Here is a 72,089-nt window from a genome sequence, read left to right on the forward strand (position 1 = left end):
GTAACCACGTGTACTTGTGTTTGTATTTGTATATTCCACCCATGTTGTGCCTTTTGTAGCTGCTTGTTTTCAAAGGCAACATGTTTAAAATTTCATAATATGGACCCAAGTTGAAATCATGCAGATGATTTATTTCTTATTCATGACGGGCATCAAAACTTGGTGATCATAGCACATTATCTGTATTTGTTATCTAAATTATTAAGAGGCACTTCACATTTTCGACTTTCTACCTCTCTTCCATAAGTCCATTTGCGTAGCTATGCAACCTGCCTGGAAGGGTTTCCATAAAGCCCACCTGTTAACGTGAAGGGTTAGCTCATCTCGTCAAAACACTTGATGTGGATTTGGTTCAAACTACAAATAACTTTTTCACATTTGAACAGAATATTCCACACCCTTGAATTACACAAACAGCACGGTGCATTTTTATATGCATTATACGGGCGTGCCCGTGCACGTGTACACATTACATGGGCGCCACGGTGGCCCAGTGGTTAGCGCTGTCGCATCACAGCAAGAAGGTCCTGGGTTCGAACCTCAGGATTGTCCAACCTTGAGAGTCATCCCAGGTCCTTTCTGTGTGGAGTTTGCATGTTCTCCGCCTGTCTGTGGTGGGTTTTCTCTGGATGCTGCAGTTTCCCCCACCATCAAAAAGACATGCATGTTAGGGTTAATACTCCTGTCTGTGCCCCTGACCAAGGCAATGGAAAGAAGAACTGGAGTTGGTCCCCGGATGCTGCACGGCAGCTACCCACTATCCTAGCTACACAGCTAGGATGTGTTAAATGCAGAGAAAGAATTGCCCCACGAGGATTAATAAAGTACAAACCCCAATTCCAATGAAGTTGGGACGTTGTGTAAAATGTAAATAAAAACAGAATACAATGATTTGCAAATCCTTTTCGACCTATATGCAATTGAATACACTACAAATACAAGATATTTAATGTTCAAACTGATAAACTTTATTTTTTTGCAAATATTCACTCATTTTGAATTTGATGCCTGCAACACGTTCCAAAAAAGCTGGGACAGGGACATGTTCACCACTGTGTTACATCACCTTTCCTTTTAACAACACTCAATAAGCGTTTGGAACTGAGGACACTAATTGTTGAAGCTTTGTAGGTGGGATTCTTTCCCATTCTTGCTTGATGTACGACTTCAATTGCTCAACGGTCCGGGGTCTCTGTTGTCGTATTTTGCGCTTCATAATGCGCCACACATTTTCAATGGGAGACAGGTCTGGACTGCAGGCAGGCCAGTCTAGTACCCGCACTCTTTTACTGCGAAGCCACGCTGTTGTAACACATACAGAATTTGGCTTGGCATTGTCTTGCTGAAATAAGCAGGGACGTCCCTGAAAAAGACGTCGCTTGGATGGCAGCATATGTTGCTCCAAAACCTGTATGTACCTTTCAGCATTAATGGTGCCTTCACAGATGTGCAAGCTACCCATGATGCCATGGGCACTAACACACCCCCATACCATCACATGCTGGCTTTGAACAATCTGGATGGTCCTTTTCCTCTTTAGCCCGGAGGACACCACGTCCATGATTTCCAAAATCAATTTGAAATGTGGACTCGTCAGACCAAAGTACACTTTTCCACTTTGCGTCAGTCCATCTCAGATGAGCTCGGGGCCCAGAGAAGCCGGCGGCGTTTCTGGGTGTTGATATATGGCTTTCGCTTTGCATGGTAGAGCTTAAACTTGCACTTGTAGATGTAGCGACGAACTGTGTTAACTGGTGATGGTTTTCCTAAGTGTCCCTGAGCCCACGTGGTAATATCCTTTACAGAATGATGTCAGTTTTTAATGCAGTGCCGCCTGAGGGGTCGAAGGTCACGGGCATTCAATGTTGGTTTTTGGCCTGTCGGACTATTTGCTCACGCAGTTGTTCACAAAGTGGTGAACCTCGCCCCATCCTTGCTTGTGAACGACTGAGCCTTTCGGGGATGCTCCTTTTATACCCAATCATGAAACTCACCTGTTTCCAATTCACCTGTTCACCTGTGGAATGTTCCAAACAGGTGTTTTTTGAGCATTCCTCAACTTTCCCAGTCTTTTGTTGCCCCTGTCCCAGCTTTTTTGGAATGTGTTGCAGGCATCAAATTCAAAATGAGTGAATATTTGCAAAAAAACAAAGTTTATCAGTTTGAACATTAAATATCTTGTCTTTGTAGTGTATTCAATTGAATATAGGTCGAAAAGGATTTGCAAATCATTGTTTTCTGTTTTTATTCACGTTTTACACAACATCCCAACTTCATTGGAATTGGGGTTTGTAGTAAAATAAATAGATAAAATAAATAAACAGATGTTTTTTGTGGGTTTTGTTTTAGGTTTTTTTTTGGGGGGGGGGTTACCTGTCATTAATTATTCAAACAAATAATTTCTGAAATTTTCAAGGTGATGCACTTGCTTTACTGGTTTAATTTGGCATTCACAATGTGAAGTCATCTCATGTCATGTCATCGTTCTGTGTTGCAGGAGGGGGATAAAAGGCAGCTAAGGGAAACATCAGTGCATCATCCAAGCTCAGAGCGATACGTCCACACCTTTCGAGATCTCACTAATTTCTCTGGAACCATCAATGTCACATATCGGTATCTCGCCGGAACGCCCCTGAACCGCAAAAGTACGTTTAGCATGAATTTGAAGAATAATTTTCATCCATTTTTTTTGGTGAACAAGGCAAAGCTATGTCCAAATTGTTGCCTTGTGCTACTATCTTCCAATTTTAGAAACCCGGGAATGACAATTATGCTCATTTAGTACAAGCCAGCCACATGATGGAACTTTTCTGTTGACCTTTAATGGAAATTAACCTTGAAGTCATAGTGTCCTTCTTCGAGCTTTAATACTATTGAGTTTGAATTTGGGTGGAAAGTTCTATTTTTAGTCATGCTCAGAGGATTCAGGCAGAAAATTTAGTCATATTTGCATAAAGTGATTCTTGGGAACAGTCGCACACATTCTGTAATAAACTGAGTCATCCAAAGGTAATGATAAAATATATTTGAAAACATCAATTGATGCTCCATTAGTGTTAGAAACTCAAATATACAGATGCAATGTTGTAACTAAATTGTTTTAGCAAAGAGTCTCCAGTATGAAATTAAAAATCAACTGAAATCTGTCATTTGCCTATTCCACATTTAAATCAAGTGAAAACATTTTTCTAGGCAATATAGTAATGTAATGTACATATGTTCAATTTGCAGAGTATCTCACCATTGGCTTGTCATCAGTCAAGAGAAAAAGAGGCAATTACCTCCTGGAGACCATCAAATCCATCTTTGATCAGTCCAGTTATGAGGAACTTAAAGAGATTGTGGTTGTGGTCCATCTGGCCGACTTTGACCTGGTCTGGTGTGAGAACCTGGTGCAGGAGATCACCAGGAAATTTGCCCACCACATTATAGCCGGACGCCTCCTGGTGATCCATGCTCCAGAAGAGTACTACCCATCTCTGGATGGGCTGAAAAGAAACTACAATGACCCGGAGGACAGAGTCCGTTTCCGTTCGAAGCAGAACGTGGACTATGCCTTCCTCCTCAACTTCTGTACAAACCTCTCTCACTTCTACATGATGTTAGAGGACGACGTGCACTGCTCCAGGAACTTCCTGACAGCCTTGAAGAAGGTGATCACCTCTAGAGAAGGTTCCTACTGGGTGATGCTGGAGTTCTCCAAGCTGGGTTATATTGGGAAGCTCTACCACTCCAGAGACCTGCCTCGACTGGCTCATTTCCTTCTGATGTTTTACCAGGAGATGCCCTGTGACTGGCTCCTCATTCACTTCAGAGGCCTTCTGGCCCAGAAGGATGTGATCCGCTTCAAGCCCTCGCTGTTCCAACATATGGGTTATTACTCCTCTTACAGAGGAGCAGAGAATAAATTAAAGGATGACGACTTTGAGGAAGACTCCATAGACATACCTGACAACCCTCCTGCCAGCCTTTACACAAACATCAATGTGTTTGAAAACTATGATGCCACTAAGGCTTACAGCAGTGGTGACGAGTACTTCTGGGGGAAGCCTCCCTCCACTGGGGACTTCTTTGTCATTGTCTTCAACAAATCAACTAAAATTAGCAAAATCAAGATTGCTACTGGTTCTGATGACCGTCAGAATGACATTCTTCACCACGGGGCCCTGGAAGTAGGAGAGAAATTAGTTGGAACTAAGAAAGGGAAACAATGTTCCTCTTACATCACATTAGGGGAATTTAAAAATGGCAATATTGAGGTTCAAGATGTAGACCACAAAATTGCATTTGACATTGAGTGTGTGCGCATTGTGGTGACAGCCAGTCAGAAAGAATGGCTCATTATTAGAGGAATAAGTTTATGGACTATACAGCCCCCTAGCCAATGAGGACTATTACAAAAAGACTCTGTGTGTCATGGAAGCAAGTGTTTCTATTGTTGTTGTTTTTTTTTTAAATTATTTATTACCTTATGTATTCCTCTTTGTTTGTTTGTTTATTTATTTATTTTGTATGTATTTATTGATGCTCATTTTGATTGCCAAATCAATCTATAGTTTTTTTTATACCTGCAATCATACCATCACAGAAATCATTCCAGTTAATCAGACAAACTGATTAACTGACCTACAAGTGTTGCTGAACATACATTTTCTCAAATGTTTAATAGGCCTCCATTTTTCCCAACTTTCAATAGCCATCCCATTAAATCTTTTTGGAAATCATCAGTGGATCATCCATTCACCCAGTCATTTAAGGAAGAACAAACGGTCACTTTCAACTGTGCTGTTAAATATGAGTCAAATCACATTGATGGAAAAGCTTACTTCCATTTACGACCTAGTAAACCAGTGATGCATCAATAAAGGTTAATTGCCAGCAGTAAACCAGTGACTGTTTATAGATACCTGGATTGATCATTGATATAAGGGGTAGTGGAACATTTTTCTTGGAAGTTGGTTGTCCCTTAAAATGTCCTACATTTTGGTCTTGCATATTCTTGAATGATTGAGAAGTGTTTTTCAGGGATTAATGAAAGAGAATGTCCCATATTGACCCTTAATTATTTCTGACCTTGAAAAGCTACCGGTTAAAATTTAAAGGCAATTGTTGCCTTAAATATTCAGTATAGTGAACGTAGCGCTACTTTGATATTCTTGGGTCTTAGTGAAGGCTGGTGTGTGAGTGGGCTGAACCCTTTCACCAGCACTGTATGTTCTGTCAGGGCCACTGACAGGAGAACAATGTTTGTTTTCACCCATCTTCTCCAAGAGCTGAGATTAGATTGCACAGTGAAGAATGGGCCGGCATGATCTTAGCTCTTCCCCCCACCCCCAGCACAATTTTCCTCAAGTAAATTGGTCTGTGTTTGGCTCACTCACTACACCAGCAAAACAACATCCCTCCACCCCCTGGAGCTATAGGATCTCTGTAAACTGTTTCCCCCAAATGTTGCTCTGTCACGACTTCAATGGTTCTGCTCCAACATGGTTGTTTCTCTGTGATCTTCACTCTCAGTTCACATGGTATGGCTGCTGCATTTGGGAAGCTTTCCTGGCTTTTCTTTTTCTTCTCCTTTTTTTTCTTTTTTTTTTGGGGGGGCGGGGGGTGGTGTAATAAAGAGTTGACAATTGTGACTGCTACTACTACGCTGTACGGGTGAACTCAGTTTTGCGTTGCTGCTCAAAACAATTAGTGAGCGCTGCCCAAAGAATACCTTCATCATTTCAACTTTCATGTGGTTATTATCTGTCAACGGTTGATGTTCTATGACAGATCGGTTTCTTTAAATGACATGGCGTCAGCAAATCATTCAAGTTCAACAATACAATAAAGAGAAAAATGTTTACATAAAACAAATTCTTTGGGAACTTAATGTGGAGAAACAGAGGCAGAGGTTAAGAATGCACCAACAGTTTTGTAATACTTTTGTGTCGTTGGGATAGCCACCTGTCTCACATGTTTTCCCACAAGGTCTTGTATAGTGTCACAGAACGAGACCTTTTGCAGCTTGGCTTCCAATACAGACATGAAATCCCTCCTCTGACTAAACTCCCATGTGCCATCTGAAATCAAATTAGAATGCTGGCAACTTCACAAACATGGCTCATTTTTTTTTTCCTAGCCATTTTCCTCCCCTAAAATTCCCCTATTTATTGTTGTGAAGGATTTTGTGACCTGTATGGACCTTCTCTTTGAGAGGTTTGGGATTTCAACGGATATTGTTAACAAATCCACATTGTCGAGGGTGTGAGATATTCTTCATGTTGCTACTTCAGCCTAATATTACCCGTTATGAGCTACCATGATGGACAATGCATGGCATTACATAGGGAAGTTTGTCATCTTGTAATGGATGGCTTTATTGTGCCCCAAGTTAACTGATGGATGATTCACGACAAAGTGTGCGTGGAGGATTTTAACGCACCACGCGGAGGCAAAGAACCCCCCCGGATGCGAAGCAAAGGTGGTTCATGTTGAGGGTGATGTGCTAAAATGCTTTTAAAATGCACACCTTGGAGTGGATTATCCCACTTATACCGTGGTCACTCACCAAAGAATCAAAATAAAAGCATTCACTTATTTTTTTATTGAATGTTTTGGATTTGAAATTAAAAGGTTGTGAAGCAAATGTTAGCCGCTAAGCTAAAGCTTTGAATGTTTACTGGGTTTGCTACTGATTCAGTGCGTTGCTATGATTACAAAGCAAATTTGTGGCCAGCGTACAAATTCATCTTGACCCGAACTATGAGTACATAATGCAGTTTTAGCATACACCCTCCAGCCAATCAAAAACGAGTATTCACTGTGGCCATTGTATAAAGTCAAGTAACCCATTCATTTGGCAATTTCCAGATGAAAATCCCCTTTATTTGTAATAAGAAAGCTGGAAAAGCTAGGTTCACGCTGAAGATTTATGGGCAGATTTACATTTTGGGGACAACACCAAAAGCTGCATGAATCCCTCAACTGGTTGTCAGCAAATTGCTCAGCACAGCATTCTTTGATATTGGCAGCCTGTTTTGAAATCACAATCCATATCAGCGCCCCCAGTGAGCTATACTCACACAATCAGCTTGCCATTGCAGTTCATATGTTAGGGGTTTTCTCTCGACCAATAAATGCCATCCTCGCTGTCCATTTGTGAAATATTATCACCAACTGCATTGACAGACCTCTTTAGAAGTTTGGCAGAAGTTTGTGAATCCTTTGCAGTCCTGACAGTCCAAGTTTGTGTTAAAACCTAGCACATTAGAATATGATTAAAATATGATTGATGGCTGTAGGGTTATTTGAAATGTGCACCCTCCTCCAACAGAATATGTACAAAATGCATGAACAAAGCATTCTCAGTGGATAAAATTCTTTTTGTACGCCAAGATCCACCACTTATTGTTGAGTATCTGCATATGAAATTGTGCTGGGTTTGTAAGTAGAAGCCTAATAATACTACCTTAAAGAAAGGTGAATTTGAAACTTGCTGTGTATTTTGAAAGGGAGAATGTGTCAAGACGTTTAGGTGTTGAGTCTTTCTCTCATTTGTTCTTTAAACTGTACTGTATTGTCAGATGACATATATTTTTTTACATGTTTCATTTCAAATGTTGTACGTTCTGTATTCAAAATGAAATTAGATTAAACAAATGAATGCCAACTTTGGGTGAATTGCAGTGAAAGACTGATCAATTTAGAAGACAGTTTGAACAAAACTAAAAGAGTGAATTTGGCTACCGTATCACGTCTTGCATATTAGTTTTCAATGTCTCAAGGTAAATGCACTCTGTTCAGACCCTGAATCAAATATGTTGTCTTTGTTGTTGTTGGTTTTGTGTTTGTTTGTTTTTTCCCCTGAAGTCGTTTTTCTTGATATCTAAGATATTTCTTTATCAACATGTGTATCAGACCATTTGGCTTCATCCATCACAGCACACATATTAATTAAAAAAAGAAAAAGAAAGAGGTAACTGACATTGGTGGTTCCTTGAAACTTGCAACAGGAGCGAGCGTGTTCAACTCAGATCTTGTTGTAGCCCAAAGCAAAGCCATACATTATTCATTTCAATATTCATATGCTTTCTGCCTTTCTTTTTTTTTAACTGCATACATAATGGGTTTGTAGAGATGGTGCTTTGGGGGAGATGTACTGTTGAAAGATTGTTTTGTGCCCTCTGTATTTTTCACAGGAGAGGTCATGCATTATCTCATATATCTATCTATAAAGGGCACCGCTAGCCAACTTGGAATGTGGGTGAAGACAACTACAGAGAATAATGGAATGTGTGAGAAGAAGATGTGTGGTTAATGAAGTAATTTATTCATTTACTGATGTAATGCACTTTCACAGCCTGTGCACCAAGCCGTGTGTCACTTACTGTGATCATACCAGGACAAACCAAGCCACTCTGACTAACATAGAGGCAGATGATGACCAACATACCGTTGTATTGTATCACGGCCAGTCCGTCTTGCGTGACTTACCATAACAAAGACCATTTTCAGAATATTCTACTTCTTCTTCTTTCGGCTGTTCCTCTTAGGGGTCGCCACAACGGTTCATCTATTTCCATCTCTTCCTGTCCTCTGTATTGTCCTCTGTCACGACAACCGGAAAGCATCCGGTGTAAAAACCTTTGCCAAATCAAATGTGCGGATCGTAAATTAGATTTTCAGAATATTGCAATTTACAAAAGCTATGATTTTTCTGAGGTTAAAATGGTACCAGGTAACTTTTAGCTTTTGTAAACGTATTTCACGTCACTGTCGTAAAGACAGCTAGGCGTTTCTTATTTGTTTGTTTTTCCATACTGTAGCAGCAAGATATGCATTTATTTACAAGTCGTAGCTTGACAGACTGTCGCAGAAGAAGACGAACTATGTTCACAGATGAGGTAAGATAGAATTGTTATATTTTAATCTTGTAGCAAATTAGGGGGCAGCCCGGGAACCGCCACAGTCGGGGCGCGAACCCGTGTCTCTTGCTCCGCGAGCGACAACGTTAACCAGTCGACTAAAGGCTTTGACCCGTTAATCAAGGACCAACATGTCTACTTATCCATGCACGATACAATATTTATCATTTATTGAGTTTGGAAACAGGAAATAACAGCATAAAACAATCCCTATATTTCCTGGTAAGTTTCATGCCCAGTGGAAAACAAAATGCATATCAGAAACAAGGCTTCCAGAGAGCTAATCTGAACGGCAGTTGTCTCATTCTCCCATTGCCATCACACTTTGCTACTAAATTAATTTAATGATAATATGTTACGGCAAAAATTTACCTGGTTCTGTTTTAATGAATACAACAAGTATTATTCCTCTCGATACATGCAAGGAAATAAAATATCTTGGACATGTTGATCTGATGATCTGACGGAGGACAGTGATATATACCGACAATGCTGTAAAATCTATGCCCAGGCTAATATGCTGCTTTGGAAGTTCTCTATGTGCTCTGTTGATGTCAAGTGTTCATTGTTTAGAGCTTATGTAACACTTCTGTATAGAGCTCATCTCTGGTCTTCTTACAGGAAGACAAGTATGCAGAGGCTCAGAGTAGCTTACAATGATGCTACAAGGTTGTTGCTTCATGTCCCCAGATGGCATAGTGCCAGTCAGTTGTTTGTGTCCTCAGGTGTGCGTACATGTGATGTACTTTTAAGACAGCTAATGTTTATATATATATATATATATATATATATATATATATATATTACATTTATTTCTAGTTTTTCCTCTTATCCCACCCGATTAACCCAATGGCATACGGCGGGAACTCTTGTCGAATAACTCCCCTGGCTCGCGTTTCCACAGGAAGGAGATACTCGTAACACCAGTTTTCTTCAAACTCGTGTCGGCTGCTCTCGCTATTTTACACGCTGAAGCCTCGCATGGATTGTATTACCTTCAGGCCGCGAAGGAGACGTAGGGAGAATGCTTTCTATCGCTTGGCTGCAGGCGCCCGGGTGGGCCAGAGGGGTCGCTGGAGAACGACGAGTCCCCCAACACTACACCGATCTACACCCACTATCCCTCGTGTAAAGGTGGCCAAACGAATGCCTTGCCCCGTGGACGCTCTGGCCATGACCGGTTAGGGCGAGTCTGGGATACGAACCTCCCAGCCACATGACGAGCGGGTTGCAAGAACGGCGGTTTATTCCGCTCGGCCACCAGAGCGGCTAGACAGTTAATGTATAATTTTATTTGTCGCCTGGATGTGTTCGAGAACAGCATCATAGGGGCTCTGACCAGCCCTACGAAAAGCTGCTATCGGTTCACACCCAGACTTCAAAAGCACTGGCGGGACAACTCACTGCTGACTGTGTTGTACGGTGCGTGTGTAGACGCCTCACATGTTGTGTGTGTGTGTGTGTGTGTGTGTGTGTGTGTGTGTGTGTGTGTGTGTGTGTGTGTGTGTGTGTGTGTGCTCGTGGAGTGTAGGGGTGTCATGTAGGCCTAAATGTTTTTGTTAGTTTTTTAAATTGTATTGTTTTATTTTATTGTATTGTTGCTTGTATGCTATGGACCGGCTGTGTGTCCGAAATAAAGATTATTATTATTATTATTAACCGTAATATGTGGAACCAATATTGAAAAGACTTAAGATTTAAATGTTGACTGTACAAACACAGTATTAACAAACCTCAAGGAGAGTCCAGCATGAAAACCGCAGTAGGTCCCAATGTACAGTTATTACTAATTGCCTAACTGATCTCACAAAGGCTATTTTTGACATCTCATTATGCTTTGAGCTCTCCAGTCAGGCTTCATACCCAGTTTAACACTGCAGATTTCATACCTATCAAGACCATTTGAAAGTCCTTTAACATTTGGTCACAGTCGTCCCTCCTTGCATCCAACCTTCCATCTCCTGTCCTTCAAAGTGATCTGTAACCAAACGCAAGGTGAATGTACACACCACTCCGGCTGTGTGAGAAACCATACCTAATGCACTCTGTGAAGGAGCCAGAGATGGCTTGTGGAAAAACAGATACCTCATATATCAAGACTTTCACCCAGCACAGAGGGAGACATCCCTCTAATAGACTGTTGCCATGGTGCCACCATTCGGTAAACGGACTGATATGGACTGGGACAGTTTCTTCATTTGCCATTTAATTTGCCCGGCATAGATTCATTTCCAGCTTCTGGGAATAAATCTGTACTCAGTCAGGTCAGGCCAACTTCATTTTATGTATGTTGTTTAAGAAAAAAATACAGTTTATGCCATATTGGTTGAAGGGTGAGAGCCCATGTGGTCTTTTCCACAAGAGATTTTATTTTCACGCTTCAAGGCTAAACAAAAATAGGATAGAAATTTATAAAATAAATCTGAAAACCTTTTCAAGGTGCGAGGACAATATCTTTTTTAATTGTGAGTGCAGTTTGGTGAACACATGCTTCACAGGGTAAAAGGTGAGGAAAAATTTGCTATTTTGCAGCAAAGGAGCAACAGATGACATCAAGAAAAAGCTGAAAAGAATCGCAGTGAACAGATGAATACATGGGGATGTAAAAAATGGGTTTAAAGGAGAGGCAAAGCCAACGGAGGGAAAACAAACCAGATGCAGATGATGAATGGCTGGTAATAAGCCAGTGTTTGTGTGTCCCACCAGTGGCGATGGGTCCCACGGTATTCAGGTGCTCTCAGGGTTTATAAGACGCTGGTTAAAAGCCTGAGCTGCTTGGTACTGAATCAGCCTCACAGCATGGAAAGATACAGGGATGCATTATCGCAGAGGGAGGGTCGGGGCCATGACTAACTTTCAATCATCCGTCTCTAGATGGTTGCAATTCAAAACCAAGAGGAGTGGAATCCGCTGAGCTGATGCATGGAGGGGGTTGGAGCGAGCATCATTGGAAGAAATGAGAGACAAGTTGATATAGCCGTTCAGGATGCGAGTTTAATCACATGGATTTAAGCCATGCTCTTGTTTCAAAGATGAGCATCGGCAGTGGCTGCCGCTTGAGAAATTCTCCTCATTTACTCCCACAGCTCGAACCTTAGCGATGAAACTCTGCAGCAGAACTCGGTGTGCTTCGCTTTAACTACTCCCATGGCATTTACAGGTTCTTCATGAGGAGTGGAGATGAAAGGAGCTGTGCTGCAGGCGCTGCTGGAGCTGGCTACTGCCTGGGAGTGAATTGCCCCTACAGCAAATGAGAGTTTAATCGCTCCCAATTGCTTTGCCTCACAAAGGTGTCACATCTCCTATCTCACTCTCTCTCACACACACACACACACACACACACACACACACACACACACACACACACATCACCCAACCCCCATAACACCACCTCCATCTGCTGTCATGGTTGCCAGTGAGCTGATTTTACCACAGGGAGACTGATGTGGTACTTTGCTACTTTCCTATGGACTTTCCCACAGTCCCTGTTTCCCCAAACCCCTCGTTTGAGTTTTGCGATCCATAAGTCCAACTGAGAATGGGAGTGGGGTAACGAAAACAATTATCCCAAGTCCCATATGTTCCATAGGAGACTGTCATTTCCATGTGAGTCTTCAGCCAGAATGAAATAAGTTGGCGTCATGAGGCCTTTTTGTAGAACATCATGCAAGCCAGCATCTGTCACACGCAGGAAGTTTCTGTCGTGTGCTAGTTGCAGCAGTGGGTTGATCACATGGCTCTTCCAACATGAATAAGATAATTAATTATCACCAAAAAAAATTTAGTGCGACGCAGTGGAAGTCACCTTGATGTGTTTACAAGAAAACCACATTCAGAAAACAGCCTTTCATGGTGCAAAATATACAATAGCCTTGACTTGACTGTAGAAAAAAGAACAAATACACATTTCAACAGAGCCAACTTCCCAGTGCCCTCCAGAAGAAAAGAAAAAAAGCTGCTGTCTTCTACGTGTCTGTTGATAAGACCCCCTCACAGAGGGAGGCTAGATCAGTGTCTCCTGATCAGCTAAAGCTTGATTTTTGCTTAAGGCTACACTATGCATTCTTTATTTTAAATCAATTTTCTTCAGCTTATAGTGAACACATTGCACCCACTGGCGGTTCAAACCCCATGCAGTCTCAGTCCTATATAGAGCCTCAAGTGGTCTGATCAGCCTTCTCGCATGTCATATATATAGATGGGCTGTCAATATTGACGCGTTAACGCGGATTAATCCATCATCATGATTAATCTGATTAAAAATTATAACGTAATTAACCCATCTGCGCCGCAGAATGACTCAAAATCCCTGAAACCTCCCTGGCAACGCATTTCGGGCAGTTTGTCCAAGTAGATACCGTCACACATGCCGCCGCGCATGCGCAAATGGGCAGTTGATCCGGTAGTGACAGAACCAACCAACTCGATAAGGAAGTATGGAAGACGCTGAAGAGCACGTTTGCCCTCTCGGTGGGAAACTTGAATACAAAAAACCCAAGACGGAACAGTCGACCAACATAAAGTATTGTGCACACTCTGCAGGAAGGAGTTTTCTTTTCATCGAAGCACTTCCAGCTTAAAATACCACATTAATGCGAAGCATCCGTTAGTCGGGGATTCTGCTAGCACTTCGGCTGACGCGTCGCCCAGTTTGCGACAAACCAGCCTCACGTTGGAACATCTCTCACACTCTTCCGTGTGAGAGGCTGTTCTCAGTTGCCGGCAACATTGTAACTAAGAAGCGGTCAGCTCTCCTCTCGGACAATGGCAACAAGTTAGTTTGTATTAGCAGCTGGCTGAAAAAGGTGTAACAGGGCCACATTCTTCTTCTCCTTTCGGTTTATTCCCTGTTTCCCAGGGGTCGCCACAGCGGAATCGACAGTTTCCATCGGTACCCTGTGAGGGCAAAACACCGATGGCTACTTGTCAATACGTATAATGATCTGGCAAAATTTTACCACATTAATGTGGATAAATGTTTGTTTTGAAAAAGAGAGTCAATAAAGTTTTTTGTTAACACGAACAGTTAAAGGTGTTTAATAAACATGTTAAGTGCATATATATTCCCTTCTTTCTTGAGTCTATTTGCTCATGCAAAATGAAACGCGATTAATATAGATTAAAAATGAATGATATTTAATCGCGAGTAATCGAAATTAATCCACAGCAACCCTGTGATTAATCTGATTAAAATTTTAATCGTTTGACAGCACTAATATATATATATATATATATATATATATATATATATATATATATATATATATACAGTGCATCCGGAAAGTATTCACACCCCTTCACTTTCCCCACATTTTGTTATGTTACAGCCTTATTCCAAAATGGATTAAATTCCTTTTTTTTCATCAATCTGTACACAATACCCCATAATGACAAAGTGAAAAAGGTTTTGTAGAAAGTTTTGCAAATTTATTAAAACTAAAAAACTGAAATATTGCATGTACATAAGTATTCACACCCCTTGCTATGACACTCAAAATTGAGCTCAGGTTCATCCTGTTTCCACTGATCATCCTTGAGATGTTTCTACATCTTGATTGGAGTCCACCTGTAGTAAATTCAATTGATTGGACATGATTTGGAAAGGCACACACCTGTCTATATAAGGTCCCACTGTTGACAGTGTATGTCAGAGCAGAAACCAAGCCATGAAGTCAAAGGAATTGTCTGTGGACCTCCGAGACAGGATTGTATCGAGGCACAGATCTGGGGAAGGGTACAAAAAAATGTCTACAGCTTTGAAGGTCCCAAACAGCACAGTGGTCTCCATCATTCGTAAATGGAAGAAGTTTGGATCCATCAGGACTCTTCCTAGAGCTGGCCGCCCAGCCAAACTGAGCAATCAGGGGAGAAGGGCCTTGGTCAAGGAGGTGACCAAGAACCTGATGGTCACTCTGACAGAGCTCCAGCGTTTCTCTGTGGAGATAGGAGAACCTTCCAGAAGGACAACCATCTCTGCAGCACTCCACCAATCAGGCCTTTAAGGTATAGTGGCCAGATGGAAGCCTCTGCTCAGTAAAAGGCACATGACAGCCCACTTGCAGCTTGCCAGAAAGCACCTAAAGGACTCTCAGACCATGAGAAACAAGATTTTCTGGTCTGATGAAACCAAGATTGAACTCTTTGGCCTGAATGCCAAGCATCACGTCTGGAGGAAACCAGGCATCTCTCATCACCTTGCTAATACCATCCCTACAGTGAAGCATGGTGGTGGCAGCATCATGCTGTGGGGATGTTTTTCAGCGGCAGGAACTTGGAGACTAGTCAGGATCGAGGGAAAGATGAATGGAGCAAAGTACAGAGAGATCCTTGATGTAAACCTGCTCCAGAGTGCTCAGGACCTCAGACTGGGGCGAAGGTTTACCTTTCAACACAACAACGACCCTAAGCACACAGCCAAGACAACGAAGGAGTGGCTTCGGGACAAGTCTGTGAATGTCCTTGAGTGGCCCAGCCAGAGCCCAGACTTGAACCCCATTGAACATCTCTGGAAAGACCTGAAACTAGCTGTGCAGCGATGCTCCCCATCTAACCTTACAGAGCTTGAGAGGATCTGCAAAGAAGAATGGGAGAAATACCCCAAATATAGCTGTGCCAAGCTTGTAGCTTCATACCCAAGAAGACTTGAGGCTGTAATCGCTGCCAAGGGTGCCTCAACCAAATACTGAGTAAAGGGTGTGAATACTTATGTACATGCAATATTTTAGTTCTTTATTTTTAATAAATTTGCAAAAATTTCTTTTGCCTTTTCCCTTTGTCATTATGGGGTATTGTGTGTAGATTGATGAGAAAAAAATTAATTTAATCCATTTTGGAATAAGGCTGTAACATAACAAAATGTGGGGAAAGTGAAGGGGTGTGAATACTTTTCGGATACACTGTATGTATATATATATAATCCAGTGAGTCAAGTCAATACTTTATGAGACAGTACAAGCCTGTTTCATGCCATATGCTCAGGTTTCCTCCCACAGTCCAAATACAAGTAGGTCAAGTGAATCAGCCATACTAAATTGTCCCTGAGTGTGAATTGTGTCGGCTCTGTGATGGACTGGCAGCCTGTCCAGGGAGTCTCCCCACTTGCTGCCCAGTGACTGACGGGATAGGCTTCAGCATCCCGCGACCCAAATTCAGATAAGCGGATTGAATAATGTATGCGTGTGTGTGTGTGTGTGTGTGTGTGTGTGTGTATATATATATATATATATATATATACATATGTGTATGTGTGTGTGGGTATGTATGTATGTACAGTGGTGTGAAAAAGTGTTTGCCCCCTTCCTGATTTCTTATTTTTTTGCATGTTTGTCACACTTAAATGTTTCAGATCATCAAACTAATTTAAATATTACACAAAGATAACACAAGTAAACACAAAATGCAGTTTTTTAATGAAGGATTTTATTATTAAGGGAAAAGAAAAATCCAAACCTACATGGCCCTGTGTGAAAAAGTGATTGCCCCCCCCCTGTTAAAACATAAATTAAGTGTGGTTTATCACATCTTTGGAAAGCTGAGTTCAATTTCTCTAGCCATACCCAGGCCTGATTACTGCCACACCTCTTCTCAATCAAGAAATCACTTAAATAGGACCTGCCTGACAAAGTGAAGTAGACCAAAAGATCCTCAAAAGCTAGATATCATGCTGCGATCCAAAGAAATTCAGGAACAAATGAGAAACAAAGTAATTGAAATCTATCAGTCTGGAAAAGGTTATAAAGCCATTTCTAAAGCTTTGGGACTCCAGCGAACCACAGTGAGAGCCATTATCCGCAAATGGCGAAAACATGGAACAGTGGTGAACCTTCCCAGGAGTGGCCGGCTGACCAATTTACCCCAAGAGCGCAGCGACGACTCATCCAAGAGGTCACAAAAGACCCCACAACAACATCTAAAGAACTGCAGGCCTCACTTGCCTTAGTTAAGGTCAGTGTTCATGACTCCACCATAAGAAAGAAACTGGGCAAAAATGGCCTGCATGGCAGAGTTCCAAGACGAAAACCACTGCTGAGCAAAAAGAACATAAAGGCGCGTCCCAGTTTTGCCAGAAAACATCTTGATGATCCCCAAGACTTTTGGGAAAATACTCTGTGGACTGACGAGACAAAAGTTGAACTTTTGGAAGCTGTGTGTCCCATTACATATGGCATAAAAATAACACAGCATTTCAGAAAAGGAACATCATACCAACAGTAAAATTTGGTGGTGGTGGTGTGATGGTCTGGGGCTGTTTTGCTGCTTCAGGACCTGGAAGACTTGCTGTGGTAAATGGAACCATGAATTCTGCTGTCTACCAAAAAATCGTGAAGGAGAATGTCCAGCCATCTGTTCGTGACCTCAAGCTGAAGCACACTTGGGTTCTGCAGCAGGACAATGATCCAAAACACAGCAGAAAGTCCACCTCTGAATGGCTTAAGAAAAACAAAATAAAGACTTTGGAGTGGCCCAGTCAAAGTCCTGACCTGAATCCGATTGAGATGCTGTAGCATGACCTTAAAAAGGCGGTTCATGCTCGAAAAGCCTCCAATTTGGCTGAATTACAACAATTCTGCAAAGATGAGTGGGCCAACATTCCTCCACAGCGCTGTAAAAGACTCATTGCCAGTTATCGCAAACGCTTGATTGCAGTTGTTGCTGAGAAGGGTGGCCCAACCAGTTATTAGGTTTAGGGGGCAATCACTTTTTCACACAGGACCATGTAGCTTTGGATGTTTTTTCCCCCTTAATAATAAAAACCTTCATTTAAAAACTGCATTTTGTGTTTACTTGTGTTATCTTTGTCTAATATTTAAATTTGTTTGATGATCTGAAACATTTAAGTGTGACAAACATGCAAAAAAATAAGAAATCAGGAAGGGGGCAAACACTTTTTCACACCACTGTATGTATGTATCAGCGCTGGCAGCCTGTCAAGGGTGTCTCCCTGCCTGCCGCCCAGTGACTGCTGGGATAGGCTCCAGCATTCCCGTGAACGTGACAGCAGAATAAGTGGTTTGGATTTGGATAATGGATGGATGGATATTTTTATCTATTTTTTCCGGAAACCATCAATGGTTTTGATAAAAGTGCTCAACAAATGAGGAGCGGAATATTAAGATAGATGTAGGGAAAAAAAAACTTTAATACAAAGCAGTACAAGCCTATTTCTTGCGTCATGCACTCATCAGCTGCCAATGCGGCTAAAAGAAGAAAAAAAATACACAGTGAATAAATGCCATGTTGCCTTGCACCACGCCCGTAGTTATGGTGCACAGCAACCAATGGGAGGATAGAAAACATTTGAAAAGTAACATCAGAAACATAACCCATGAGGGAGTGACTGGGGCTCGTTTTGAAAAAAGTAAGGGTTTAAAGGGGCAGGGCACTGTTGACATAGCACACTTATAAATATAAGAAAGTAAAATACCATCCAGTGGGGTAATTTACATACATCATCTAGTGGAGTGGGTCCAGAGCACAGCCGAAATAACAGACAGGCAAAACATAATAATGGTCATCACATCTATATCACCAAATGGAGGGGGGGGTGGAATAATAAACACAATGGCTTATTTGCAATTGCAAAGCAGATATTTTTGTCTGTGTCTACAGCTGATGGCCAATTCCTTCCTTCCTTACTGTTAAAGGTAGACATATCAGGTTTGCAAACAATAACATATTTCTCTGCTAAACATATGTTACATTTTTTGCTGTTAATTGAATATGCATTGTGCTTAGTATGGATTTTCCATGAGATAGAGTAACTAATATTCTTGTCCACCAATGACTAAATGTGGCGGCATAATCTTCCGTACAGCGACACCATAGCCTCTAATGTTGGAAAACTATTTTTCAAACTTTTGGATGAATACTTTACCGTAGACCACCAACTAAGAAAAATATTCAGCAGGAACACAGTCAAAATTACCTACAGGTGCATGCCAAATGTTCACCAAGTTATATCATCCCAAAATACATGCATCATGACCAAGGCACCCCCTCCCCCAATGCAGCCAAACACCACCAACTGCAACTGCCATGTTAAGGTATCGTGCTCTCTTGAAGAAAAATACCAGACAGAGGGAATGATTTATCAGGCACCAGTTACAAGAGAAGACAACTGCAAGGGGACACTTACATTGGACTAACAGAGGGCCCTTTTAAAATTTGGTTTAATGCCTATATGAGTAGCTTCAGGAATAAGCATTCAAGAAATGCAACAGCCTTAAGCCACCACCTTTCGTCATTGGTGGACAATAATATAAGTTACTCTATCTCATGGAAAATCAGTATTTGCGTTCATAAAAGAAATCAACTGAGAAGAGATTACTCTCTCCAGAACCTTAGATAAAGAAGACAGTTTGGAGATTGGCCTGTAGTTACTTAGGGACAGAGGGTCTAAATTAGGTTTCTTCAGCAATGGGCGAATTATGGCATGCTTAAAACTGTCTGGAAAAGAACTGGAGGCCAGAGAATTATTAAGAATTTGAAGAATAATGGGGCTGATATTGGAAAATACCTCCTTGAGTGGCTTAATGGGAATGATGTCTAGGATGCAGGAGGAGGAGCTCATATTGGAGACTAGTCTCCAACACTGAAATTGTGATTGGTTGAAATTGGGTGAAAGAGGCAGAATTAACATGGGGAATGGAACAAAAAGAGCCTGGCTGGATTTGCGACCTAATATTCTCCACCGTGTTTACAAAATGAAAGACATTTTTTGGACAACTCAACATCAGGTTCAAAAAGAGAAGTGGAGGGACCATTAATGACGGAATCAATTATCCCGAAGAGAACTTTAGGATTGTGGTTATATCTCGATATTAGTTCAGAGAAGTATGCTGATCTCGCATCCTTAACTGCCTTCTGGTATATTAACATTTGGTTTTTAAGGGTTTTATGTGTTAATTCGGACTTGTTGGCCTTCCATTGTAGTTCTTTTTTTCTACAAAGTCTTCTAAGGGCACAGGTGTGATCATTTAGTCAGGGGAGGTTATTTAATTTTTGTTTCCCAGTTTTAAATGGTACAATCTGGTCAAGGATGGATTGGCACTTATCATTGAATGACGTTAATAGTGCATCTGGATTTAGCAGTGATAAAGAGGGATTAAAGGATGATGAATTAAAAGCATCACAAAATTTAACTGCAGAGCCAGCGTTGAGAATGCGAGATCGTGTTTTAGGATAATGACTATGAGTAGCGAGCTGTAGTGGGACTTTGAAAATTATAGTTTTATTGTCAGATACAGGCATATCCACCAAATTGAGATGTAACCCACTCAAAAATAACCTACAAGCAGGGTTAGGTTATTTACAGTCTAATTTCCCATTTCTAGGTATATTTTAATTATATGTTTTACCTGCATATTATTTTAGTCCAGTAGAGGGCAGTAGTGGTGCTGCAGACAGTGAAACCTACTGCAACGTTTCTCAGGGAGAAGAAGAGCGAAGTCGAAAACAGCAGGGAGTAGTAAAATGAAGTTGAAACCTTTAGCTCAAAGAAAAAACGGAATTAAAGAGATAGTTAGAGTGTTTTGTCCGCAGAGCGAAGTCGAAAACAACAGGGAATAGTAAAATGAAGTTGAAACCTTTAGCTCAAAGAAAAAACGGAATTAAAGAGATAGTGTGGTGGACACGTATTGGGGACAGAATTCAACCCAGGAACTAAGGGTTAAGTCATGGTTGCCCTGGCAGGTTAACGCAGGGTTAAGTTATGGTTGTCCAGCCAGTTTTCTGATTATTCTTGCCACCTCCGCTCAGTCGAGCTGTGGTTTGGTTGCTCTCTGATTTACCGTGGATTAAAGAAAGTTGCCTACACGGCTAAAGTGTGAACCTACGGTCTTCTCCGTTCCTTCGGCTCTACACTGGTGACCCCGACGTCGGTTTTCGGATAAGTTTTCTGAAACCACACACATTATGGCTACGAACGCCGTTGCAATTAAACTGCCGGAGTTTTGGGAGTCTTCCGCGGCTACATGGTTCGCGCAGGCTGAGGCACAGTTCGCGCTCAGAGACATAACAGCAGACGAGACCAGGTACTACTACGTATTGGCAGCGCTGGGGTGCGCTACGGCTTCCAGGATAAGCGGTTTCATAACCAACCCACCGGCCGATGGTAAATACGCCGCACTTAAACATCTCCTCCTTGAAACTTTTGAACTGTCAACAACGGAGAGAGCACGTCGCCTCTTCGCAATTCAGGGCTTGGGAGATGGCAAACCATCGGAGCTAATGAGCAGGATGTTAAACCTACTGGGTCAAGAAAAGCCATGTTTCCTGTTTATGGAGCTGTTTCTGCGCAACATGCCGCCCCACGTCCAGACTGCGCTCGCTAACTCCACCATCACTGATCCCCGTGAGCTGGCAAAGGAGGCTGACCGATTCTTCGTCGCTACACAACGTTCCTCCCATGCCGGGGTGCTGGCTCCTACCTTCACTGGCCCCCCGCCGACATCGCGGGCGTGGCCCGACGGTGGCGCCACAGCATCAGACCGCTACAAGCCCTCTGGACTCTGTATGTACCACGCTCGATTTGGTGCGAAAGCTAAACGGTGCCGTTCCCCCTGCAACTACAGGCCGACGGGAAACGAGAGGGCCAACACTCAGTAGTGGCCATGAGTGTTGGCGATACGAGCAGGCTACTCTTCATCCTCGACACCATCTCCGGTCGGCGATTTCTTTGTGACACGGGCGCACAGAGAAGCGTGCTCCCTGCTACTGACGTCGACATCATGGGCGGGGAGCGGGGCCCCCAGTTGGCGACGGCTGACGGCAGCCCTATCCACACCTACGGCGTGCGGTCTGTAGAACTGTGTTTTGGTGGACAACGTTTCACGTGGGAGTTCGTCATGGCCAATGTAACGCTTCCCCTCCTCGGAGCTGATTTTTTGTGCGCTTACGGTTTGCTAGTGGACATTCAGAACAGCCGTCTGGTCGATGCCTTAACCTTCTCCTCCTTCGCATGTACGCGGAGGGAAGCGGCCTATGCAGGTCTAGCCAACTCTCTCTCAGAGGCAGACAAGTTCACCCGCCTCCTCGCTGAGTTCCCTGACCTCACCCAGCCTACCTTCTCTGCACCCACCGCTAAGCATGGGGTGGAGCATCACATTGCTACGAAGGGGCCCCCGGTCTACGCCAGAGCCAGGCGTCTCGACCCCGCCAAACTCGCCATTGCCAAGTCTGAGTTCGAGCACCTGGAACGCATGGGGATCATCCGCCGCTCTGACAGCCCGTGGGCGTCCCCACTCCACATCGTCGCTAAGCCTGATGGAGGTTGGCGCCCATGCGGGGACTACCGCCGACTAAATGACGCCACCACGCCCGACCGCTATCCTGTCCCGCATATCCAGGACTTTTCTGCAAACCTGTCTGGCAAATGCGTCTTCTCAAAAGTCGACCTGGTCCGTGGTTATCATCAAGTTCCCGTGCACCCCTCAGACATCCCCAAGACAGCGGTGACTACCCCATTCGGCCTATTTGAATTCCTACGAATGCCATTTGGACTCAAAAACGCGGCCCAGTCCTTTCAGCGGCTGATGGATTCAGTGCTCCGTGGCCTTCCTTTCCTCTTCGTCTATTTGGACGACATACTCATCGCCAGCGCCTCCAAGGAAGAACACCTGTCCCATCTTCATGCCCTCTTCACACGCCTCAGCCAGCATGGGCTGATCGTCAACCCGGCGAAGTGCCGGTTCGGGCTGACAGCCATTGATTTCCTCGGGCATCGCATCACTGGGGACGGGGCAGTCCCCCTGCCCTCAAAGGTGGAAGCGGTGGCGGCCTTTCCGCGCCCCCAAACAGCTCGTGCGCTCAGGGAGTTCATTGGGATGGTGACATTCTACCACCGCTTCATTCCCCGAGCCGCCTTTATCATCCGGCCACTGTACGAGGCGCTGAAAGGCATGTCCCCCAACCAGGCGGTCGACTGGACAGCAGAGCGGGACCGTGCGTTCACCGAGACTAAAGCTGCGCTCTCCCAGGCTACCCTGCTAGCGCATCCTTCACCTACAGCGCCTATTTCCATAACCACGGATGCATCGGACTATGCTGTTGGTGCGGTTCACGAACAGTGGGTGGGGGGGGCTTGGCAGCCTTTGGCCTTTTTCAGTCGCCAGCTTACACCCCGAGAGCGCAAGTATAGTACTTTTGACAGGGAACTCCTCGGTCTCTGGCTCGCTGTCCGGCATTTCCGTTTCCTGCTAGAGGGCCGCGAGTTTACTGCGTACGTGGACCACAAGCCCCTCACGTTTGCCATGTCCAAGACGGCCGAGCCATGGTCCGCTCGCCAGCAGCGACAACTCTCCTACATTTCGGAATTCACTACCGACATCCAGCACGTCGCTGGTAAGTCTAACCAGGTAGCTGACTGCCTCTCTAGGGCAGTGATTGGAGCGGTCCACCTAGGCCTTGACTATGCACAGATGGCCGTTGACCAGGCCACGGACCCGAGCATCCTCCGTCTCCGGGCCTCCGACACGGGGCTCCGCCTGCAGGACGTTCCTTTCAGCGACACAGGTGCCACCCTCCTGTGTGACGTCTCCACAGGACAGCCCAGGCCCATCGTCCCGCACAGCTGGAGACGCCCCGTATTTGAAGCTGTGCACGGCCTCTCTCATCCAGGCGGTAAGCCATCCGTGCGCCTGACCTCTGCTAAGTTTGTGTGGGAGGGACTTAAGAGAGACGTGAAAGCGTGGGCCGACTCGTGTGTTGCCTGTCAGCGGGCTAAGATACACCGCCACATTAAGGCGCCCCTGGAACGCTTCGCAGTGCCGGAGAGACGATTTGACCATGTCCACGTCGACCTGGTTGGTCCCCTACCCCCCTCCCATGGGTTCACCTACCTCTTCACTGTGGTGGACAGGACTACGCGCTGGCCTGAAGCTGTTCCCCTGGCATCCACGACGTCTGCTGATGTGGCCCGGGCTTTTATTGGGTCGTGGGTCTCACGTTTCGGTACGCCTTCCGACCTTTCATCTGACCGCGGGCCACAGTTTACCTCAGAGCTATGGAGTGCTGTGGGTGAGGCTCTGGGCGTCAAGCTTCATCGCACTACCGCCTACCACCCTCAGGCGAACGGCCTATGTGAGCGCTTCCACCGGTCCATGAAGGCTGCGCTTCGGGCTACTCTCAAGGACTGCAACTGGGTCGACAAGCTCCCATGGGTCATGCTGGGCCTGCGGACCGCCCCGAAGGAAGACCTACAAGCCTCCTCTGCGGAGCTGGTGTACGGCACGCCGCTGCGAGTCCCAGGCGATTTCATGCCCAATGCAACGCGTCCCTGGTCAGCTGTGGACCAACGAGCCTCCTTGCTGGACGGGGTCAGAGCTTTCACACCCGTCCCTACCGCCCAACACGGCGCGCCGGTGTCCCAGGTGCCCCCAGGTCTGCAGTCAGCGGACTACGTGTTCATCCGTCACGACGCACACCGCCCCCCTCTGCAACCCCCTTATGACGGCCCCTTCCGCGTCCTGGAACGGGGAACTAAGCACCTGGTGGTGGATTTTGGGGGCACGGCCGAGCATGTTTCAGTGGACCGAGTTAAACCCGCACACCTGGACTTGACGCAGCCGTTGGAGTTAGCCCAACCTCCTCGTCGCGGTCGTCCCCCGGCTCCGCCTCCTCCCCCCGTGGAGGCCCGAGCTGCCTCTTCTGCTCCTCAGGCCGACCTCCACAGGCCCGCGTCAATGCCTCCCAGAGACACTCCGGCCCCTGTTATCCGGAGCCGCCGCGGACGGCCTGTTGTCCCCCCGCGCCTGCCTGACTTCGATTACTAGGGCGAATTCTGGGGGGGCTCATGTGGTGGACACGTATTGGGGACAGAATTCAACCCAGGAACTAAGGGTTAAGTCATGGTTGCCCTGGCAGGTTAACGCAGGGTTAAGTTATGGTTGTCCAGCCAGTTTTCTGATTATTCTTGCCACCTCCGCTCAGTCGAGCTGTGGTTTGGTTGCTCTCTGATTTACCGTGGATTAAAGAAAGTTGCCTACACGGCTAAAGTGTGAACCTACGGTCTTCTCCGTTCCTTCGGCTCTACAATAGAGTGTTTTCTCCGGGGTTGACATTCTGACGGGGATTTTCAAGAATTGTATTCTTTTCTCCGGTGAGTGTCTTACTAAGTGTTCGCCATGTGCGTTGCTAGCAAACATAGCATAATGGATTTGTTTCACAAGCAGATGAGGGGGTTAATCTCAAGTTAAACTAACGAAAGTGTTATTAGAAGCTGTTTCACATGTGCAGCGATTGAGAGAATCGAATGTATATCAATTGTAAGCTGCTATATGTTCATGGATATGGATTTTTGAGTGATATTAGTGTCAGATCTGGTCATGTTTAGTTGATAAATCATTGAATGTTGCCCTGCTATGCAGGTTGGGTTTTTTTCTTGAGATGATTTGGGACAGTCCATTGGACAAATAGCCAACGGACCCGCGGCAGACGAGCAGAGGGCGTGAAGAGGAACATCTCGCCAGCAACCGGAAGTGTTCTACTCCACATGTCTTCATTTCAACGGGCAGATAAGCGCTGAGATCTCGCCACACTTAATACAAAAACATACTACCCGGGTAGATGAACATTGTTTACTTTTATTGGGGGGGGGGGGGGCTATTTCATCAGAGCTCTGAAAAAAAAAATTCATTTTCTATTTTGCGTTCAATGTTACAGTAAAATAAATGCCGGCCGTCTGAGTAAAATGTAATAGGTGTTTTGGTGTTTTCATTCCTCTACTCCTCTTTGAAAAGTATCTTAAACAAGCACTTGTAGTTTATTGTATACCTATCAAGTGCCCACCTTACAGAGACATTCGAGAGAGAAACCAGAGGAGAGTACAAGGTCTAAAATATGGCCTTTGGACTGTGTGGCCCCTTTAACAGATTGAATGAGGTTAAAAGAATCTACAAGATCCAGAACATGTGAAGTCAAAGTACCCCTTTGGATGCTATTCTATTTTGTTATATTTTAAAAGTATGCTATTTCAACAGTGCCCCCGCCCTTTAAGCCCTTACTTTTTCAAAACAAGCCCCAGTCCCTCCCTCATTGGTTGTAATGTTTCTGATGTTACTTTTCAAATGTTTTCTATCCTCCCATTGGTTGCTGTGCACTGTAACTAGGGGCGTGGTGTGAGGCAACATAGCATTTGTTCACTGTGGGTTTTTTTTCTTTGTGTTTTGCCACCTTGGCAGCTGATGAGTGTGTGTGATGCACAAAACAGACTTTTATTGCAATGTATTAAAGTTTGTTTCCCTACATTTATCTTAAGTTTAATTTATTATTATTATTATTATTATTATTACTATATATGTATGTATGTATGTATGTATGTATGTATGTATGTATGTATGTATGTATGCAGTATGGCACTGCAGCCTCATGATATAAGGCACTAAGGAAGTACCTCTTATAGTCAACCAGCACCACTGTGCCACAGTGCAGCTTTGCGGTAAGTGAAGGTTTAAACATGGGTTTGTGATCGCGTGCAATGCATTGACACTGAGGTGCACTTAGGTGTTTGTCTACAGACTTGAATGTAGTGCTTGCTAGAGAGCAATGTTGACATACAAAACTAAATAACAGCAGGATAGCCAAAGAAATCTGGAAATGGAATAAAGGAAAATAAACATAAGAACAAAATAGAGCATAAAAAAGCAACAACCTAGGTTTGTATTCATTTTTTTTATGTTGTGTTGTTTTATCTTCTGTCATGTGTCTTTGTGGTTGAACAATCATCATTGGTGAAGCATGTAGCCCCCATAGAAGGTCAACACTTACTGTTGAGATTTCGGAGGTGTGCACGTCAGTGACACTGCCAGTCTTTGCGAGCCACAGTCACCCAAAACCCCTGTCATTACACCACTGTGCAGAGATGTTTACAGGTACTTAACGCAGAACCATGTCCTCATCTTTCAACAGCTAAAGAGAAAACTCAGCCAACCGCATGGTAAATCAATGGGGCCTTGATTTAGATGAGACTATGAGCTCACCAAAAGTTGTAATATTCCCTTGCCTCTTTGCCGCCTGTCACACACTGTTTATATCTTGGCCCTACAGGAAGTCCCTGACTCATGGGCCTTCTGAGCTTAAAAGACCTTAATTAAAGATCATCTGGCGGGTGGGCTCCTCCTGTAAAGCTTAGATTGCTCATTCCCTTGGCTGTGTGGTTAAAAACACTGCCTCAGCTGGACACCATTTTTTCCTGCTCATTTTACAAAATCCCATAGTTCTTAAGCCAGCAAGATCCCTTCAGCTGAAGGACATGCAATAACGCCACTGCTGCTGCTGCCTGTGGCTTGCCACTACTGTGACTACCATGGGGAGGTTGAGTCATTTTAATTATCACAGGCAGGCAAAGAGACACAATCAGCCCAATTGAAGTCCTGCTGTAACTGCCTGCCTTTCCCTCTACCCCCTCCTCCTCTTTGCCCCCCCCCCCCCCCCGAACAATTACCACCACCCCTCTTCCTTATGTAGCCTGTTTATAATGTCAAGGCATGCCACCGAGTGGGGGATCTGTCTCTGGGAATCAGCTTCGTATTGTATGCCTCTTCACAAAAGGAGGTGTATCGGCATGTGCAGATATGTAAAGACGTGTGTGCGCGCGCATGTGTGTGTGCGGCATGTGTGCGTGTGTGTGTGTGTGTGTGTGTGTTGTCAGTGTTTTGCAGGGGATGTGTCTCTTGTCTCATTGTGTCGTGTTCACAGTCGAACAAACCAGCTCCTGTCCAGCACCACAAGAAAACAATCTAGCAGTGCTTGAGAAGGGAGTGTTGCTCACCACTCTCCATAAATCTGATATGAGATCAGTTTCCCAAACAACTTCTGAATGACGTTTTTGGCTTCACCCTCCTGATGCTGATGGGATCCTAATCAATTAGTTGTCAACCCTTAAGACTTGCAGCTTCACAATCAATACAATGAATAAACCTGATAACATGAAGATGCTCAGAGGGGAGGGTGGCTGGATTAACTGCCAAGCATCACGTCTTCTCTCAACAAAGGGACGAATTCCAATGGCTTACTCAGTTAAGAAATGATCAACAGTTTAAATAAGTCATGTTTAAAGGTAGTTGAAAAAGGGATCATTTGAATTAATTGTTTATTGGAACACACTATAGACCTCAATTAATCAAATCCTAATAATCTCCCAGGCTTCTCTGTTATCCTTATTCAGGTGTTGAATTGACAGGGTAGTGGCTTTAATGGTTCTTGACTGACTGTAGCTTGTGAATTTTAACATTCGAGTTAGGCTGTTGCACTTCATGATACGCCATCCTTATCATTAGAGCTTCTTTGGAATGTCTAAAATGTAAATTATATTCTATAGTAAACTGAAAAACAAAATATGACCATTTGTCCCAGACAGAAACCAAGCTTAATCTCAAAAAGTTCTATGTCTATTGTGATGTGGTAAAAGGTGTCAGCTAATTTTATTAACCCTTCATTGATCTTGCATTTAAAGCTGGGTAGCACGGTTGCCCAGTGGTTAGCACTGTGGCCTCACAGCAAGAAGGTCCTGGGTTCAAACCCCATACCGTCCCAGGTCCTTTCTGTGTGGAGTTTGCATGTTCTCCTCATGTCTTCGTGGGTTTCCTTTGGGTGCTCTGGTTTCCTCCCACCATCAAAAAGACATGCATGTTAGGGTTAATACTCCTGTCTGTGTCCCTGAGCAAGGCAATGGAAAGAACAACTGGAGTTGGTCCCCGGGTGCTGCAGCTGCCCACTGCTCCTATACAATAGGATGGGGTAAATACAGAAATCACATTCATTGTAACATGTACAATGACAAAATAAAGTGGCTTTCTTTCTTTCATTCATTCAGAAAGTGGCTTTCATGATCAAACATTGACTAGTTTTGGTTCCTGGTTGTATCTTGAAACCTGTTTAACCCCTTATGCACCTCTGGAGCTGTGTTTGGCCCAATCTACTCATATATTTTCGGAATGTGTGTGTGTGTCGTGTTAGTGTGTGTGTGTGTTAGTTAGTGTAGATAGCGGGACCGAAAACTAAAGCATTTATGATCCTAATTCTTTTTGGAGGTGGTAGGTATTGTCTCAGAGAGTAAGGGAAAAATCCCAGAAAATTAAAATTATGCATAATTATGCATATTCAAAATATGCATTTTTTTAAAAATGGCTAAAAACCACTTTTCTCGGCATTTCAGATGATTCTGAGCATCTTTGATTTTTTCACCTCTAAAAAAAATTCCTGGGACTTAGAAACGTTTCGGCATTATGCAAAATATATGCATTTTTGCAAAAATGCACTTATGATCCTAATTTTTTTTTGGAGGTGGTAGGTATTGTTCCAGAGAGGACCGGACAAATAGCAGAAAATTAAAATAATTATGCATAATTATGCAAAATATGCATTTTCTAAAAATGGCTAAAAACCACTTTTCTCAGCATTTCAGATGATTCTGAGCATTTGGGGGAGGGAGTTGGAGTGGGGGGGGTTAGGGGCAGGGGGAAGGCGGTTAGCTGGCAGGATGAAGAGGGGGAGATTTGGACGGGTGGATAACCAAACCGCTACATTGTAGCGGGGTTCTTCTAGTATGATTACATAGCAGAGAGTTTAAATCAAATGGCCACAACTTTCTCCTCTGTTTCTCCCTAACACTGTTTCCCTCTTAGCTTTTTTACCTAGTCAGGTTAAGGTAGGTTAGGTTATGTTATGTTTAGGTAAGTTCAATGAAACAGGGTTGAGGGAACATAGACATGCTCCCCTGTGATGTTAGCATAGCAGGATAAACATAGCTGCAGATAATAACATATGGCTCTTTTGTATGTAGCTGTGCCAAAGAACCAGCATTGACAGTACTACTGACAGTTGTTAATGCTGGCCTTATCTCTCTGTCTGTCTGTCTGTCTGTCTGTCTGTCTGTCTGTCTGTCTGTCTGTCTGTCTGTCTGTCTGTCTGTCTGTCTGTCTGTCTGTCTGTCTGTCTGTCTGTCTGTCTGTCTGTCTGTGGTGTGCTGGCACGCCACATCCAACAGACCCATTATTAATTCTATGATCTGCAGCTGTGTTTATCATGCTATGCTAAAATCACAGAGTACCAAGACCAGCCTGGCATGTTTTTAACCTTAACATGGTTTTTAACCTGCACATGTGAGCAAACTCATGGAAATGATATAGGGTTTAATTACTCTTTAGAAGCTTTCATCAAAAGATAGCACTTCTTTCTTGCATCTCTGTCAATGGTATCTCTGTAAAATCCTACCTTGAATGAAACCTAATGGGCAATACCAAGTGATAGAATATAAGGGAGAGGCTAAGAGGGACCAGTGATGAGCATGCAGAAAAATATGTTTTGCCACTTTTCTTGCAAATGATTATAAATTATGAAGTTAATTTTATAAAACATGACATCTTTAACGTCTTACAACAGCATATATTTTTAGATGCATTCACTCACAAACACTTCTAGAGGGGTTGCAACCCCAATCCCAAACCATTGCAGATGGTACAGCTAAACATAGACTAAATGTCAGTGTGAGAGTAAATGAGTTGGAAGCCAGGTTCATGAGGTGCTTCACATCTCAAAATAAAAAAGGTTGGAAGACTGTTCACTCTCATTTTGTAAGGAAACAATCTTAAATTGATCAGAGGGAAAAAAGAATTGTCTCTTTTGCTTTGCATCTTTGTGCCCTGCTTATAACTCTCAGTACCAAAGAATCATTATTTAGGACTGAGACAACCCTACCAGTGACAATAAATAGCACTGACAGAAGTCAGCCCCCTCGCCGTGTTTTTGCTGAGAGCTTCGGTAATGCACCCATATGCGGGAACTAATTACTTGCTCGGCAGGCCACCGCAACAAGGTCGCACTTGTTATGCCACTGTCCAACTGGCACCATCAGATTCTTCACAAAGGGAACTAATCTCATTCCCTCCAAGCCATTATCTTGATCAGACCGTTTTTTATGCAATTAGTGGGCCGTATAAGATGAGAGAATGACTTTCCTTGGGCATAAGTGAAGACACACCGGCAATACACCGAGAATTCTCAAACTGTCAGCCAACATCCACCAACTCTAAACCGGAGTTAAATTGAAGGGGCGTGTGGATGGAGTTCAGCCAAGCCATGCAGGCCAGAGCAAAGCAGCAGATGTCTATGAAGGTTTTAATGGAGTTGAATTAAGTCACGCAGGGTATAATTTGTCCTGTGGATGCGGGAGGCGTGCTAAGGCTTCATTTTTTTCAGGGTCATGGGAGCTGTTATGGTGATAGACATCTGCTGAGGCTAAATGTAAATTTGCATAAACTGACAGATCTGGTCAGATGTTAGTATAGTGACAACTTTCCTGTATACCAGCCTAGAGACATAATTTGTGAAACTAAGATTGTGTCTTTGTTTGTGAAACTAAGATTGTGTCTTTGTATTGAAGAATGTAAGAAGAGATGTGTTCACTTGACTGCCAACAATAGGCAAAGCAGTTAGGCCTACTTATCTTAAACTTTTTATGGAAGCTGGGAAAACACTTCCACTTGTATCCAGAGCTTATGCCGTGTTTATCCTCAAGGAGCCAATGCGTAGTTGCTTATATAACCTCCACAGATCAGCTGTCAAGACCATTTCATCTGTCTAGTGTGATGATGCAACTCCCACGACTGCAACCCTTGTGCAGTAATAGCGTCAAAACAACTTAATTCTCTCAGTCAACCCTCCAAGGAAAAAGAAGTTCAATGCAGAGGTGCAAAATGCAAAATACACGGTTATAACAGATTTATGTAGAGCACACCTAATTGTTTAAGTTGACTATGTTTCATTGAGATTAATGTTATTTTCTGTGTGCCAGCTGCATCCTATTTATTAGTTAATGTACAGGCGACAAAGTGATTTTGGAGGGGGAACACCAAAGGTTATTTCATAAACAATGACCACGTTGACTTCTTGCCAACCAAGTTCCACATGGTATTATATTGTACTGCCACCTGCTGGTGTACACAGTGATTCACTGTTTTCATTCCTGACAACATCTACATTTAACATCCATCCCTCATGGGGGTTGGAGAAGAGAAACAGTTGCTATGTTGGACTGGTCGTAACGACGGTATGCCTATTTCCGTCATTTGTTGTTTATTTTGGAATTTTCAATTGCCATAATTTACCAAAACCAATTTTTTTTTTTTAAAGTTCAACCCAGGCCTTGTACAGAAATAATATCAATAACTTCAACTTTGCCAAGTTTCTACTGTGTATGTTTGAGGAGTGGGATATTTAGTAAAGTTTTTCCTATGGCATAAAATCTACAATTGCTTTAAATAGAAGAATTTTGTTTGTCCTATGGGAAATTACCAACTTTTCACAAAGTTACCTTTTACTGTTTTTTTTTCAGTCAGGAAATTTTCAAAAACAAACATATTCATAAAAATTGATAGCGAACATTTCCAAACATGACGTTGTGATTTTTTCCATCTTATCTGTGGAAGAACCGAAAACATCTGGAAGGAGGATCTTAATTTTAGAGTTAGATTTCAAAATTTGAACCACATACCTGAATATTTAAAAAAGCACAAATGCTCCCTTTCCTTTGTCTGGGTAATTTTGGACATCCAATATCTCATTTTTTTAAATAGGCCCAGACAAAATGGCAGTACACACGATAATACATAGTTAAACAAATCCAGATTTGAGGCGGATAGTTGGAATGCATTTCATCCAGCTTAATGATCCATAACCTAGCTTTTGTTTTGTGGCTTGAGTAGAATGTAAACTGACATTTCCTGTGACTAGAATTATTCAAATTAGTGTACTAAAAAACAACAACAACAACTCTGTAACTAATTGGATGGGTACAGAGGAAATTAAACACAATGTCCCAGTCAATGTGTTTTTCATCGAGGCAACACCCGCGGCTGAATGCAATCATTTAACAGCTTCAAATTATACTGACCTTTTCCAGGCCATCAGTTGTGTTGAGTATCTATTTGATGTCCAATTCATGAGCAAATGTCAAAAGAGCGGGCAGAGTTTCATGACTTCGCTGACATGGAATAGTAGTCAGACATATTACAGCCAAATAGCTGGACATACTGGTTGGAGACATTGGGGGTGGGGGGGGGGTAAATTGATGTCAGGGATGAGACCAGTCATCCAGAAGGCTTGGGTCCTTTTCTGCCAAATGTGGACCTTTTTATTCAGAGCACAGACTATCAGCACTTAAGATATAAAGTGATTGTGGATGTTTTCAGTCTGGAGCACATTTCCTATGAGTTTATTATGGTCTTCACGTAACAGTGTGTTGTTTCACTTGAATTGGCTTTGTCTGGACTTTTGCTGACCTTTTGTTTTGTTCTTTTTTGGAGAAGATTAAACGAGCCCAGCCAACCCCCTTTTGTTGGTTTTTGTCTAGAACAGCTTGAAGAAACAGCAAAATGTTCTGCCTCCCCTAAACAATAGTTATTATAGTGCCTTTTAGCAAGGCACTTAACTCCCAACTGCACAAGTAGCCCAGTAGCACAACAGCTGAAGAAATGAGCGTCCTCAGTCAACTCTGCCAAGACACCATTATACTAGATAAATGGAAGGAATAAGACTTTTCTCTTCAGTGTCTCACCATGCCATCAGTCTCAGTCATTGCACATAACCATGGTCTTTCAAAGTTTATTAAAACAATATTCATTTTATTGATTTATAAAATGACACTAGACTGAAGAAAACTAATAGAATTTTCATTTCAAGATTCTACCCGAAGGCATTTTTTTCCCAAGGAAATCGATTGTGTTGTGCCGTTTTTATTGGTGTCATTTTCTCCCCATTTTGTTCCTCTAGTATCCTCCCAATGAGTTGTTTGGCCTTCTGCCAGAGGGATACTTAAACATCTCCTTATTACTTTGCAGTAGGTCATACCAGCCCATCATACAAATTGAGCAATACTGCCATCCACTGTCTGTAATAGGCTCATACACCAACAGATGATGGACTGATTTTAGCAAGTGAGAGATGTTTTCAAATCAAAATGTGATGTGTTGACCTTGGGCTAACCCAAACCTTGACCCTGACCCTCACTGTATTTCTAATATGATTCTGATATTCATGGTCAAATTAACCCACATAGGGGGTTAATTGGTACTATAGACTTGTATCAATCCGAATCATTGTCCATTCTCCGTGCATTCTGCATGTACCTTGTTCCCTGTAAGTACCCACTGAGTATAGTGCACACAGCAGACTATGCATGGCAGAGAGAGACTGTCATCCTGTAAGTGCACCTGACCAGCATCATTATTTTCTATTACGCCTTGTTGGCAGAGTAATTAAGTAAGGTCTGCAGTAAATGTGGCATGCATCTGAAGAGAACTTGTGGTGACCTATCAACAAATATAAAGCTAGCTAATGTAGCCCCAGGGAAAGCTGGAGGCATCATCATATGGTGGCCAAATCCCCTGGAATGACAACTGTCAATTCAGAGAGGCTGCTGCAGTGCTGCTTGACTTGTTCCTTCCAGATCACAATGTTGCTCTGTCCTACCTGGAGAGTGTTTATATTCCCCTTGTGAAGAAACCTCGTTTCAGTCTGTATTCATGATCTCATACTTTTGATCACTAGATGAAGATCACAGCCACACAGTTGGTGATGATCAGGAGAAAGGATGATCCATTGAGAACACAATGGATTTTGTCTCTCTTACAATTCAGTGCAACAACTAATTTTATCCACACTTGTACCTGTATAAGACCACGAAATGTCCAAACTCTGCTGCTCGTTCCCCTCCTCATATGTGATAAGTTCACTTCATCAAGGAGAGAATCATGCTTCCAAACTAATAAATTTGAAGCGAACCTTGCACCTGCCAGTTTTCTAGATTACTGTGTAGGCTATGAAATATGGAAGAGTAGATTTAGGCATTTCTTAAAAATAATTCATGATTTTCTACAAATCTGTTTAGTTAAACACATTTCTCTTATATTCAGTGCTACATGACCTTAATGATAATTTAGGACAGTATCAACACATAATTTCAATAACCTCACACATGGAAATGCTAGTATATCTTCTTGTGGTAAAATACTAGTGCAGGACATAAAAAGGTGAATCCAAATTGCAATGAATTTAGTGCAATTCTGGATGCATGAATCCAGGCCTTATTGTGATGCTTTACGAGGATATCAGTAAGCGCCGTACATCTCAGGGTTATACTCCAGCTCTACTCCTAAACCAGCTCTGGAAATACTATTTTCAAAAACTCATACCCATGCCAAACCTGAAAGGGCTGTTGAAAGAGATATGTTGCCCCATATTGAATATCCCTTTAAGTTGAAATGGCATCTCATCTTTCAAGTGGAATTTCACATCTATCTCTGGAGGTTTGACCCACCATTACTGAAGTCCCTCCCTCTCTCCCTCCCTCTCTCTCTCTCTGTCTCTCTCTCTCTGTCTCTCTCTCTCTCTCTCTCTCTCTCTCTCTCTCTCTCTCTCTCTCTCTCTCTCTCTCTCTCTCTTATGCTCATCCACGGAGAGAGAGAGAGATGTGATGTGCGAAGTTACGGACACAATAAAAAGGCGTCCTTTTACTATCAGCAACTTGTATTTAAAGAGAAGATAGTCACATCACACCGGTTTTGAAATATGACTCCTTTAATGAGTTGTGGACAAATAAGTAAGTAACTAAATATGTTCTTTAAAAGATACACAGCTTACTTGATGCTCATTGATAGTTTTATTTACAGGTCCCATACCTCAAGGAAGCAGAATACAGGTATGTAAGTCTAAACGATGGATATCTCGCCCAGTAGGACAACAAACAGTAAAACGATGCATATATGGGGGGGATAACAAAGAAAGCACTGCCACATTATTCACAGAATGTATAGCGTCTATCCTAGCCAGTGCCACGGGCGTGGCCGTCAGTAAAATGTGCTTCGTTTCAGGATGTACGGCCTCCGGGACTTGGTCGTGTGAGCCGCTTGCCGCTTCAGGATGTAGGGAGATTTCCTCTTGAGCGGCGTGTCGCCCACCTGCTCTCCTTCCAGATAACCCAGAGACTGGCGAAGTAGCTGTCAGGGGGGCGGAGAAAGATACAAGGTGGCGTTTGAGTCTCGTGTGACGAGGGAAAGAACTGTGGGGAAACGTGTTTTGTTTCCTGGGCGGGTGATCTAGATGGCGGCCATGGGGGCGTAGCTGTGATTAAGCAAGTACCCCGGTGGTCTTTCATGCATGAAAAAGAAAAGAAAAGCAGGCGCTAATCTCTACAGTCACTGTGTTAAAAAGCTCTCGTCCCTTGTTTGAGGCGCTGACGCTGAAATGAAAATGATTGACGAGCGTGTGAAAGCAGGAGACGCAGGAGGAGCGCGAGACGGAGAGAAGACTTTAATAGGGCGGGATTACCGCGGGGAGATGGCGGATGCTGTGTGGGCGTGGCCAAGATTGTACCTCCGTACATGTTTGTTTTTGTTAGTCGTCGTTAAAAAAAATCTATTTACGTCAAGCAAATAAAAACGGAACACGGAAAATCATCACATAGTTCATAAATCAACATTCCTGTATTTGCAATCGATACTTTCAAATCTATGAGATTTGTAATTCGTGCCCTCAAATTCATAGTAAAATATTACTCGGATTAATTTTCATCCCGAGTTATTGCTGTACAGTGAGCGAGACTTTCTGAGCTCTGTCCTGCGGCGACAGCATGGGCCAAGTCAAGCCAACTCATCTAGATTAGAAAATAGGTTTAATGTCATATCCTTGTCATTTGTTGACGAAGACAGAAAAGGTGATCAGAAAGCAAGGTTTATGAGTGTGTGGGTTCGGACAGGGGCACTGCCCGTGATTTTAGGCCTCAGATATCACAATGGCGAATAAAAAAGTTATTATCCTTATGTTATCATACTTTTTTGTAGGCCCCTTGGAATCGTCCTAACTGCATTACTGTTTCCCACATTTCCTGACCCGGGGGGGGGGGTCGGCATTTATGTCGTGATTGTTAATTAGTAGGAAAACTTGGGAATTATGTTTTTGGGGAATGAAAAACAGCCCGCTTGAGTGTTTGAGTGCATTGGATTCGCTTGTAGAGCACGTGTGTGTGTGTGTGTGTGTGTGTGTGTGTGTGTGTGTGTGTGTGTGTGTGTGTGTGTGTGTGTGTGTGTGATGCACCATGTCCTCCGCTCACACTTTGGAGTCACAACAGGGAACGGTGGCAGCTGTTTGTGGCACTGATAGTCCATCCATTATCCAAACCGCTTATCCTGCTCTCAGGGTCACGGGGATGCTGGAGCCTATCCCAGCAGTCATTGGGTGGCAGGCGAGGAGACACCCTGGACAGGCCGCCAGGCCATCACAGGGCCGACACACACTGGGATTATGTTTACTATGAAATTACCGCAGACACTACTCGTTGTAATAAGATAGTAAAGATTGTCAGTGCCAAATAAGTATTTAGTTTTGCTCACAAATGGATATCAGAAGCTTTTAATCACATCACAAAAGTTTCTGACCCTAGTGCAAGTGTTAAGAGTCTGCATTTAGATTACTTTAAGTTTGTTCACCACCTTATCTAATGATCCGTATAAAGCGCTATGATGCCAGTTAGTAATGTTCAGATTTATTTGCTAATTGCTGACTCTTGCAAATTGCTTTGGATAAAAAGTGTCTGCTAAATGATTAAATGTCAATGTTACAGTTTTATGGTCCCCATCATAATTAAGAGGCACAAACAATGACTTATTCAGCGTCTGCTGTGCAGTAGGTACATGCAAGGAGCTAACTTTGTGTGTGTGTGTTGGAATGAGACCCAGTTGAGTTTCATTCGAGATATGATTCAGTCTTCTCTCAGGACCACAGTTCAAAGTGGTCACTGTAAGAAGCTAAGTAGAAATGGGCTATTTTACCTTTGGCAACATCGAAAAACCAAAGCAATTCAGATAATTTTACACAATAGTGCATACCCCAATCCTCCCTTGTGCCAGCTTCACTAGCAAAACAAATGTAAAGGCCAGATGCTAATCAAACCACTACCATCCCTGCCTTGTCTGGAAACTTTACCACCATGTAAACCAGAGTTTTTCCACAAATGCTGAGGTGAAAGTTCTACTACTACTACTTTCAGCTGCTCCCGTTAAGGGTCGCCACAGCAGATCATCAGTTTCTATTTCTTCCTGTCTTCTGCGTCTTCCTCTGTCACACCAGCCACCCGCATGTCTTCCCTCACCACATCCATTAACCTCCTCTTTGGCCTTCCTCTTTTCCTCTTCCCTGGCAGCTCCATATCCAGTATCCTTCTCCCAATATACCCAACATCTCTCCTCCACACATGTCCAAGCCATCTTGTGTTGTCTCCAAACCGTCCAACCTGAGCAATCCCTCTAATGTAATCGGTCCTAATCCTGTCCTTCTTCATTACTCCCAGTGAAAATCTTAGCATCTTCAACTCTGCAACCTCCAGCTCCGCCTCCTGTCTTTTCATCAGTGCCACTGTTTCCAAACCATATAACATAGCTGGTCTCACAACCTTCTTGTAAACCTTCCCTTTAACTCTTGCTGGCACCCTTTTGTTGCATATCACTCCTGACACTCTTCTCCACCCACTCCACCCTGCCTGCACTCTCTTCTTCACCTCTCTACTGCACTCCCTGTTACTTTAAACAGTTGACCCAAGTATTCCACTGTCCTCCCTCTCATTCACGCATAGGTATTTCGTCTTGCTCCTACTGACTTTCATTCCTCTTCTCTCCACTGCATACCTCCACCTCTCCAGGCTCTCCTCAACCTGCACCCTACTCTTGCTACAGATCACAATGTCATCCGCGAACATCATCGTCCACGGAGACTCCTGCCTGATCTTGTCCGTCAACCTGTCCATCACCATTGCAAACAAGAAAGGGCTCAGAGGTGATCCTTGATGTAATCCCACCTCCACCTTGAACCCATCTGTCATTCCAACCGCACACGTCACCATTGTCACACTTCTCTCATACATATCCTGCACCACTCCTACATACTTCTCTGCAACTCCCGACTTCCTCATACAATACCACACCTCCTATCTCAGCACCCTGTCGTATGCTTTCTCTTAATCTACAAAGACACAATGTAACTCCTGGCCTTCTCTGTACTTCTCAATCAACATTCTCAAAGCAAACATCGCATCTGTGGAGCTCTTTCGTGGCATGAAACCATACTGCTGCTCGCTGATCATCACCTCTCCTCTTAACCTAACTTCTATTACTCTTTCCCATATCTTCATGCTGTGGCTGATCAACTTTATACCTCTGTAGTTGCTACAGTTCTGCACATTGCCCTTGTTCTTGAAAATCAGTACCAGTATGCTTCTTCTCCACTCCTCAGGCATCCTCTCACTTTCCAAGATTGTGTTAAACAGTCTAGTTAAAAATCCCACTGCCATCTCTCCTAAACATCTCCATGCCTCCACAGGTATGTCATCAGGACCAACTGCCTTTCCACTCTTCATCCTCTTCATAGCTGCCCTCACTTCCTCCTTGCTAATCCGCTGAACTTCCTGATTCACTATCCCTACATCATCCAACCTTCTCTCTCTCTCTCTCTCTCTCTCTCTCTCTCATTTTCTTCATTCATCAGCCCCTCAAAGTATTCCTTCCACCTTCTTAGCACACTCTCCTCGCTTGTCAGCACATTTCCATCTCTATCCTTGATCGCCCTAACTTGCTGCAAATCCTTCGCAGCTCGGTCCCTCTGTCGAGCCAATAGGTACAAGTCCTTTTCTCCTTCCTTAGTGTCTAACCTGTCATACAACTCACCATACGCCTTTTCCTTTGCCTTTGCCACCTATCTCTTCACTTTACGCTGCATCTCCTTGTACTCCTGTCTACTTTCTTCATCTCTCTGACTATCCCACTTCTTCTTTGCCAACCTCTTCCTCTATATACTTTGCTGTACTTCCTCATTCCACCACCAAGTCTCCTTGTCTTCCTTCCTCTGTTCTGATGACACACCAAGTACCTTCCTAGCTGTCTCCCTCACTATTTCTGCAGTGGTTGCCCAGCCATCTGGCAACTCTTCACTACCACCCAGTGCCTGTCTTAACTCCTGCCTGAACTCCACACAACAGTCTTCCTTCTTCAACTTCCACCATTTGATCTTCAGCTGTGTCTTCACTCGCTTCCTCTTCTTGGTCTCCAAAGTCAGCTGAGGTGAAAGATGTCTTGGATAATTTACCAAACAACAAAGCTAGTGGCATCGATGGTGTGACCTACGATACTGTTAGAGACATCAGTCATGTCAAATGCTGACAACTATCTTAAAATACTGTTTGGAGAATAAAAGGGTACCTGGTGCATGGAAGGGTGCACTAATTTATCAAATGCCCAAGAAAGATAATATCCCTGATGACCCATCAACCTGGAGAGACATTTCCTTTATTACCAACCATCTACAAAGGGTTCCTGAAATTCATCTTGGCTTATGTCCTCCCATGGCCGGTTGATGCTAACATCCTTTCTAAAAAGCAAAAGGTGTATATCGACCAGCAAGGTATGAATGAACATGTTTTTTTGTCTCAAAACAGGGATTGATTGTTTCAAAAATGGGTCGGCTATATTTTATACAGTGTTTTTGGACTTCTGTGACACATTTGGAACTTAAAGGGCATAACACTTTGATTAATTCACTTTGATTAAGTCACTTGAAGAAAGACTTCTACCCCCAGGTGTGCATTGACTTTGTTATGGACGTGTATAGGGACTCTTTCATTCAGGTAATCTGTAGAAAACAACTCACAGACCCAACACCTCTTGGGACAGGCATTAAAACAGGCTGCCCGTGGAGTATAATTAACTTTGTGTTGGCAATCAATCGATGGTTGCTGTGTCAACGTGCTCCTCCATGTATCTTTTCCCCAAACCCTATATAGGACTATGTGGATGATGTTCAGATTTCATCTCTTGAAGAGACTGTGATTAAACATACACCAATCTGCCAAAACATTAAAACCACTGACAGGTAAGTGAATAACATTGATAATCTCATTCCAAAGGCACCTGTCAAGGGGTGGGATATATTAGGCAGCAAGTGAACAGTCAGTTATTGAAGCTGATGTGTTGGAAGCAGGAAAAATGGGCAAGTGTAAGGATCTGAGTGATTTTTTTTCTTCTTCTTGCTTGCTTTCTTCTTTTTTCTCAGGGGTCACCACAATGGATTTTACAGTTTCCATTGGTACCCTGTGATGGCCTCGACCACTCCAGTATGATATTGTCAATCCGCATAACGATTTGGCAGAATTTTACGTCGGATGTCCTTCCCGACACAACCACTAACCCTATGGATGGGGGCACAGGTAAAGCACTGGATGCCATCCCAGTATTCATGGAATTGCACCCATGCCTGTTGCCTGGTTTTCATTCTTCTGTAAGAATGCATAAACATTCCTCCATACATGTTCAGTTATTAAAAGAACAATTCTGATATATTCACAAATATTTTTGCTAATACAGCTGATGTAGTTGTTGTTGATGGGGAGGATAGAAAAGTGTACGTACTAGTAGTAGGGTGCACCTTTGATTATAGTTTGGACGAAACTTTTTAGACAACAATTCTGAAATTTCAACCACTGATTCAGATAATTGCACAGTTGGTCTGTAAGTGCCAGCTGCAAGTTTTTATATTTGGTACCTGAGGCCATGTTCACAGACAAGTGGTTAGAGGTTTACGGATGATGGGATCAACAAAGAAAAGGCCAAGCAATTAGTGAGATATTTTTCAGTCTCAGCTATATTTAGCTTGATTATTGGCTTTCTCTATCCTTGAATGGAAGCTGAACGTTTGGTTTTGTACATGCAAATGTTATTGCAATACTAACACATATGATATGACAAGTCTTAACATCATGCATCTAAAAAATGCATGTCCTTTTGTAATGCGTTCATAAGATGTGGACATAAAAAAATCAAAGTGTGTGTGGGCGTCTGGGTAGCATAGTGGTCTATTCCGTTGCCTACCAATACGGGGATCGCCAGTTCGAATCCCTGTGTTGCCTCTGGCTTGGTCGGGCATCCCTACAGTCACAATTGCCCGTTTCTGTGGGTGAGAAGCCAGATGTGGGTATGTGTCCCAGTCACTGCACTAGGGGCCTCCTCTGGTCGGTCGGGGCACCTGTTCGGGGGGGGGGGGGGGGGGGGGGGACTGGACTGGGGAGAATAGCGTGATCCTCCCGTGTGCTGCGTCCCCCTGGCGAAACTCCTCACTGTCAGGTGAAAAGAAGTGGCTGGCGACTCCACATGTATCGGAGGAGACGTGGTAGTCTGCAGCCCTCCCCGGATTGGCAGAGGGGGTGGAGCAGCGACCAGGACAGCTCGGAAGAGTGGGGTAATTGGCCAAGTATAATGAGGAGAAAAAGGGGAGAAAATAAAAAAAAGTGTGTGTGCGTGTGCGTGCGTGTGCGTGCGTGTGTGTGTGTGTGTGTGTGTGTGTGTGTGTGTGTGTGTGTGTGTGTGTGTGTGTCTCACTCTTTCCTCCCGGGTCTGCTGCCCTTGACAGATGTCCTGCAAGATGAAGAGTTCCTCTAGCGGCCGGGTTCTCCCCTCCCTCAGCTCCTCCTCCTCTTCCTCCTCCTCGTTGCTCCATGGCTTCTGCCACGGTTGTTTCAGGCTGTTCATCACCTTACACAGGTTGGCTAGTGAGAGAGGCCAGTAGGGGGCACTCTGCCTATTCTGTTTCATCTAAAGGGGGTGAAGAAGACAGCTCAGTCGATTCTCTTAGAATTCACATAATATTTTCTTCCAAAATTAGAAACAGAAGTTTTATTTATTTATTTATTTTTACATGAAAATCTTCTTACATCCAGTATATGAGCAAACTTTTCAGTTGCAATTTGCAATTGGTTGTTATTCAAATTTTGAACAGAGGCAACAGGAATGATTCAGAGAAACATTTTCTTAATTAAAGATGCACATGATATGAACACATATGCTAATGATGTTTATGTAACTGACATTTTACCTCATATTCTCAACAAAGTGCATTTCTACCCTGGTTATTGAAGTTTTTAATAGTGGCTATGTAGGTGTGGGGAGGCATCCTAGTCACAGCAGAGCAAACTTTAATATTTCCCTCTAGAGATTTCCCCTTAAGATACCCACCCAACATGCTGAGCACTGTAGCAGATTTGGTTAAGATATGTTTGGATTTTATTAAGTGTTCGTAGGCCCTGGGTTATGCTTTGAATGGTCTCTTCAGCCGAGGTGGTGTATCAGTCAGGCCTAACTACATCAAACTTAATCCTGTTGTGTTCTGAAAAAGTTTGGTTGTTTGTTTTAAAATGGCGAATGGCTCCTCGCCCTCGGGACCCCGTGTGTGCAGGCTAGCCACTTCACATTCTGCAGGAAAGCCCCCTGGGTGTCAGCAGGAATGACGGAGAGAGAAAAAAAGAGAAAATGGAGGCTGTTTCCAACCTTTCCTCTGTTCGCAATATTTATATTTATTTACAACAAAGGAAGCAGCATTTATTCCCCCCTTATCTGGGCATTGCAATGAAAGAATCAATTTCTGTCCTATCTCATGGTGTCATGCCAAGTGGGGGAAGCTGCAATTGTCAAAGGAACAAGTAACCAGAGACCATCCCCAACCAGCGATTTACATAACATGCTGACATTTAGAAGTCTTTCCTGAATGAAAGGTTTCAGAATGACTCATTTAGTTTCAAATGGGCCTATAACACAGGGACTTGACCAAGCTCCAGGCTTTATTGTGCAAGAAAGGTCAAACGTGGGACTTTATTTTTTAATGCAACCTCATCATGGTCCTCTTACTTAACACTAGGTAGTCGTTATATTAAACCAATGCTTCCCTGTGCAGCTCCATGCAATTATAAATGGACCTTGCCTCTGTGCCTATTGAATTTTCTGTCAGCAACTGGATTAGGTGTTTGTCAGCGTGTCTGCCACCTTAAGCCACTTCTTACAGATGGACATAGCTAACTTCATTCTTTAAATTCTGCTTTGGGGCTTTTTGTTCTTCCCAATTCGGTTTTTGCATTTTATGTATTTATTTATTTACCCCCTCCCCCTTTTTTCCCTCCCCAATTGTATTTGGCCAATTACCCCACTCTTCTGAGCCGTCCCGGTCACTGCTGCACCCCCTGTGTCGATCCAGGGAGGGTGGCAGACTACCACATGCCTCCTCTGACACATATGAAGTCGCCATCCACTTCTTTTCACCTGACAGTGAGGAGTTTCACCAGGGGAACGTAGCATGTGGGAGGATCACAGTATTCCCCCCAGTTCTCCCTCCCCCCTGAGCAGGCACCCCGACTGACCAGGGGAGGTGCTAGTGCAGCGACCAGGACACATCCCCACATCCGGCTTCCCACTGCAGACATGGCCAATTGACCTTTCGCAAAGTCCCGCCCCCCTTAGTTACTGTTGCTATGCCCGTCAAGCATTTCAGAACTATCCAGGAAGTAGACGGAAAACACCAAAACATGAAGGAAGAAATCAGCGCATTGTGTGGGTAAAAGTAACAGTAATAATACGTTAGCTGTATTAGGTATCAATAATAGCTAGTAGCAAGCTTAGCTTGGAGCAGACAGGTATTGTTTAGATTTTGGATGGATTAAGCTGGCCATGGGGTCTGCTATACTGCCAAATCTATTGCCGACATTGCGCTTCTTGCGTTCTGGGTTTCGGGAAGAGAAAGAAAATTACACCCCCTCCAAACTTTTCACATATCTAGTATCCGATTTGCAGATCCCATAGGCACACCGTTTCAGCATTTTGCTGTGTGTTTGAAAGCTTGACGGACTGTTGCTAAGGTAGGATTGGACAAACGTCGTTCCGGGGCGGTACTTTGCGAAAGGTCAGCTGTGTCTGTAGGGATGCCCGACCAAGCCGGAGGTAACACGGGGATTCGAACTGATGATTCCCATGTTGGTAGGCAACGGAATAGACCGCAATGCCACCTGGACACTCAGTTTTTGCGTTTTAATGTAGATTTTGAGCATTTAGCTAATATTCATATCCAAAATGATTTGCTATGAATGTTACAAGGGTAAAAGCCGAAGTGCCTTGACAAGTCACATAACAAATATAAAATGACAAATGAAAATTCTCATTTTAAAAATGGGAATGAAAAAAGCTCTGTAAAATGAGCATGAATGACAGCAAAGTAAAAGAAGAAGAAGAAGAAGAAGAAGAAGAAGAAGAAGAAGAAGAAGAAGAAGAAGAAGAAGAAGAAGAAGAAGAAGAAGAAGAAGGAGCGAGGATGGTGATACAAAATAAGAGAATTTCTCGACTTACCAAATAAGAAATAAGGTTAATCAGATAGATGTCGAGGGGGAAGCGAAAGGTTTCCTTAAACTGATGAGTTCTCTGCTTAACTGATGTGCGACACATAATATATCCACATTTAGGGACAGCTGATTCCAAGAGAGTTCAATAAGGTATCAATAAAGCCTCAAATGGCATATAAGTGGGCTCTCGTGACTAATCGAGCAGTTGCCAATTTTGAGATGAACAGAAAGCAGTGCAGTGGGACCAGTGGATCGATCAGTTTTAACAGAAGTGTCTGAGTTTAAGAACCACAAAATCATCTCCTCCTTATGACTTTGTCCTCTCACTCCCTGAGTACTCAGTCAATTATTTGGCATATTACAATTATCACTGCTGAGGAACCTTCAAACCACCAGCAGTAATGAATCACAAGGGAGATATGTTGTCAAGTGTTGGTGTGAAAAACCTCGGTCATACATGACTCCGCTGAGTGAGTGAGCAAATGAGAAAGAGACAGAGACACAGAGGTACAGAGACACAGAGAGAACGAACAAATGTATGATGCAGAGAGAGAAAATGGGAGACAGAGAATGACAGATTGGTGGAAAAGGTGAGGGTGCTCACGGGGATGTGGTGGTTATGTTGTCAGGCCCATCTAAATCAAATCAAATCTGATCAGGCCAGGCCATCCATCTACAGAGAGACAGCTCTCATTCTGCTTTCATTCTCAGCCATGCCTGTCTGTGAATACACTGCCCATGATAAAAGGATGATAAGTTACGCAGTTCTTATCTGAATGACTTACCTGGAAATTGTTTTCAATAGATATCATCAACCGTAAGCGTGTACCCACTGATAAGTGGAGTGGAAAGGTGAATTGGAAGCTAATTATGTCTATGTACAGTGTGCACAGAGTGTGTGGTGGTGTGCTGTTAATGCATGCATAAGAATAACATACAATAAAGGCTGTGTGCATATGACAGAGATGAGAATTTATTAGGGATACATACGGGCCATGGGTTAATACAGCGAGTGCCTCAAAGTATGATTCGGGCATCCCAACAGATTAAAAGGACCCCTACATATGATTAAATGATCACACAGTCTTCTGAGGTGTTGACCAAGATATATTGCTAAATCCAGGCTTCGTGAAAGAACACATGGGCAGTAGAGAAGAAGCAATATTGTCCAGTAACTGGGTAGGTTGTTGCACCCTGGACTCATCTCATCTCATCTCATCTCATCTCAACTCATCTCATCTTACAGGTGTATATAGGGATCACAGTACCTTAGAGAAGAGGCTGCTCAGTAGTTCATCTTCTAAAGCTCTCTGCTCCTGGTCGACATCTGTCAGATATGAGAACATATGAAAAACAGGATTGCAGTCCACAGTCAATGCGCATTCATTCCCCCAGTGCTTGCTGAAATGGCCTGTTACCAATTATGTAGGACAGAAATACATCCTGATAAGTAGCTGGATTTTGAAAAATATTTATCTAACTTTCTATCATACCAACTTTCATCTGTTTGAAACTCTTCATTATGAGCCAGTATTTAAAGCTAGCATTTCAAGGACTACGATATGCAGAATCTATATCTGCATATATATCATTTTATAACCCCATTAGTGTCCTACCTGACGGCCACATGTGACCATTAAACAAAGTGGCACATCACTCATTTATCTAACTGTATACCCTCCCCGGGTAATGGTGCAGTTAGTGTGGTTAATATAAAACAAGAGTTACTTGTAAAATACTCAGTGTTGAAAAGAGGCAAAAAAGGAGTGCCCAACCATACACTTCTACATATGTGGGCTACTAATTTCCTTATTAGATAAAATAGGCTTTGTAGACTAGTAACATCAACCTCGGTTTCAGTTTTTGAAAGTGACTTTTGGTAGTTCAGCATAACCTGCTGAATGTGATCTGATTTCTAATGAAACCTCACCAGAAAAGAAACCTTTACCCATTTAGTTTGGCTGCTACAGGCCCGTTTACAAACACACAGAATATGATGCATAAAGGAAACTTTTAGAGGAATTTCTGGGGGGGAAATAAAATACAATATGATATATTACGTTTAATGAGTTGCAAAAGAGTTTAAATTAAGCCTCATTTGGTTAACCAGTAGAAATTTATTTAAAAAGCATATGAGGTTGAAAAATGCGGGAATAATTAAAAAAATTCTTCTATAAACAACTTAATGTAGGTAGTCAAACAAACGAGAACTCACGGTAAGGAGACCTGCTACTAAAATGTTTTATATTGACCTGCAAATTTCTTAAAATGCTTTGGCATTTAATCCAATCTTGGGACCAAAAACTGCCTCCTCAAAAATGAAATTTCCTCACAGGGGAAAACAGGGGAAATAGCTCTCCATTGTGGTGACTACCACAATATGAAACCAACAGGGCTCCACAATGTTGTTTACAACTAGGCTACTAACTACAATGGCTAATATTTAGCTTGAAGTCAATGTTTAATCTTTATTCCAAAACTAGCTTAATTGTAGAGTTAAACGAAAGCCTTAGTTTGGGATTTTAAAACTGAATTGTGTTTCGTAAAACTTCAGGTGTCTGTGAAAGGCAATACTGAGGAACATCTGGACGACTGCACCTGTTGCCTTTCACAAGCTAGCCTCCAGTGGGAGGGTAAAAGGCTCTGCGTTCTGCCACAGCATCTGGGATCTTTGCTCATAGTAATGAGGTAATAGATGACTGTGCCGACAAAACAGCTTGCACGTATGCTAAATCAAGTGGAAGGGGTGCAGCTTACCTGTGCAAAGTCCACCACAAATCAGACAGAGGAGAAGCACACATGCAAACTGTGCCTGCATCTTGTTCCAGAAAAAAAAGTAGAAAAATGTCCCACAACGAAGGATCCACCTATGGAGAAATCTAGTCCGTAATGGGAAGTGTCAGAAACAGAGAGATCAGGCAGAGAGGATGTGCAGTGATGCTGCCTCTTCTTAGTCTTCTTCTTGATCTGTCTCTCTTTCTCCCAGCTCCAAGCAAAGGTTTCCTCTCTGCTCCAGCTCTCAGGTTGGAAGTGCAGAGTGATGGGCTCCATTCCCCGGGTATATAAGCGCTAATATGATGTCAGAGGACCCCTCTCTAAGCTCCCCACCCCCCCCCACCCCACCTCATCCCCTCCCTCTATCTACCTCATCAGACGTCACATTGGAATCGCGTAGGGAGATTTTCTTTTTTTTTACCTGGTATTTGAGATTTATGTGGCTAGAGACTGGCAGTAACGAGAACTAAAGATTAACATTAATTGAGACTCAACCTGGTGTCACTGTTGGGAGGAGCTGTGCCCTATTCCTGAGAGTGACTTCCATCACTTACATTATCACACACAGCTCACTCTCAACGCGGCATGTCTGGGCACTTGACTGCTAATTAAGAAGAGACCTCATAGGACATACAGGATCTAGCACCTAGAGACTTGATGAGTGTTTGCTAAAGAAAATTGTTAAAATTACAGTGGAGCTGAGATCAGTCCGTTTTAATGACATTTGAGAATAAATTATGCTTCTTTTAAAACATAAATGTTGCTAAACATAAATAATAAACACAACATAGATAATAATAAATAAATAAAACAAATAATATATAATAAATAAAACAAATAAATAGTAAATAATCAATGATAAATAATAAATAAATAAATAATGCAATATAAAATGATAATAATACATAACAATAATAACATAAATAAACATAAATAATAAACACAAGGTGTTACTGAGATTTCTGTGAGAGAGAAAGAATTAGTGTGATTACGATGGAAAGACAGACAGTTTGAAAGAGAGAGACTGAGATATCTGCAGTACAGATGTACATGTAGTAAGGTTCAGGCTTGGCAGGGTTAAACAGTGAGGACCGATAATGAGAACGATTCAAATCAACTGAAGTCTGTGTGGATTGCTTGGATGCCACCCATTCTTCTTGACTGTGTAGCTGCATGGGAGGCCTGAAATGAAGAAGAGAATAATAATCCAGAGCTCTTAGTAAACTCCCCCAGCCACATTTCATGCTCCAATTTGGCCGCAGATTCAGTAAAGGAAAATTACAGTTTATCGCCTAACCAATTCATTAAAAAAAAAAACAACAACAAACACATCTCATAACATCCCCTAGTTAACATCTGTTTAATAGCATCGGTGATGATTGGGTCATGCTGGTCTTGTGATTTCACATCTGCCTTGACTTGTTTATAGTTGAGCCACACTACCTTGAGCAGCTGACAGTATCCTATCCAATTTGAAACGCAGTTGTTAAATATATACTTGACACACTCATGCACAATTCATCGTTGCACAAAAATGACTCATGTTTGTATGGGATAATGTCTCCATTGTTCTTTTCAGGCACTATCCCAAATACCTTTTAGCATCATTTCGTATCACTATCATTTTAATCAGTACACACAGTTATGGAATTTCTGATTTGATTGCTAGCTGTAGACAAACACCATAATTGTGTGTCCGTGTCAACTAAAGGTTAAGAGTTCCCTAAAAGTTGTCCCCCCCACACCTTTGTCCACAAGTCACTGGGCAGTCACTAAAACAAGCAATGAGGCAGATATTTAGTTAGTGGATCTCTGACATGTGAAGTGTGGCTTATTTTACCCCAACTGCCCCTATTATAATCACACACACACACGTCTCCCTATACTTGTGGGACCCCTTAATGACTGCAGTCATTCCCTAGCCCTTAACCCTAACCTTAACCATCATAACTACATGCCTAACCTTAACCTTATCCTAATTTAAATTTAACCCCAAACCCAAATCCAAACCTTAAAATATACCCCTTTCCTCATGGGGACCCATAAAATGTCCCCATAAGGTAGGTGGATTCAGGTTGTTCTATCCTAATGGGTACACACACACACACACACACACACACACACACACACACACACACACACACACACACACACACACACACACACACACACACACACAATTGATATTGGTATATTGGTAACAGTCAGAAAACATGGCTGCAGCAAGTTCGTCTGTATTTCATCGAGTGCAACAGGAGGGAAGGGTGAAAAATGTAAAGCCAACATTTCATTAAGGAAAACGTGTGTTGTTGTTTTTTCCCAGTAGCTTTGTATTCTGCTCCAAGTCTATCTTCTTGCACACACATATCAGTGAAGCTTTGAAATACATTTGTGACTGTTGTCTACCAAATTATTTATTATAAAGACCTTTTACTTAATTCAGTTCAATTCAATTCAATTCAATTCAACTCAATGTACTGTCATTAAAAACAATGTGCAGGCACATGTGAAAATGAAATGAGGGCTGTGGCTTCACCAAACAGTGTAAGACAGACACAGACAAACACAGCAAACACAGTATAAGATATACACAAATGAAGACCAAAAGCTAAAAATAAGTTAAAAAAGAGCAAGAGTTCAAATATTTAAAAATATCTACAGACATTCAGTGGGTGGCCAGGTTCAGGTGGGAAACAGCTTGTGGAAAGAAGCTGTTTTTGGGCCTGGTAGTGTGGGCTCTGAGGTTCCTGTAGCGCCTCCCAGAGCGCAGGGGGGAGAACAGTCCATGGTTGGGGTGGCTGGGATCTCTGCTGATGCCCAGACCCCTTCGAAGGCAGCGTTTGTGACAAATGTCTTTTATGGCTGGGAGCTGGGTACCGGTGATATGCTGGGCCGCCTTGACGACCTGCTGCAGAGCTTTCTGGTCTACTGAGGTGCAGTTGCCGTACCACACTGAGATGCAGCTGAACAGGATGCTCTCTATGGTGCAGTGGTAGAAGTTGGTGAGAATTTTGGGGGATAGACGGGCGCTCCTCAGCCTCCTCAGGAAATGCAGGCGTTGTTGGGCCTTTTTCACGAGGGCCTGAGTGTTTAATGTCCAGGAAAGTTCCTCGCTGATGTGGACTCCAAGGAATTTTACATTTTACATTAAAAAAATTAATTGATCATTATCTCCCAGTCATTATCAAAACCCCTCGAACTGGGTCTACCAAGACCGGTTGTCCACGATGTTTTGTGGGATTATGGAGGATGAGAGCCATCCATTACATTTGGACATCATGGATCGCAGATGTGAACGTAGGGACAGATGAGACCGCTAGCCATCCAAACAGATCGGTATATTTTCTCATTCATCCACCAGGAGAGTAGTCAATTTATGTGTGTTTTAGAAGGTCAGTAATTGGCTAACCTTTTCAGTGTGTTGTAGGGTCAGTGTAACAGCCTAGCTTATGTAGCCATGTATTATTAACTGTTTTTATTGTGTTTAGTGTTTGTTGTTGTTGGACGATGAGGATGTGAGCACTGTAAATTCCTATAATTGATGGATGATTGATCCCATGAATTAAGTGAACCTTGAACTTCAAATCTCCTCAAAGTCAAAATTTCACTGGGGGCGTCTGGGTGGCATGGTGGTCTATTCCGTTGCCTACCAACATGGGGGTCGCTGGTTCAAATCCCCGTGTTACCTCCGGCTTGGTCAAGCATCCCTGCAAGCACAATTGGCTGTGTCTGCGGGTGGGAAGCCAGATGTGGGTGTGTGTCCTGGTTGCTGCACTAACGCCTCCTCTGGTCAGTCGGGGTGACTGGAGGGAATAGCATGACCCTCCCACGCGCTACGTCCCCTGGTGAAAAGGGGACGGCTGGCAACTCCACATGTATGGAGGAGGCATGTGGTAGTCTGCAGCCCTCCCCGGATCGGCAGAGGGGGTGGAGCAGTGACCGGGACAGCTCGGAAGAGTGTGGGGGGGGGCAATAAAAAAAAGTCAAAATTTTAGTTTCCCGGAACAAACAAGTGCTATACATTAACCTTTTTTTGTTTTGTTTGTTCCTGTCTGGACACAGCCTAGCTGTTCTGTCTTTCCAGCTCTTTTGACCCAAACATGGAAAAAGCCAGTTTATTCACTATAAAAGGCCTTGAGAACTTTTACCTTAATCAGCTGCTTGCTGCAAGTGACAGGCTCCTGTGTGAACGTACCCCTGACTGCCAGAGGAAAAAAAAATCAGCAATTCCAAATGAGATCTCTGCATAATGCATTTTCTACATTCTCCTCTCACCGCTTTCAGTTGTGCAGGGGTGTGTCAGAGGTCGCTGACGTCAGGCAATTCTGTGTCATCAAATGAACCAGTCACAATTAGGAGGACGCCCACGTCAGCTAGGCCTTTACCACGCTCTATTAAACCAGTTACTGACACTTTTAGCTTTGATATTCAAAAAAGTCAGCAATAAAATCAGACATAGGTATGAAATTAGATACGGAAGCCATTATGCATCTTGGAGTCATTGTGACCGAGCCTTTTGGGTCACCTACTTTTAAAGTAAATGAAGTAAAAAAACAAACAACTGACATGAGGGATGGAACTGAAAGACTTGGTATATCCTTTCTCACCAGCAGGGATGCACCAGGGGCTCGCCCCAAGAGACACGAGTGAAGAACAGGATGTCAGGCAACTCCTACGTGTTTCTTACTTCAAGTTTACTACACTGTTCCTCGACATCCATGAGGTAAAATTGATACAAAAACAATGTACAAACACTTTTTTTCTGCTCTCCAGTGTCAGTCCATACAACAAGAGCACAGTCAGTTAACAAAATAGAAATGTGTCTCCGTTTTTTATTTTTGATGCTGGGTTGTTCTGCATCTTTATTATGGACAAGGCTGTTAAAAGGTAATTTTCCTCAAAACTTGCACACACTAAAACCTCCTTTTAATGTTTTAGTACAACACAAAATTGTCACTTTCAAACTTTGCAATTGAAAAACGCAAAGGAACGGCTCAAACAATGTAGGCTTCTCTTCATGATGGAGTGCCTGGAGAGCCTACCTTTGTTTTTCTTTCTCCATCTCTAACTCCTCTGGCATCTGCACAACAAACCTGAAATTTCTTTAGCACGCACACCATCAGGCCTCAGAGAGAGAGAGAGAGCAAGAGAGAGAAAGACAGAGAGACAGAGACAGAGACAGAGAGATAAATAAAGTCTGATTCTGATTAACCCTGAGCTTAGAGGTTTCTTGTTATACTAATGCTGGGACACTGAATTTCACAAACCCAACCTTACTCTTCAATGTGGGTGTCATTTCCTCATTGGCCTCACTCTCTGAGGGTGAGTTTTCATTCGAGAATACTCAATAAATCATTACTGCACTGTAAAGCATCATGAGCACAATTATCTACTGCCATGTCTTGTCGGTGATATGGCCATTCAAACTGTTATCATTTCATGATTTATAATACAGAGAGGTCTACAGTCATGAGCACACAGTCTGCACACATGCACACATTTTACCTCAAGTCAGTTGTCTCTGTGGTCTTTTTCTTCCCTCAATCTCTCTTTGATTGATGTCTAATTGTAAAGGACAGAATTAAGAATACATGATTTATGTAAAATGGAGTTAAATATACTGCCGGTTCCAAGCAATGTACAGTTCAAGTTCAATGTCTTGCAGCTGCATTCTAAAATTCCGACAGAAAAGCTTTCCAAATTCCACTGGGTACCGCCCCATTCAAGTTCATGGAAAAATTTTGAGAAAAAAAAAATCCCTTCTTGGCAAAAGAAAATGTACCTATCTGGGAAAAGGTTGGTTTTCAGTTAAGATACAGTGTTATTCAAATGAAACATTCCCTGAAATATTCCATTCAACTCCTTTGAGTCTCAGAGACTTTTCTGACCTCAGTGGCTGGATAACACTTGGTTAACAACATATAACATTACATTTTGGGAGTTTTTCCAATTTTTTAATGTAAAGGAACTTTTAAGTGGGAAAATTTGACCACAAATGAGAAGGTGAGTGCTAATTTTGATTTTATTCATATCCCTTTTTCTTTTTTTTTGCATTTTTAAGTGTATGTGTTTCATAACGGAACGAATTTGGGAGGCAACCACAGGAACTGCCGCGGCGCGAACCCGTGCTTCACGCTACGCAAGCGACAACGTTAACCAGTCGACTAAAGGGTCCGACCCGTTAGTCAAGGACCAACGTGTCGACTTATCCATGCACGTTACAATACTTTAATGCTCTGTGATCCGAAATGATTAAAATTACACTCCAAAATGAGCAGCATTTCTTGTTAGCAAATCAAAGTAAGTTGAAAACAGTTTCTCTTGCTAACATCATATTTGAGCCATTTGTCTATCAGTTATAAGTGAGAGCTATCAAAGCAATGTGTTGAAGAAGTGAGCTATTTTCACACAGAATTGACTTTCACCCGGCACCATAATATATATTAAACCAGAAACTGTGTAGTGAGTATGCAACTATTTCTTCTTTTTTTTAAAGAAATGGTTATGGTTTCTGAGCACTCCATAGACTTCAATGGAGTAGGAGCCTCAAATTGGGACCCAGCGGAACTCAAAATGCCCTTAGAAAGTTCTTTATGTCATCAGCTGTAAGAAGCCGCAGCATGTGGCATTATAACACGTGTTTACGGCACCCAATTCATTATATAGCTTATTATGCACATGCAATAATGATACAAGCAGGCGCCCGGGTAGCGTAGCAGTCTATTCCGTTGCCTACCAACACGGGGGTCGCCGGTTCGAATCCCCGCGTTACCTCCGGCTTGGTCAGGTGTCCCTACAGACAGAACTGACGGCGTCTGCGGGTGGGAAGCCGGATGTGGGTATGTGTCCTGGTCGCTGCACTAGTGCCTCCTCCTTCGGTCGGTCGGTCGGACGGGGCGTCTGTTCGGGGGGAGGGGGAAATGGTGGGAGTGACATGTGATAGTCTGCAGCCCTCCCTGGCTCGGCAGAGGGGGTGGACGAGTGACCGGGCCAGCTTGGAAGAGTGGGCTAATTGGACGGGCACAATTGGGGAGAAAAATGGGGGGGGGGGTATAAAAAATAATAATAACACAAGCATAAACTAAGAAAACTAGTGGCCATGTCCCAGAGAAGGGAATAGTCTGATCAGTGCAATAGTTACTTCACGGCTGTATCTGGCATACTTTTGCTCTTTTCTCATAATAGGCTATATAATGAATTGGGTGCCTTACTATATACATTTACTAACAAAGCAAACCAAAACCGAAAAGAGCACTTTCAGTCATTGATTTTCTTTTAATGAACGGAAGTGAAGTGATTTCATGTGTGTAGGTGATGGAATTTCAATTTTGCAATTTTGCCTTTCCTCTTTTTTCATACTTACCCTTCCTCTGTCATTTACAGATGATCCTTTAGCTGCAGCCAACCAGACATCTCCCCATTAACAACAATGAAAACCAACTTTGTTTTAAACTCAACGTATCAACGCAAGACATCAAACATGCTTGCAGTCGTCAGCTTATTTAGAATATATTGTGGCGAGCCAGCGTGGAACAATGAGTCGAGACAGAGATCTCTTTTCAATCACAGCTCCCGTGCCCCATACACTGCATGACCCCGGGAGTGCTCTTTTATTTACACACCGACAAAACTGACAATGCAATGATTTCTCCCCAAAGGTCACAACTGGCGATGTCAGTCAAAGTTACGGTCCTAGAGTCAGTAACAATAGTCGTCTACTTCATCCCAGTCAAAACCCCAAACAAACAACACACCAATAACCAAAACATGAACACAACATTTGAACACATAAATCATAATAATTTCAACCTGAATATTAACAGTCCCATGAGCCCCTGTGCTCTACCAGCGCAGAGCCGCCCACCATCAGAGCAATCGTCTCTCCCAGTCGCTATATAGCCCCCACCTGAGGGTCAGTCGCCCTCGACGACTCCATCGCCCAACACACAGTCCTTCAAATGCCTAGGGTGTTGCCGCTGGCGAACAGATCGCCCAAAGCACCGTGTGTCGTAGGCAGTCTTCCGCTGCACTCCGGAGCTCCAACCAACCCCTTAACCAGTGTCTGCCTCCTGCTGCTGCCTAAGTTGCTGTGTAGTCAGTGGCAACCACCACTCTTTGTTGCTGGTGGTCTGGACAGCCGCCACCATCTTGGTCATCTGGGCTCGTTCTTCATGCCTCTGGCAGCAGTGGCACTCCAATGGAAGCAGTTGCACTCCCCCTTCAAGGCCGATGCACATTGGTTGGCCACCTAGGTCACACAAAGGACTAAATCTGGACTGTCAACTCAACAGTCAATCCTGCCGAGCCCTGGTAGACACAGAGTCAACCATTTCCCTGGTGCGACCTGGCATCCTCCCGAGCACCACCAGCCCACTCTCAATGACATGGTCACCAGCCAACACCCAGCTGATGATGATGACAGGGGAGAAGGCTGGCATGAGAGGGAAGAAGTCATTGCAAGTCCTGGCTGGAGACCAGGAGCTGGCACATGAGTTCTGGCTCACCAACACATCCAGGACCCATGCATCATTGGCATGGACCTGCTGACTCACTGGACCGCCCGTGTTAACATGTCAGAGGCAACCATCACCCTCGGTACGAAGATCGTGGCACTCCACATCAGCCGGGCAAGGAGTCAGCTCAGGGACCAGCGAACCAGTTGCAGAGCAGCTGCCACTCAGTAGGCTCAGAGCCCCAGTGTGCCACTGGAGTACCACTGCTGCCAGCAATACAAAATATGGGGCCAGATGACCATCAGATGACCCTGTAACGAGCTAAACTGTTTTCAGATGTGTGAACATGATTGCACAAGGGTTTTCTAATCATCAATTAGCCTTCTGAGCCAATGAGCAAACACATTGTACCATTAGAACACTGGAGTGATAGTTGCTTGAAATGGGCCTCTATACACCTATGTAGATATTGCACCAAAAACCAGACATTTGCAGCTAGAATAGTCATTTACCACATTAGCAATGTATAGAGTGTATTTCTTTAAAGTTAAGACTAGTTTAAAGTTATCTTCATTGAAAAGTACAGTGCTTTTCCTTCAAAAATATGGATATTTCAATGTGATCCCAAACTTTTGAACGGTAGTGTATATATATATATATATATATATATATATATATATATATATATATATATAACTTTTTTTAAAGAAACACTCAACGGTAGGGAAAGTGCTCAACGAAGAAGGAGCAAAATACCTCCTTCCTTCGGGAAGCGCGTCCCCGCGCTTCAGAATATCAACTCCCTCATGCCCCTGGGCGCACGTGCTTCCGATGGCCTCGCGGTTTTACTATCCCACTTCTGACACCAATGTAGCAAATTCGTGGGGCGGCCGAGAACCGCCGCAGCCGGGAAGCGATCCCCCGTGCCACGCGCGACTACGTTAACCAGTCGACTAAAGGGTTCGACTCGGTAGCCAAGGGCTAAACGAGTCATTCGTGGTCGTTACACATACATACGTACATACATACTGTAACGTGCATGGATAAGTAGACACGTTGGTCCCTGACTAACGGGTCGGAACTTTTAGTCGACTGGTTAACGTTGTTGCTTGCGGTGCAGGACATATGTGTTCGTGTCCCGGCTGTGACGGTTCCCGGGCTGCCCCCCCGAATTCACCGCAATATATTAAAAAAAATCCAAAAACATTTGTTTTGGTTTTTTTTAAATACATACATATTGAATTGATTTTTTCCCCTAAATGGCACCCCATACATAACAAATCATGTCATATGTCATTATCAGTTACACACAAACACAGGTGACAGACTATTAGTTAATGGAAGTTAAACTACGAAGTGGTGGCCAACAGTGGATCATGACGAAATACAAGCACTTTGTTACTGTATGTGGATTACACTTAGAGGAAACATCTCATTCTGATTTATACTTTAGTTTTCAGATGTGGACATTTGGTTTGTGTTGTTAGATCTGGGTCACATAGGGTTAAAAAAAGAACAGATAGTGGATTCCTCAAACATCCAAGAGGTACCTACTGGTTTTGGATTGCTCATCAATCATTATTTGTATTTTATTTTTTCTATTTTGGGGTTTTTCGTTTGTTTTTGTAAATTGCAATAGCACTCATCTACTATATTAGAAGAGGTACAGCAGGCACAGACTCTGTTATATTAGGGCACTGAATATAAGATTTGCATACATTTACTTAAGTAAACATGTCAGTGTGGTTTCACTTGTGACAGGGTGTTTTTACTTCAGCTTAAGTAAAAGGTCTCTGAGTGGGATAGGTGGCGGTGGCTCATTCTAACTAATCATAACGGGGGGAAAAGATGATAGATGTCATCAATCCTTCTAAAGTTTAATGGGAAAACTGGGGCGAATGAGCAAACACATGTAGGCAACTGTTTTAAGACTATTTAAGTCTTACTATTTATAATAATGTTTCCCTACAACAGCGTGGTGTACATATATGCTTTTACACTGGCCAGAGTGTCGTCACACTGGATAAATTATGAAATGAATTCATTCCGTTTTGGGACAAATAACTTGAATAGTTTAATAGAGAGAGAGGGAGAGAGAGAGAGAGAGAGAGAGAGAGAGAGAGAGAGAGAGAGAGAGTGTGTGTGTGTGTGTGTGTGTGTGTGTGTGTGTGTGTGTGTGTGTGTGTGGAAGTCCGCATTGACAACACGCTACTTCCGTCGCAGCAGGTTGAAGGCGCAGGTGAAAGGGGGCAGAGTTTAGCCCCTGTGCAGAGAGGCGAGACCTCCGTGTTAGCGCCGTCCTCATTTCCAAACGGGCCGGCCTCCATGAGGAGCGACTAGCAACCCGGGACACCCGTCAAACTTTCCCCGACACGCGGCGGCAGAGAGTGTCCGCCGTCCCGCCATGCCGGGAGAGTAGAGCTGCTCTGCGTCGTGACGGTCTGAGTTATGGCTCCGTTTGGCAGAAACTTCCTGAAAGCGCGCCTGAAAAACAGGTAATGTGATGAGAGCAGAGAGCCAAGTTCTTGAATAGAAAACCGTGTTGTGCTTTTCGAGTTCGGGTGCCCAGAAACTCTGCTTTTTTCTTTTCTTTTAACCGATGAAGCAAGTTACGTTAGGTTATCTGTACAAAGTGTACATCGTCAAATGTATACATGGTTTGTACAAAGAATACATTATTTTCTCAGTGTGATGAAGCTAGTAGTGTACGTCTCGTGAGCGCGTTCTGCTGCAAACTACGTTGTTGTTTTTTTGTTGCCCCCCCCCCCCCCGCTGAGCGGATGCCTGTTTAGGAGTAGCACGGTTATTACTTGTTTTATCTGACTATTATCTTCCCCTGGTGCTGCTCTAATACAGATTGGCAGATTAACCACCGCTATAGTGGTGCTGCTGTAATACAGATGGCAGATTAACCAGTTTATGACGGTGTTGCGCACGCGCACGCGGGCCTGCACTGCGCTCCATCGGTGGACACAAATCGGTGGACACAGAAAACTGCTTTAAAATGGATTGTTTCTCTGTAGCTAGCAGGTCCATATCAGACTAAATCAAAGGCCTAAACACGTCCTCTGGACATATTGAAATGTGATGTTGGGTACTAGTCATGTCATCCTCGTAGACCAGGCCACAGAGCCGTGTGTAGGTCTTAGATATGATCCACCAGCAGTTTTGACCCATCTTCTGGCGTGCCGGCAAGCCTTTTGAATCTCTTAACGAGTAGTTGTCCATTACCAATAAAATATCTGGAAAATCAGCAAGAGAGCATTCTTGGTTCATCTTGAGAGCGATATCCTGTCATCATGTGTAATTTGCCCCTGCAATTTCCCTAAGTGGGCTATCTGGCCCTTTTTGATGTGCCCTGAAGGGGGAAAAAAGTGTTTACAGGCTGCTCTAAATGAATTTGCAAAACACACATTTACAGGCTGTCCTTTTGGTGTGCGGCTACAGACACTTTAATTAGATTCGTTTTTCTTAGATTTCTACAGACATTTTTTCGTGATGTGTAATCATCGTGTAGTTATTAAACTACTCTTTTTTTCTGCTACTATGTCATTGTCCGATAAGATTCCTGTCACTTGAGCTCCGAACTGGCATTTTTATCTTCAGTTGTGGAAGAAGAATTTCATTAGTCTCATTTGACAAAGTCATACAAACACCAAAACCTCACCAAAACCTGGTTTGGGCCAAGTCCAGAGGTTGGGAAAGGAGAGGCTTTTGTTTTTAATTGCTATAAAAACGGTCTTTGACAGTGGCACCAGCAGCAGTCTGACTGTATTTGAACCGTGCACCCAGTTGAGCTGAAGCATCTTTGATAACTTCAAACAGTCTGGCAGAAGCTCCCTTCAGTCGTTGACTTACTTTTTCATGTTGCATAGTAATTACCTTCACAGCACCTATAATTACCAGTTTAGATCTGTAGATATGTCAAATGCTGATTTCAGGGACTTGCCTTTTTCTTGTTCCAAGACACTGAGTTGGATATTTGCCAAAATTACGGGAAAAATGTTGACATGAAGTTGCAATCACATCAAAAATCTCTAGGACCTTTACTTTCAGACAAACAGAAAATGAGATAATGATTGCAGCCGGCACCAGTTTATCAAATGTGCAGGCCTCTCTTCTGTCAGTAGTGGTAGTATTATGCATCAAATTACTCTCCGTTAGTGACACCGCTGCGCCGTGTCCTAAATAGCACTGAAATTGAATAGGTCCCAACCAGGGACTTATGGCTCTAAAGCAATGTATGGCATTTTTCACTTAAGGGTATTGTGACACAGACAAATAATGGTGGGTTAACGTCATGGTGCACAGGGCCAAATGCTATCATGTCTACAAGGAGCTTGAAATTGCAACCTGTACCTTTATGATTCAAAACATCTTAACTGGCCACGAGAAAAAAGAAACATCAATTTTGCAGGAAGCGAAGAATAGACTCATCCTTATAAAGTACTGCTAAACTTGTATCATGATTCACGAGGGGTGTGGTTAGAAGGAAAGGGATGTGTTGTGTCTCTTTTCTCACAGATGCCTATCTGACTGGGAGCCATCATGGAAGTCAACAAATCCAGATAGAAAAATGATGTTATTTCCTCTTCTGTTAGATAAGAGTAAAAAGGAAGTGTCGCCTCTCAAACTCTGGTTTGCTGTTTTCCTCATACTCCTAAAGCACCCTTGTTTGCATCACAATAACAAGCAGCTGTATATCTTACGCATGCTTTTCTAAACGATATTTGTTATTTGCTTCACCAATTTGGGTTTCTTTTTATGGTATATGTAGTTTCATGGTTCAATTGAATTCAGTTCTACATGACTTGTAGATCTACTATCATTTTTGGACTGGTTCTGAGTTTTCTGAGTTTCCTGGCTTATATTTTGTTACATTCAGAAAGAAGCATTCATCCCACGATTGTTGTTACAACTCTGACAAAAGCAGTTAAATTGGATTTCCCCTTCCATAGCTCGTACATCACCATTGTGCTACTGTGTAGATACGGTGATAGTATTATGTTTACGGCTCAGTTTGCTTACGGGCTGTCATGACTTGTTATTACTGGAGACTACCACTTCTGGTTAATCTGATTGTGTCGCTATCATTTGCAAACACATCTGCACGTCACACTGCAGAGTGGTCGTCCTCTGCCCCGCTATGCCTTGCTTGAACCACAAACAAGATTCTGTGTAATGACTGGTGGCTTGCCAATCAATGACGCAGGATGACTGAGACATACTACCCTATAATTTTAACAACGGCTCCTCAACCAAAATAAATAAAGTAAAATAAGGGTGAATAGAATTTATGCTTCCATATCGAGTACATTAAAACTGTGCGTTTGCATAAACATCTTGATGGAGCTGTGTATATGGCAAGGTTTGCTTACATGCTATCACGAATTATTTGTACACTATCACTTCTTGTTAATCTGATTGTGTTGCTATCATTTGTCAACACGTTGGGACACTGGAGAGGGATTATTTTCGAGCACGCAATGACTTGCTGAAACTGCAACACATTTGATCCAGTGCAGTAGCTGATGGCTTGCCAATTAATGACACATGTCGATTGATAATATGTTCAAAGTTTTTATTAGGTAGATTTATTGTGGGAGCAAGCCTTGCCACCTCAGTAGAACATTATTTTCCCATATGAGGAAATATACTGCAAATGCATTTACCACATACCACATTAAACGCATGTACCGCGTGACTCACAAGAGATCAATCTACCGTGCTTGGGTTCATTCTGGGGTCGAGTGTATCTGGTAAGGTTTCCACACATTCAGTTGAGCATGAACCAGTGAAGCCTAAATGATGTTGTGTTAAACACATCTTAGCAACAGATTGGCATTTATGTCAGTGCCACTTAAGGGTACAGAGCTCAGTCTGCTGCCACACGGCCAATCTGAGTGTCTGAGTTCATTGCAATACTAAAGTAGACTGCTGTTTTGTTGCTCAATGGTGTGACCTATGAGGGCACCCCCATTTGTTGCTGCTTTGAACCACTGCATAATCCCAAGCTATGAATAACAAGTGGCACCCAAAGTGACAACCCTCATGAATGTATTAGGCTGCGATGCAATCTGCCCGGTGGCCCATGTAGTATTTATGTTTCTCCTGGCAGGGAGTCGAATCAGGAGGAGACACCCGCTTTCTTCTCCGTGAAGCTCCATGTTTTGGCACCATGCTACTGATACCGACAGTCTGAGTAAAAATGCTTTTCCCCGGGAAAAGATAGCAACACTTTTTTGTTTGCTGAGTAAGGTTCAATGCCATTTGGTGAGGTTCCTGAGATATGTATGCCCTTGGACAAACTTTAAGGAATTTGACATGACAAGACCTGACAATCGCACCATTTTTAGCAGCACATGCTTAAGATGCAATTGTGCTGGAGACAGTTGAAGTATTGTTGAGCCTGTCACAGCCATACATTAGTCAACACCTTCCTCACATTAGAGCGGAGTTGAAAAGCTCATATTCCATGATGATACGACTGTGGAATTCATTTTTCTCCTTCCTCCTGCTCTCCATACAGCTACAGTGGCAGGAAGCAGAGGGATGTTGTTTCTAACATTACTGATTGTGGACCAGCGCAAACACAGGTGTTTCCCTGCCATGCTCTGCCAACTTCCCTCGCAGCTGAACGTTTTGGTCATTTTCTCTGAAATCCCCTAATTGTCTATAGAACGTGTTTATTCACCTGCATGTTTAAATACCATCATGGGTGTATGTTTCCACATTTCCCACACGTTAAAGAGAAACTTCACCGATAGTTTTGTGTATGCGCGTGATGATGATGAGTAATGAGTACTGTAGTCGATTGAAGCGATAAAGTCCTCACTGTGTATGACAGGCCTGTGCATCATATATTCATTTTAAGGCACTAGTCTCTAAAAATTAGACAGTTGTACTTATTTTTTTAAACACTAATCACTATTCTAACTGTTACTGGTCGCTATTGTAAAGTCACTATTTGCTAAAAATTAGATACTAATTCTATTGGAATAAACATGAGTTACTAATTAATTATGACAAGTCACTTTTCTTTTTTATGAGTAGATAGATAGATAGATAGATAGATAGATAGATAGATAGATAGATAGATAGATAGATAGATAGATAGATAGATAGATAGATAGATAGATAGATAGACAGACTGTGTGCACATGCATGTGCGTGTGTGTGTGTGTGTATGCGTGTGCATAGGGGTTGTTTGCACAACAGGGCTAGTTCTTCCAGGTGTGGGGGGGGGGGGGTTGTTCAGGAGCCTAATAGCAGAGGGGATGAAACTGGCCCTGCCCCTGTTTGTTTTAAATACAGGGGCAACATATCTCCTACCAGAGGGCATGATCTGAAAGCAGGTGCTATGGTTTTGAGTCAAGTCCCTTGCGATCTTACATACTTTCTTCACCGCCTTCTAGTCATAGAGCCACTGGAGGGTTGCACACTGACCCCCTGGTGAGCTTGGACCCCAAGGTGATCACCCTCTGCAGCTTGGCCTTGTTGGTCTCTGAGAGCCCCTCCTACCAAGCCTGAAAAGAAAAGGTGAAGAGGCACTCTATATGGCAGATGTTAAAGCAACGTAGGATGGGAGGGGAGTGCTGCTGGCACTTTTTGAAGGTGGCTTGTGTGTTGCCATTGAAGGTCAGCCCGATGATGGTCCAGAGGTATTTGTAACCGCTAGCCCCTCTCCACAACCTCTCCTTTGAGTGTCAGCTGTGGGACAGAGTCAGCCTTCCTCTGGAAGTCTATGAGGAGCTCCCTTGTCTTCCCCAAGTTGATCTGGAAAAAGTGCTCCTCGCACCACTGGTGCAGCTTTTCTACCTCCTCCTCAAAGTGGGCAGGGCTTTTGGGGTGTTGACCAATGCTGCGTCATCTGTAAACTTCACAGCCATGCTCACGCTATCTGAGCCCCCAGGTTGTTGGTGTATAGCGAGAACAGGACTGGTGAAATCACTGTCCCCTGGGGGGGGGGGGGGTGCACCAGGGCACTGGTGGTGCTGAGCATGACTGGAGAGGTGGAGCTCTTGACCCTGGCAAACTGCTATCTTTTGAGAAGGAAGTCCACCTGGAGCTCTTGCAGTTTGACGCAGGGGATGTGGGGCTGCATGCAGTTGAATAGTGAGGAGAAATCGACAAAAAGGATCCTAGCATATGTGCGTGGCTTTTCTAAGTGACTGTAGGTGGTATGCGATACAGTCATCACCGTGTCTTCCACTGAGCGGTTTTGCCTGTAGGCAAACTGCCGTGGTTCAAGGGTGGGGCTTACTTGTGAGAGGAGGTGGGGTAGCACTAATCTCTCCAGGCACTTTACCAAGACTGATGTGAGAGCTACAGGTCGGTAGTTGTTCAGCTCTACGGGGTGGTTGGTCTTGGGGATAGGCCTTATCTCGGAACATTTCCACAGTGTAGGGACGGTGTTCTCCCAGAGAGAGTGGTTAAAGAAATGACGGAGAATGCCGGCAAGCTCATCTGAGCATTCCTTCACCTACCCACCTTTAATGAGGTCAGGCCCCAGGTGCCTTGGATGGATTGAGCGTCCTCAGGCCCTGCCTCACCTCCTCCTGAATGAGGACGATTGGCTGACCCTGCCCCGCCGTGATCTTGCACTGGAGTTCATTCCTCAGTCTCTCTGTTGTTGCACTGAAGTCCTGGGTGTCAGTAATGATTAAATAACCACGAGTTCTTTTATTTTAGTTACGAGGAACTAACTTAAAAGGCACTAGTCACTCTCCTAATAGTATCTTCTTTTGCAACTAGTAACTAAACAATAGCGACTAGTGTTTAAAAAATAAGTAATAGTGTTTCATTTTTAGCAACTAGTGCCTTAACGGCCCATAGTCCGCCAGCTAAATGCAACCCACCATAAAAATGATGGCTGAGATGATTAGGTACTAGTCACTAGAAATTAAACACTAGTGCTAGTCTATAATTTCATTTTTATTCATCTCAAAGACATTCTAATAGTGATTATATTTTAGCCATTAATAACTATTTATCGATGCTAGTTCTAATTCCAGTATTTACTAAAGTCCTCACTGTTACTAGTTGCTTCTGAAAGCCTTGTAGTTTTTCAAAAGTGACTAGTTGCTATTCAATTTGACACTACCAACGTTTTCATTTTTACTAGTCAAATCTGAAATTTTGATATCAACTTCCAGTTGTGACTAGTCATATTAATTCACAAGTTTTAAAATATGTCAAGTAAAAACATATCTTTATTTAGAATAGAAATTAGATCTCATTAAAAAGCTCTACTTGTTAATACTGAATAGCAACTAGTAACAGTTTAATTGTGACAAGTGGAAATCAGAATAGCATATAGTCATTGATGAATAATTACTAGTAACTAATATATAGTGACTAGTAGAATTGGATTAACAACTAGTGCTATTTAAATAGTGAATACTAGTTAATGAAAATGTTATATATAATATGTGACAACTCATAAGGTTCAGTTGATAAACACCTTGGTACTTTCTGAATAAGAATGACTAGTACCTTTAGATAAGGTATGAGTAGCTAAAATAAAAACGATAGTGTTTATTGAATTGTTACAAGTAAAAGAGAAAAGTGGCTATTCATTATCAAATTAGTAACTAGTGCTTATTCTGATAGAACTAGTATCTAATTTTCAGTAACTATTGACTTTACAACAGCAACTAGTGACTTTACAATAGCGTCAAGTGTTCAAAAATAAGTACTAAAAATAAGACTAGTGCCTTAAAATGAATAAATGATCAAATGGCCTGCCATACACCATCAGAAATTTAGCTTAGCTGAGAGAGCGAGGATGTGTCTTTTGTACAGCGTGTTTAGAGTAGATTGCTGTATTAGAAACCCTGCTATGCTATATTTAGTTTTTCTGGCTGCCAAATGACGTCATATGTCACGTCGAGAAAAAACTCAGTTCACTGCCGCCCCAGAGATCCAGTAATGACAGGGAACAACTGCAGGTGTTTTTCATGTGCTTTCCCTGTCACAGACAGACAGAGATAAAGTTGAAAATTGGTGAATTTTCCCTTTAAGGCTTAGATAGATAGATAGATAGATAGATAGATAGATAGATAGATAGATAGATAGATAGATAGATAGATAGATAGATAGATAGATAGATAGATAGATAGATAGATAGATAGATAGATAGATAGATAGATAGATAGATAGATAGATAGATAGATAGATAGATAGATAGATAGATAGATAGATAGATAGATAGATAGATAGATAGATAGATAGATGGATGGATGGATGGATGGATGGATAGATATAGATCTAGATATAGAGATATTGATACATAGATATATTATTCAGTGTTTGTCGCTTTCTGGTGTATCTTTATATTGCCTATGATATCCATAGCCATTATGTTTTTTCAAGAATACTGCCGTTTTCTTTCACTTTTTGTTATTCTTTTGTTTATTTGTGTTCTTTCTTTGTCTCTTTCTTACTTACTTTTTGTTTGGCTTGCTTTCTTCATGCTTAAATGTTTACCTATCTATCTATCTATCTATCTATCTATCTATCTATCTATCTATCTATCTATCTATCTATCTATCTATCTATCTATCTATCTATCTATCTGTCTATCTGTCTATCTGTCTGTCTGTCTGTCTGTATGTATGTATGTATATATATATTTATATATATATATATATAAATATAAGTTTAAATGCAGACCTGCACATAATATTTTTTTATTTAAGGTCAGTTTAGGAGTTACCAAAGGAGTTGGTAGTTCAAAGCGGTAAGGTCAAACTCATTATGGATGCTGTTTATGAATGCTGAAGGTGTGCTTGAATTGTTTGTTCTGTGCATGCATAGCTCAGATATTTGCTTTGCCCAACTCATTTCCAAGGGTGCCCATAACCATTAACCAGCCTGTCCCGTTGTTGAGTGCGTATCACATTCCTGAGGTTTGGTTTACCGGGTGTTTACACAATGATCCACTTGTATGTGTTTTTCACGGCATGTGGAAACCAAAATGCTATGGTATTAGACCTAAGAATCGGCACACCGAGAGCTAAAGCAGCACTTACTTTCTCCTTTAAGTAATGCATAATACTGGAGATTTGTGTTGCTGAGCCACAAGAGAGACTGCCATACCTAAAGCATCGGTGTGACATTAATAGGAAGTCTGTTTTCACCACCTTCCATCCTTATAATCATTGATCAAAGAAGAATAAAGTCAATCAAGGTTATCTCAGTCGATAAACACAGGTGTATCGCATCATGTAAAGTTAAGATAAGAACCTATCACTCAATTCCAAGTCCCTGAAAAAATCTTAGCATACAGACTGAAACCAGATTTGATATGAATTTAATGTTTTATAAATCTGCTTTAAATTTACAGATAACACTGCATTAGATCTAGAATTCAAATGAGAAAATAATTCAAAGTGTAATGCAACCACAGTATGCTGGCCCACTAACATCGGGCATTTCATTTTAGGTTTGTTAATGAGATCATTTCTCTTGCAAAGGAAAAAGCCAACAAAGCCAAGGCTATCTCAATGATGGGACAAATCTTTGAACTAGTACCTAAAGACTGAATGGGGGGGGGGGGTCCAAGCATCGGCTTTGTGTTGATGCAGTTGCCCACTGGGGACCGGAGATTGCGCCCCGGTCTCGTCAGATCTGACTATGGCCGGACTCGACAAAGCAGCAATAATTGGCAATGCTGTCTTCAGGAGGGGGGCGAAGTCGGCTTGTGTTCGTCACATGAATGCGTCTCTGTGTGTGTCGGAAAAAGCAGTGGTTCGGCCTGGATTCACCTTGTCACGAAAGTGGGGAGGCGTCTCCTTCGAGACTGCCGGCCAGAGAGATGCAGTTGGCGAACGCATGCAGTACGAGGGTGGGTGTTTGAACTAAAATAGGGATCGATTGGCCACTAAATTGGGAGAAAAGGGGAAAAATCAGAAATAAATTAAAGAAGTAAAAAAAAAGACTGAATGGGAAACTCACTTTGTATGCCCAGTGTAGAGGGATATTTCAAATGAGATGAACACCATTTTCTATTCTATGAATTATTATAAAATACAGCCTTTTGGGCTGTATTTTATAAGCACATGACAATATACCATTTACTCAAGTCAATCTCCAATTCATTGTCGATGAAGCATCTCCATGTTTGTCTCTTGAAGACATCACAGACTTGATCCTTGGCTCTCCTGGTTTCTCTGTTTGGAGGAGTTGGTTGCACTCACAAATGTTAAACTGTGGGTGTCTGGGTGACATGGCGTTCTATTCTGTTGCTTACAAACATGGAAAGTGGCGGTTCAAATCCTTGTGTTACTTCCGGCAAATCAGGTGTCCCTACAGACACAATTGGCCGTGTCTGCAGGTGGGAAGCCGGATGTGAGTATGTGTACCTAATTTCCCCTCAGGGATGAATAAAGTATGTTGATTCTGATTCTGATGTGTCCTGGTCACTCCACTAGCGCCTCCTCTGGTCGGTTGGGGTGCCTTTTCAGGGGTAGGGGGAACTGGGGGGGAATGGTGTGATCCTCCCACACACTATGTCCCCCTGGCGAAAGTCCTCTGTCAGGTGAAAAGAAGTGCCTGGCAACTCCACATGTATTGGAGGAGGCATGTGGTAGACTGCAGCCCTCCCCGGATTGGCAGAGGGGATGGAGTAGAGATCAGGACGGCTCGGAAGAGTGGGGTAATTGGCCAGATACAATCGGGGAGAAAAGGGGGGGGGGTTAAACTATCTACAATCTTGAGAATATTATAAGCCAATTTTGTTTCAGGACGAAGTTTTGCTCATAAGTACGTATATTAGAGTAAAACTTGGTAGTCCACAACAGGAGAATGGACTCAATCTGCAGCATGACATGTAATCTTGTATGTAAACTATACCATGATACATGCTCCTTTATCTTAAAATCAAATTGAAATGTTGGGCACTGTTATCCGCTCATTTGATTACCTCGTGTTGTGGATGTCTGCTTTGCTGTGGTCCACCGGTTAATGACTGGATATTAGGTCCTGAATATTTCCGAAGGTCCATTAAAGCAAGTACAAAATGTCTGTCTTTGGCCCATTAGAAATCAATTTTTGAACAAGTTTTTCAACCCAGGAAAAAAGGTAACGAGGGTCTTGAGGTTAAATAATGCAGAACCAAATCATCAAGTGATCATCTATGATGAGTAGGATGATGAGTCACTGTGTAATATAATCAGAGTAGAGAGCACAAAATTGGTAGATATGGTTTTCTGCCCACTGGCCAAATGGAAGATCATTGAAGGAGAATCTATTCAAGTAAAAATCATTTAGGATAGTAAAATGACTTTGAAAACATGACTGGGAGAACACATGTTTTTTCCAACCAGCTTTGCATCCGACTACGACATCTAAATTCAGCTATTTGAAACATAATTTTTAGAAGCAATATTGTTGCAGTAAAGTGCCATTAAGTTCTTGTTTATTCAACTCTTCATTTGGTCCTAAAATTCTAACATGTTGCAGATGATTTTCACATTTTTGACTGAAGGTTAGATCCAGACGAACTTTATGATCTACAATACACTGTCACTCTTGTTCTGTAGATGTCTGTGTTGCTGCTGTTAAAGAGGAACAGTATATCATTCCAACCATCTATAGTATCAACTATAAACTTGTTCTGCCTGTCTCTTCTATAGGACAAAAGATGCAGAGTCGGTGGTGGGGAAAGAGATTCAGGTTTCAGTCTGCAATGAGGAGAAGGTCGTTTGTGGAGTGACCAAGCACACAACATGTGCTGACATGGTTCAGGCTCTACTAGATGACCACAACACCTTCCCAGAGAGCAAGCGGCTGCTGCATGGGGACCCCAAAGACTTCTGTCTCATAGAGCGCTGGAAGGGCTTTGAGAGGCCCCTGCCACCTCTTACCCGCATCCTGAGGCTCTGGAATGCTTGGGGGGACCAGAAGCCCTTCATACAGTTTGCTTTGGTAAAAACCAGCGATTTTGTCCCTCAGCCTTGCAAAAAGGGCAAATCAAAGGGAGCCAAGCCAAAGCGATGGGAGCAGGGTCCCACTCTTTACTCTCAGTCCCTGCCAGTGGAGAGGCAGAAGCGCATAGTGAAGAAAGCTTTTCGGAAGCTGGAGAAACTCCACAAGGAGAGCAAGAGCTCCCCAGGCACTGATGAGATAGACCGGATGGTCCAACTGATTCTCACACAGGATCACACCATCCGGGAACAGATCCAGCGAATGAGGGACCTAGATTTGGAGATCGAGCGCATTGAGTTTCAGGTGCAGAAGGAAGAGGAGCTTGATGGTCCAATGACTCGGCCTCGTGCTCAGAGTTTAGATGGGCATGCTGAGAGGCAGCTGCAGGAGTACCTGTACACCATTGATGGAGTGGATCAGCTGGACCTGCAGGTGCAGAGGCACCAGGAGCTTATCCTCCAGCTGTCTCAAGATATTGACGCTGAACTGGGGAGAGTTGACATGGTGTGGCCAGAAAACCAAGACGAGGACCTTCCACAAGAAGGGGCCACAGCTGCTTCCTTGCTCTCCTCTGAGACAGACTCACCACTCTATGTTGAGGAACTGGAGAAGCTGCAGTCTGAATTACAACACAGTCTGTTTTCTGGTGTATCCCTTCACAACCTAACCACAGAGCTAGACAAGGAACTGAAATATTATGAAGCTATGTTGGTCTCCAAGGACAATGAGTTATGGCAGCTGGCTTCCCAGCTGAACTCAATGCAGCTGGAGGACAGTGCAGAGGAAAAGCCTGGTCCTGTAGCTCAGAAAGGACAGGTTTGGTCTAGTGTCTCACAGGCAGTGAAACTCAAACACAGCCTGTCTCCTACAGATATTACAGACACAGACTCAGACACTGGAATTAGCTCCACTCACAGTCAGGACTCTCTGTCACCCGGTCTCGACTTTCCTCCCCCCCTGGACACAGACGTTTGAACAACCCAGCTGGCTCAGCTTCATCATGCTGCAATGTGCACTAGTTTGTTATATATAAGAGCTGGTGTCAAAGCCATTTTGGTAAAAAAAATAAAAATCAGATTAGCTGAGTACCTGAGTTCAAAGATGTCTTTAATGAGGTTATTTTCACCCACTTAGTTAAACTGACCACTTAATATTATTGATAATCTGTTCTAGTTTGTAATTAGGGTGATTATGCAGTACCTGCCCTGCTGAAAGTTTTTGAACTATCTATGAGGCTGCACTTGCTAATATACACTTATAAGTCTATCACTGATGTTTTATATTAAAACAAGCAGCAGATTGTTGCGAATGTAGAATTTAGGATTGTTCCAAATTTATTATAACTCTCCTTTCCATGAAAACTGTAAATAAGATATCATTTTATTACTGTATCAAATTTATATCATGACACATGCACAGTTTTTTTATAGACAATTTGTTATAACCCCTAAAAGGAACAAAATATTTATTTATCAAGTAAAGGTTGACAGATTAGAGGTTTTACATTTAACAATGGCCTACTATTTCTTTTGAAACATTTGTTTTAATCTTTTAGAATTGCTGCCATGTTGCCTGTGATCAAACATAGACATTACGTACCAAAAGACTACATTTCAGATCTTTCTCTCTGTCTAAGAGATTTAGTCTACTGTTGTGTTGAGCCTATTTTTTTAGAAAATGACTATGAAAGATGTAAAAGGTAAATTGTACACAGTTTAAACATGAACAATAAAGACTAATACTAATGTCACAAAATGGGGTTATGTGGACCTTGACTTCTACAGCATCAGAGGCGTATATGTTGCCTTAGTGTCAATGTGAGAGGTTGTGGAT

General features: G+C 43.0%; 3 protein-coding genes across 3 annotated transcripts in view; 2 read left to right on the top strand and 1 right to left on the bottom strand.

The window, feature by feature from the left end:
* Positions 1-4,388, top strand: part of mgat4c (mgat4 family member C) — a 4,737-nt gene extending 349 nt beyond the window's left edge. The window contains exons 2-3 of the mRNA XM_056282322.1: positions 2,498-2,645; positions 3,232-4,388. Coding sequence (XP_056138297.1) covers positions 2,498-2,645; positions 3,232-4,388 — 1,305 coding nt within the window. The remainder of the gene's footprint in view (positions 1-2,497; positions 2,646-3,231) is intronic.
* Positions 4,389-35,489: 31,101 nt separating this feature from the next.
* On the bottom strand, positions 35,490-48,094 carry nts (neurotensin). Its single transcript, XM_056282578.1, has 4 exons — positions 47,857-48,094; positions 46,368-46,426; positions 42,320-42,532; positions 35,490-35,899 (listed from the first exon to the last, which is right to left on the bottom strand). The coding sequence occupies exons 1-4, from the start codon at positions 47,915-47,917 to the stop codon at positions 35,750-35,752; spliced, it is 483 nt and encodes a 160-aa protein (XP_056138553.1). The 5' UTR covers positions 47,918-48,094; the 3' UTR covers positions 35,490-35,749.
* A 10,469-nt stretch (positions 48,095-58,563) lies between these two features.
* Positions 58,564-72,011, top strand: rassf9 (Ras association domain family member 9). The gene is made up of 2 exons (XM_056281705.1): positions 58,564-58,822; positions 69,965-72,011. The coding sequence occupies exons 1-2, from the start codon at positions 58,776-58,778 to the stop codon at positions 71,229-71,231; spliced, it is 1,314 nt and encodes a 437-aa protein (XP_056137680.1). The 5' UTR covers positions 58,564-58,775; the 3' UTR covers positions 71,232-72,011.
* Positions 72,012-72,089: the final 78 nt, after the last annotated feature.

Source organism: Lampris incognitus, chromosome 6, assembly GCF_029633865.1.
Source record: "Lampris incognitus isolate fLamInc1 chromosome 6, fLamInc1.hap2, whole genome shotgun sequence".
Taxonomy (NCBI): domain Eukaryota; kingdom Metazoa; phylum Chordata; class Actinopteri; order Lampriformes; family Lampridae; genus Lampris; species Lampris incognitus.

Bases quoted from the DNA above. Each gene is read 5' to 3' on its own strand.
- rassf9 (XM_056281705.1), top strand. From the start codon at position 58,776: ATGGCTCCGTTTGGCAGAAACTTCCTGAAAGCGCGCCTGAAAAACAG. The intron at 58,823-69,964 runs GTAATGTGATGA...TCTCTTCTATAG, and splicing joins AAAGCGCGCCTGAAAAACAG to GACAAAAGATGCAGAGTCGG.
- nts (XM_056282578.1), bottom strand. From the start codon at position 47,917: ATGCAGGCACAGTTTGCATGTGTGCTTCTCCTCTGTCTGATTTGTGGT. The intron at 46,427-47,856 runs GTAAGCTGCACC...CATATCTGACAG, and splicing joins TTGTGGTGGACTTTGCACAG to ATGTCGACCAGGAGCAGAGA. The intron at 35,900-42,319 runs GTGAGACACACA...CCCCCCTGACAG, and splicing joins AGCAGACCCGGGAGGAAAGA to CTACTTCGCCAGTCTCTGGG.